This window comes from Arachis stenosperma, chromosome 4, assembly GCF_014773155.1.
Source record: "Arachis stenosperma cultivar V10309 chromosome 4, arast.V10309.gnm1.PFL2, whole genome shotgun sequence".
Lineage (NCBI taxonomy): Eukaryota > Viridiplantae > Streptophyta > Magnoliopsida > Fabales > Fabaceae > Arachis > Arachis stenosperma.
Genome location: NC_080380.1, coordinates 52,066,773 through 52,138,861, shown reverse-complemented (window position 1 = coordinate 52,138,861; position 72,089 = coordinate 52,066,773). Strand labels below are relative to the sequence as shown.

Sequence of the window (72,089 nt, the reverse complement as noted above, 5' to 3'; positions counted from 1 at the left end):
AAAAGTGTAAAAAGTTCCCTACAAGTACATCAATCTCTTCTATTTATACTACTCCTAAAACTCTTCAGAGATCTTCAATTTGGGTTAGCAATGTGGGCTTTCTCATTGTTGAATTCGTGGCTCAATTGGAAGTGTTGCTAGACTTGGAGAGGAAGAGTTCATTCCTCATGCTTCTGGCCCATTGAGGGCGTTATTGGCACTAACTCCAGGCCAAATGCACGTTGGCAACGTGCAGGACAATTTCCTGGGCATGAAGTATGAGACTTGGGCGTTGCTAGCCCAAGTTATTGCCAACAACTTGCTTTTCCTCTTCTTGGCCTTACTTTCATGCTAAATGTAGCCCAGAATTTGAGTGTCAACCTTCAGCTTCAATATGGACTATTATACATCATTGGAAAGCTCTTGATGTCTATTTTCTAATGCCACTGGAATCACCTCAATTGGACTTTCCTAGCTCAAGTTATGGTTCCTCAAAGAAGGTAAGGTCAAGCTGCCAAGTTGTTGCCAAGTTGTTGTGAATAACGCACCCTCAACCCCAAGTTGGCAACGTGCCCGTGCCTTACTCTCCCAAGGCAAGGACTTGGGGCTGGCGTTGTTGCAAACACGCCCCTATCTAGCACGTTGGCAACGTGCTCGTGCCACACTCCTAGGCTAATCTCTAGCCTTCTTGAATTTCACTTCATGTTCTTGTTTTTAGGGCCTAAAGATGACTCTGGTTTGGCTTCAATTTTGTGCTCCACCATAGACTATCATATATGGTTGCAAAGCTCTGAATGTTAGCTTTCCAACGCAACTGGAAGCACTCAATTTGGATCTCTGTAGCTCAAGATATCTTCCATTGAAGTGGACATGGTCAGGCTGCCAAAATCGCACACGTTTTTGGTAAACACGCCCTTGTTTCCAGCGTTGCCAACGTGCTCAGATTCTGAAGCTCTAAATGAAGCCAACTTTTGAAGCTTCAAATGAATGCCAATCCCATACTATGATATATGGTTGGAAAGCTCTGGATGTCTACTTTCAAATTCCGTTGGAATCACCTCATTTGGAGCTTTGTAGCTCAAGATATACTCCATTGAAGGAGGTAAGGTCAGGCTGTCCAGCTCACCAGCGTTTTTGGCAAACACTCCTTTGTATTTCAGCGTTGGCAACGTGGTTGGTAGCCTTGCTTGGCGTTGGCAACTTGGCTGGCAGCCAAGATTGGCGTTGGCAACATGATTGGTGCCCTTCCTGGCGTTGGCAGCCAAGATTAGCTCCCCAAGATTGCTTTGGTGGGCGTTGGCAACGTGGTTCTAGAGTTGGCAACGCCAGCTCTTCCTCCAGGGCCAAGCTTGTGTGTGTGGCGTTGGCAACATGCTCCTAGAGTTGGCAACGCCAACTTTGCTCCCAAGGCTGCCAAACTTGCTTGTGTTGTGGCGTTGGCAACGTGGTTCTAGAGTTGGCAACGCCAACTTTGCTTCTCCAGGGCTGCCTGGCGTTGCCAACTTGCTGCTCAAGTTGGCAACTTGCAATGCTTCATTTCCTTGCTCTTGGGGCTTGAGTTTCCCTCTGATTTGAGCTTCCATTCCTCGCCACATTATGGACTATTATATATCGTTGGAAAGCTCTTGATGTCAGCTTCTCAACGCAATTGGAATCATGCCAATTGGATCCTTGTGGTTCAAGATATTCATCCTTGAAGAGGGGGAGGTCAAGCTGCCAACTCTGCTGGACACACACTAGCAAGTTGCCAACTTGATTTCCAAGTTGCCAACTTGCTTGTTCTTCCTTTCTCCAATATTTTCTTGCTCCATTGTCTTCTTGCTTCATCACCTAACATAAACCAAAGAACTTTCCTCAAAGTTTTGCCATCTTATGCAATAATTTTCAAGGGAATCATTCACATCAACTTGTATATAAACTCCTTGATTTATTTGCATGAATTATGCCAAATTTCACTTAATTCTTGGTTCATGGATGCATGGAGGAAAACTCACAAAATTGCTCATTTATTTCAAAGAAAGTGGATGAACCTAAGCTAAAACTAACTAAACTGACTAGTTAAAATGGCAAATATGCGAATGCATCAGTTAGTCTAAAGGAATTAGACATAGCTAGCTAAGCTTCAGCAGGACATTGCATTCAAGAGCTAAATTGATGATGATCAATCAGCTTTGGTGATGATAAGAACATCACCTTGAAACACTAGAATTCATTCTTAAGAACTCTGAAGAAAAAATACCTAATCTAAGCAACAAGATGAACCGTCAGTTGTCCATACACAAGAACAATCCCCGGCAACGGCGCCAAAAACTTGGTGCACGAAATTGTGATCAATACTTTTACACAGAACAATCCCTAGTAATGGCTTCAAGGACTTGGTGCTCAATACCATGGCATAAACACAACTTCGCACAACTAACCAGCAAGTGCACTGGGTCGTCCAAGTAATAAACCTTACGCGAGTAAGGGTCGATCCCACGGAGATTGGTGGTATGAAGCAAGCTATGGTCACCTTGTAAATCTCAGTCAGGCAGACTCAAATGGGTATAGTGATAAACGAATAAAGCATAAAGATAAAGATAGAGATACTTATGTATATCATTGGTGTAAGAGCTTCAGACAAGCGTATGAAGATGCCTTCCCTTCCGTCTCTCTACTTTCCTACTGTCTTCATCCAATCCTTCTTACTCCTTTCCATGGCAAGCTCGTGTAGGGTTTCACCGTTGTCAATGGCTACCTTCCATCCTCGCAGTGAAAGCTAATGCTCACGCACTCTGTCACAGTACGGCCAATCACCGGTTGGTTCCCGCTCCTACTGGAATAGAATCCCTCTTTTGCGTCTGTCACTAACGCCCAGCAGGTTACAAGTTTGAAGCACGTCACAGTCATTCAATCATTGAATCCTACTCAGAATACCACAAACAAGGTTAGACCTTCCGGATTCTCTTGAATGCCGCCATCAGTTCTCGCCTATACCACGAAGATTCCGGTTAAAGAATCCAAGAGATATTCACTAAACCTCAGATGCTTGTAGAACAAGAATGGTTGTCAGTCACTTTGTTCATGAGTGAGAATGATGATGAGTGTCAATCATCACCTTCATCAAGTTGAAGAACAAGTGATATCTTGGACAAAGAACAAGCGGAATTGAATAGAAGAACAATAGTAATTGCATTAATACTCGAGGTACAGCAGAGCTCCACACCTTAATCTATGGTGTGTAGAAACTCCACCGTTGAAAATACATAAGAACAAAGTCTAGGCATGGCCGAATGGCCAGCCTCCCAAAAGAGGGTTCAATCATAAAAACATGATCAAAAGATTCTCTATCTATTACAATAGTAAAAGGTCCTATTTATAGAGAACTAGTAGCCTAGGGTGTACAGAGATGAGTAAATGACATAAAAATCCACTTCCGGGCCCACTTGGTGTGTGCTTGGGCTGAGCAATGAAGCATTTTCGTGTAGAGACTTCTCTTGGAGTTAAACGCCAGCTTTTATGCCAGTTTGGGCGTTTAACTCCCAATTAGGTGCCAGTTCCGGCGTTTAACGCTGGAATTTCTGTAGGTGACTTTGAACGCCAGTTTGGGCCATCAAATCTTGGGCAAAGTATGGACTATCATATATTGCTGGAAAGCCCAGGATGTCTACTTTCCAACGCCGTTGAGAGCGCGCCAATTGGGCTTCTGTAGCTCCAGAAAATCCACTTCGAGTGCAGGGAGGTCAGAATCCAACAGCATCTGCAGTCCTTTTCAGTCTCTGAATCAGATTTTTGCTCAGGTCCCTCAATTTCAGCCAGAAAATACCTGAAATCACAGAAAAACACACAAACTCATAGTAAAGTCCAGAAAAGTAAATTTTAACTAAAAACTAATAAAAATATACTAAAAACTAACTAGATCATACTAAAAACATACTAAAAATAATGCCAAAAAGTGTATAAATTATCCGCTCATCATTAACTCATCCTGATAAACTACTATTTTATGGTTTATCTTGTGCTAAATAGAGTGGGTTTTATCAATCTTTTATACACTTATTCATATAAAATGCATGGTTTTATATTTTTCATCCTAAATTGATGCTATGATTGAAAACATGCTTATTTGACCTTAAATTCGTTATTTTTAATCCTCTCTTATTTCCATTCGATGCCATGATATGTGTGTTAAGTGTTTTCAAGGATTATAGGGCAGGAATGGTTTAGAGGATGGAAAAGAAGCATGCAAAAGAGGAAGGAATACAAGGAAGCAAGGATTTCATGGGCGAGTATCGACACGCACGCGTGTAGCACACATACGCGTAATTAGGAGAATACACATCGACGCGTACGCGTGGACGACGTATACGCGTGATAGGCCGTCACGTGCTGCAGACTTCAGAATCCGCTAAGGGCAATTTCTGTGCCCCTTTTTCACCCAGTTTCAAGACCAAAAGTCCAGAGTAGAGGCAGGGGTGTAGCTGAGACTTGGACACTTTCATTCTCACTTAGTTTTAGTTTTAGTTTTAAATTCTAGAGAGAAAAAGACTACCTCTTCTAGGGTTCTAACATTTTTCATAGTTTTTCGCTTTTGGATTGGATTTAGAGAGAGCTGCTACTACCTCCGCTTGAAGTTGTCACCATTTAGTTTGCTTTTATATTACCTTACTCTTTTATTTTCCATTAGTTGTTCCAATTCATGTTCGAATTTTCTTAATTTTAAATTTATTAATGCAAAGAACCATTTTTATATTTAATCCCGTTGATTAGTTTAATTTTCTTCAATTCATTTCTCAATACAAATTTTAGTTTCATTAATTCAGTTTTAATTGCCATGTCTCTTTGCTACTCCCTCTACATGTTTGTGAAAATGGCATTCATGTCAATGGAGTAGAGTCCCAACTTGGCTTTGGAGTTAATTAATTCGAACTCCTTGATTTGGAAAAACTCAAGTGTTAATTTGAACTTTGAAATTGTTGCCTTACTCTATTTTCACTAACTCTAGTCCTTCCCTAGGAAGGGGCTATGACTTGTGAGTCAGAGTTATCATACCCAATTGACCTTCCTTTGCAACTACAAGAGGATAATTAATTGGAAGCAACAACTCTTACTATTACACTTGAGAAATTCAACGAGGATAGAAACTCCAGTTAATTTCCACTTAGCCAAGGCCTTTAATTTCAAATACATTACACCTCGAGTTATTATTTCTTGCCTCAATATTCCATTATTTATTTTTCTAATTCCAACATCAAAAATTTCTCAGAAAAATTTCTGATCAATAATTCGCACCTTGTTTCAACTCGTTGGGAAACGACCTGGGAATTCTACTCCTAGTATTTTATTCTGAATTGTTACATCCTTTTTAAATTGATAAGTGGGATTTTTGCCGGTTAAGAACTGTATTCGCAACATTATTTTTATTATAAATTCTTAATCGGCAATTTTTCGCCCGTCACATCCCTACTAGCAATCGTTCAGAAGTGACCATTGACAAAGCCATCATGATTCATTGCATCATGATTGGAAGTGAGGTGGAGGTACATGAGGTAATACCTCAATAGTTGTACAAGAAAGATGAAAAGTCTTTCACCTTAGCAAAGTTGGCATTCTCCCACCTTATCTGTCATCTATACAATTCAGCTAGAATTGTTATAAAAGGAGATATCTCCATTGAGGAAGACAAGCCCATCACTAAAAGAAGGATGGAGCAAGCTAGAGAGCCAGCACATGGACCACAGCAAGAGCATGTGAAGCTGCCTCAACAAGATTAGGAATCAGAGACTCTTTGTGAGTATTGGGAATGCTTCAGGAATCTCCTGGATTCATGTCTCCATCACAAGATTGACCAGTTGGTGTTGATTAGCTACTTTAGCCAAGGCATGAAGCCTGGAGACAAGACCCTCTAAGATGCTGCGAGTAATGGCTCTCTGACTAAGTATAAGACAGCGACAGAAGCGTGGCAACTGTTCACCGATCTAGCTGAGTCCACCTGAAATGCAAGGCAGAAAAACAACCATCCCAAGGCTATTGCGAAAGTTTCCTTTAGCAGTGAGACAGCTGCACTCACAAAGACTCTGGGAGAGATGGCCAATATACTGAAGCAGCTCCAGCTTAACCAACAACAACCTCTGCCTCCTCCATAGCAACATTGTCAATAGTTAGTCCCTCAGAGAGTGTGTGGAATATATGCTTGCTATTCTCGCTACACTGACGAATGTCCTCAACTCTAACAAGAAGACAACACCTTGGCGGCTACTCATAATTTCTATGACCGTCCAACTTAAGGTGAGAACTACAATCAGGGTTGGCAAGACAACTCCAACCAAGGATGGAGAGACAATTCCAGCCAAGGATAGAGGGACAACTACATCCAAGGAGGCAGAAACACCGGTCAAAATCAAAGGTGGAATAACAACAACTATCAACAGAATCGGAACCAACAAAACCCTCCATACAGAGAACCTCACCAAAGGCAATACCAAGCACCTCCATTCAACCAACAACAAGCCCCTCAAATCACCTACCCTCACCCTTCCTCTAACCAAGATGAAACAGTCTGTTCTATCCTGCAAGGAAAAAAAGAGCTTCATAATTCACTTACCTCTAGCTTTACTGGTCTTACCTATACTCTACAAGCTCTTATATCCCGAATGGAACCACCATCTACCCCTAACAACCAACCTTCAAGCTCTAGTGCACTTCCATCTCAACCTTTACCCAACCCTAAGGGTGGAATCAACGGCATCACTTCGAGGTCTGAAACTACATTGCAGGAGAGAAGTCCAGAAGAGCCGAGCTCTAGAGAATGCCATTCCCATCCCTTTCCCACACCTTGCTAGGAGGAATAAGAAGCAAGTGGAGCTGGATCCCAAAATGGTAGAGATCTTAAAAAAGGTTAAGGTAACTATTCCCTTTTTGATGTTATTCAACAAGTACCTAAATATGCTAACTTTCTAAAAGATTTGTGCATGCATAAAGATAAAATAAATGATTTAGAAATTCTTCCCTTAGGTAGCTCTATTTCTGCTTTAATGGGTGCTTTACTGGAAAAATATGGGGATCCTGGTGCATGCATGGTTACTTGCATAACAGGGGGTGTACAATTTATTGACTGCATGTGTGATTTAGGTGCATGTGTTAGTATTATGCCATTATCTGTATATAATGCCTTGAGGCTCCCACCCTTGAAAAGGTCGGCAGCACGTTTTATTTTGGCAGATAAGAGCATAATTTTAGTGGTTGGCATTGCGGAAGATATCCTAGTAAGCATTAAAGGACTGACGTTTCCTATAGACTTCTACATTCTAGAGATGCCCCCTAGTGACTCTGGAAGACCTTCATCCATCTTGCTGGAAGGCCATTTCTGAAAACTTCAAAGTTCAAGTTGGATGCCTTTTTAGGAACCTATTCTTTCGAGATAGATGGTAGAGTAGTGAGCTTCAACTTGGATGAAGCTATGAAGCATCCACCGGAAGACCATTCCATCTTCCAGTGCGACGTTATTGATGGGACTGTGGCAGAAGTTCACCAAGAAGCAATGGATGAGATGCACATGGAGCAAGGTACAAGTGTGGAGAAGCCATCTGAGCATGCTGAGGACACCCTGCTACCTTCAACGGCTCCAGATGATCACGCACCAAGCCGTGAGTTGAAAATGGAATTAAAACCCCTTCCACCTCATCTCAAGTACGCCTACCTTAAAGACAATCAGAAGTTTTCGGTTATCATTGCAAGGGAACTCACTTCCCAACAAGAGGAGCAACTGCTTAGCGTACTGAGAAGACATAAGAAAGCAATTAGGTGGATTTTGCGAGCACCGAATATTTCTAGAGGAGGGAGCGAGGCCTATTCATCAACCTCAAAGCCGATTGAACCTCACCATTTTAGAAGTGGTGAAGAAAGAAGTAACCAGGCTGCTAGAAGCTGACATCATTTATCCAATCTCGGATAGTGAATGGGTTAGCCTAGTACAGGTGGTTCCTAAGAAGTCTGGTGTCACCATGGTAAAGAAAGAGCATGGGAAGCTCATGGCTACAAGAGTGAAAAATTCTTGGAGGGTGTGCATTGACTACAAGCATCTGAACCAGGCCACTCGCAAGGATCACTACCCGCTGCCTTTCATCGATCAAATGCTTGATCGCCTGTCAGGTAAATCGCACTATTGTTTTCTAGATGGTTACACAGGATATTTCCAAATTCATATAGCTCCTGAAGATCAGGAGAAAACTACTTTTACACATCCCTTTGGAACATATGCATATAAGAGGATGCCTTTTGGCATATGAAATGCACCCGCTACGTTCCAAAGATGCATGATGAGTATTTTCTCAGATTTTCTTGAGAATTGTATGGAAGTTTTTATGGATGACTTTAGTGTCTATGGTGATTCATTTGACCTTTGCTTGGATTGTTTAGCTAAGGTATTAGAATGGTGTACTTGTTCAAACCTTGTACTTAATTTTGAAACATGTCATTTTATGGTCAAACAAGGTATTGTTCTAGAACATGTTGTTTCTAATACTGGTATATCGATTGATCCAGCAAAGGTATATATTATTTCTGGGTTACCTTATCCCTCCTCTGTGAGGGAAGTTCGTTCGTTTCTTGGTTATGCAGGTTTCTACCGGCGATTTATCAAGGATTTCAGTAAGGTAGCACTTTCTTTTTCCCATCTGCTACAGAAGGATGTAGAGTTCGAGTTGAGTGAAGATTACATGGAGGCGTTTGATAAGCTGAAGGTTGCCTTGACCCAAGCTCCTATTGTGAGAGGGCCTGACTAGAGCAGGCCATTCGAGATCATATGCGAAGCATCAAACTATGCGGTAGGAGCGGCACTGGCTCAACGCAAAGGTAAGGACTACTATATTATTGCTTATGCCTCTAAGACTTTAGACGGTGCTCAGTCTAATTATACTACCACCAAAAAAGAGCTTTTAGCTATTGTTTTTGCCTTGGATAAATTCCGGGCTTATTTACTTGGTACTAAGGTGGTAGTATATTCAGACCACGCAGCTTCAAAGTATTTGTTAGCTAAGCAAAAGTCAAAACCAAGGTTAATCCGTTAGATACTGCTGTTGCAAGAATTTGATTTATAACTCAAAGATAGGAGTGGTTCTTAAAACTTAGTGGCGGACCACTTGAGTCGCCTGGAACATATTAAAAATGACCCCACCCCTATCAATGATGCTTTTCCACTTGATTGCTTGCAAGAAGTATTTGAGGTGGTTCCTTGGTATGCACCTGTAGCTAATTATTTACTTAGTCGTATCTTCCCTCCTAATTTTATTTAGCATCAAAGGGACAAGCTGAAAAGCGAGTCCAAATATTATATATGGGATGACCTATATTTATGGAGATGTGGTCCTGACCAAATAATTAGAAGGCGTGTACCACAATCAGAATTCCAGTCAATTTTAGAGGCCTGCCACGCTTCTGAGAGTGGTGGACATTTTGGACCTCAAAGAACTGCTAGAAAAATTTTAGACTGTGGATTCTGGTGGCCCACACTTTTTAAGGATGCTTGTATGTATTGTGACTCTTGCCCCCAATGCCAAAGGTTTGGGAATATATCTAAGAGGGATAAGATGCCCTAACAACTTATGTTGTTCTGTTAGATTTTTTATGTTTGGGGTATTGACTTCATGGGTCCATTTTCAAACTCTAAAGGTTTCTTATACATATTGTTAGCTGTTGATTACGTGTCTAAATGGGTGGAAGCAATTCCTACCCATACTGATGATGCTAACACTGTTGTATCTTTTGTTCGAAATAATATTATATGTCACTTTGGATCACCACGAGCAATCGTGAGTGATCAAGGCACTCATTTTTGTAACAGGAGATTGACAGGTCTATTAAAGAAACATAGCATCATTCACATGGTGGCGACAGCTTACCACCCCAAGACCAATGGGCAAGCCGAGGTATCCAATAGGGAGATCAAGCGCATATTGGAGAAGATTGTGAAGCCTCACAGGAAGGACTGGAGTACTAGACTAGCAAATGCGCTTTGGGCTTATAGGACTGCATACAAGACACCCATCGGAATGAGTCCATTCCGCCTCATTTACAGGAAGGCTTGTCATCTTCCAGTGGAGGTGGAACACAAGGCAAACTGAACGGTGAAGGAATGCAACTTAGGATTGGGGGGAGCCAACACTAAAAGGAAGCTGCAACTATAGGAATTAGAGTGCCTTCGACTGGAACCATATGAGAACTCACGGCTCTACAAGGAAAACGTTAAGGCGGTGCATGACAAGAATATCAAGTGAAGAGAGTTTAGAGCTGGGGATTTAGTCCTCCTCTATAACTCAAGGCTGAGACTCATGCCAGAAAAGTTGAGATCATGGTGGGAAGGTCCCTACAAGGTGGAGAAGGTTGAGCCTTATGGAGTCTTCTTCTGAGTCATCCGTCAAGCCCCACCTTCTTCAAGATAAACGGCCACTGCTTGAAACTATATCATGGTGAGAAGATGAAGAGCAACAAGGAGCTAGAAATCTTTCTCTTGAAGGAACCAGCCCAAGAAGAGGACTAAGTTCATGGACCGTCCAACTTAAGGACGTTAAACAAAAGTGCTAGGTGGGAGTCAACCCACCATGGTATGATCTTCTCTTTTTATTATTTTCATCTCATTTATAATAGTGTTATTTATCAGTTCTGCATATTTCCTTCTACTTTTATATTAAAAAAAAGCGGCATCCAAGCGCAAGTGTCAATGACTGACGAACGGACTTTTGCCGGTAAAGAAATTCACAAGAATATAATCGCGTTGTAAGTATAGTTTCTAAAACAACAGAGAATTCTTTCGTACAAAAGTTTGGTTGTCACAAGTGACAAAACCCAATAAAAGTTATAACCGAAGTATTTGAAGACAGAACTTTTGTGTGGTCTAGAATTTAGAATAACTTCCCGTTGCAAGTATAGATTCTAAACCAACAAAAGTCCTTTCTTACAAACGTTTTGGTTGTCACAAGTAACAAACCCCTTTAAAATTGATAACCGGGTATTTAAACCTCGGGTCGTCTTCTCAAGGAATTGCAGGGAGGTATGTTCTTATTATTGGTTATGAGTCTTGTAGACTGGGGGTTTTGAAAGTAAGGAAGAAGTATGTTAAATGACAAGTAAAATAAATAAATAATTGTAAAATAAACTCTTGGCAAGATATGAGAAATTGGAAGTCCTATCCTAGTTATCCTTATCGATGGTGATGAGAATTGAGTTTTAATACCACTTAGTTAACTTTTACTAAAGCAAAGGAAAGTCAAGTGGACTAATTAGTTTGATCCTCAAGTCCTAGTCAATTTCTAAGAAAGGACTAGAGTTATTGGAATTCAATTTAATTAGTAAAAATAGCAATTATCAATCACGACGAGTTTGATAACTCAAGAGTCTCCAATTAATCAATTAAAGCTAAGGAATATAAAAGGCTAAATGAAAAATCATAAATCTGGAACACATCAAACTACGTTTAAATATAAATTCAAATCTAACATGGAAAGGTTTATAAGCTAAATTGAAAAGATAAATATCAATTAAAGTAATAAAATAAGAGTGGAAAATAAATTAAAGGAACATTGAACCTGTGATGAAGAAGAAATATTCTTAATTTCTAAAAATCCTAATCCTAAGAGAACGGAGAGAAACTCTCTCTCTAAAAAACTACATCTAAAATTATGAAAAGTGAATTATGAATCGTCCCCGTCATTCCTCCACTTTGCAGCCTTTAATCTGTGTTTTCTGGGCTTGAAACTGGGCCGGAAATAGCCCAGAATTCGCTGGTTATGAAATCTGCCACGCTGATTTTCGCAGATGCAACGCGTCCACGTGGAGCGCGCATTCGCATTGCCTACCTGTACGGCCATTATGGCGAATTATATATCAAATCGAAGCCCCTAACGTTATCTTTCTAACGCAATTAGAACCGAGTCATTTGGACTTCTGTAGCTTAAGTTATGACCGTTTGAGTGCGAAGAGGTCAGGCTAGACAGCTTAGCAATTTCTTCAACTTCTTGTATTCCTTCCACTTTTGTATGCTTCCTTTCCATCCTCTAAGCCATTCTTGCCCTGTAATCCCTGAAATCACTTAACACACATATCAAGATATCGAATGATAATAAGAGAGGATTCAAATAAAAGAAAATAAAAGCCAAAGAAGCATGTTTTCAATCATAGCACAAAATCAGGAAGGAAAACGTAAACTCATGCAATTAGTATGAATAAGTGTATGAAAGATTGATAAAATCCACTCAATTTAGCACAATATAAACCATAAAATAGTGGTTTATCAGTATTCAAACCTCGGGTCGTCTTCTCAAGGAATTGCAGGGAAGTATGATTTATTATTGGTTATGGAAAACAATATTTTTGGGTTTTTGAAAGGTTGAACAGGGAAAATAAATTGCAGGAAAAATAAATTAATAACTAGAAAAACTCTTGACAATATATGAAAACTGGACGTCCTATCCTAGTTATCCTTATCAATTATGACGAGAATTGGATTTTGCTCCCACCTTACTAACCTCTAACTATGAAGGTAAGTTAAGTGGATGAATCAATTTGATTCCTTAGATCCTAGTCAATTCCTATGAAAAGACTAGAGTTATTGGAATTCAAATTAATTGGCAAAGATAACAATTATCAATCACAATGAGTTTCATAACTCAAGTGTCTCCAATTAATCAATTCATCAATTAAAGCCTAGAATATAAAAAGCTAAGTAGAAATCATAAATCTGAAATACCTTAAATTATATTTAATCATAAATTCAAATCTAACATGAAAAAGTTCATAAGCCAATTTGGCAAAATGAGTCAAATACAAGTAAAAGCAATAGAGTATCTAAAAGTAGAAGAGAAATATAAATTAAAGTAACATTGAACCTGGAATAAAGAAGAATAATCCTAAAACTAATAGAAATCCTAAATCCTAAATCCTAAGAGAGAGGAGAGAGCCTCTCTCTCTAGAAACTACATCTAATCCTGAAAATTGTGAATAATGAATGCTGTGTTTATGAATGGATGCATTCCGCCACTTTATAGCCTCTAATTTGTATTCTCTGAACCAAAAATTAGGTCAGAAACAGCCCAAAAATTGCCCTCAGCGATTTTTGGTACGTAAGGTCGCTGCAAAGTCATGCGGAAGCGTCGTCCATGCGTTAGCGCGGATTGTATTTTTTCCAGCGTTCGCGTGATTCACGCATGCGTGTTGCCTATTTTCAGAGCAGCTATAGCAAATTATCTATTGTTGCGAAGCCCGGGATGTTAGCTTTCCAACGCAACTAAAACCGCCTCATTTGGACCTTTGTAGCTCAAGTTATGACCGTTTGAGTGCGAAGAGGTCAGGCTGACAGCTTTAGCAATTCCTTCATCTTCTTGTAAACCTTCCACTTTTGCATGCTTTCTTTCCATCCTCTGAGCCATTCCTGCCTTGTAATCTCCAAAATCACTTAACACACATATCAAGGCATCGCATGGTAATAAAGGATAATTAAAATTAATAATTTTATGGTCTAGGAAACATATTTTCACAGATACTAAGGAGTAAGGAAGGAATTGTAAAACCATACAATTTATATGAATAAGTGAGCAAAGACTTTATAGAAACCACTCAATTGAGCATAACATAAATCATAAAATAGTGGTTTATGAATTACGTGTACGCGTCATATGTGGGTGCATGAAAATTAAAAAAATGGGCAGAGAGTTGCGCTAGAACTTCGTAGGAACGGTGCCTTTGCACAAGCTGACCCATGCGTACGCGTGGGCGACGCGTATGCGTAGGCGACGCGTACACGTGGGGTGGAAATTGGCGTCAATGTGTGTTTTGCCCGAAAGTTGAGCTGCCTTGGCGCTGGAAACATGCGTCTAGCACGTCCAGTGGTCACGCGTACGCGTGACCGATGTTTACGTGTCGCCTATTACTTTGACAACCCACGCGTAAGCGTCCATGACCCGTATGCGTGGGCGTGTAAACCGGTGTAAATAAGTATTTTGAATAGAGAGTTGTGCATGAGTGAGGATGGATTCGCGCGTTTTGCATGGATCCTGGTCACGTGGACGCATGACCGATGCTTACGCGTCCCATACCTTTTAGCTCACCCACGTGTACGCGTGGGCTACGCGTGCGCGTCAGTTGCGCCGCATCACTTATTCAGCACGCTACCATGTTCAACGTTTTTTCAAACTTCTTTTTCTTTTCTTTTCTTTTCAAATCCTAATTCTTTCTTCCTCTACTTCTTCCCCTCTTCTTCATTCTTCCTCTTCTCTCTTTCTTAATTTCTTCTTCCTCCATTCTTATTACTTTTCTCTCACTCACACTCTCAATTACCTCCCTATTTTTATTATCTTCTTCTTAAGGTTCTTTTTCTTTCTCTCTTCTCCTTCCTATTTTTTTGCATGATTATGTTAGTGTTGGATATTTATTTGGGTGATTCTTTTGCCATATATTTGCTTGTGGATATTTTGAGGAGTGATTTGATAATTGACATTTTATTCTAGGTCTCATGCATGCTTGGATTGATTACTTCATTTTGAACTTTTATATTGCATACAAAGTGTTTGTGAAAAAAGCTCTCATGGCATTTTGATCTCTCTTTTACTTTATTCTTTTACTTTAGTGCCTCGTTTTCACAAAACCTTACAATCTATTGTGCATTGAGTATATTAGTCATTAATTGTCCATATATTGAGTGCTCATTATTTTCTTACATGTGATAATTATTGTTGCTATTGATGCTTGAGCTATGCCTCTCATGCTTCCTACTTGCATGCTTTAAACTCTCTTGCATCTAGTTGTCATAATATGCCTCCATGATTTTACCTGATGCCCTATTTGCATGTTGTAGATACCATGCTTTTAGGACATTATTTATTCCTTTGGCATTCTTTACTACTTGGAGTCTCTTCCTCCCGGTTTTTAGCTATCAATATTTGACATTAATTCTTCTTTTTACTCCTTCAGGATGGCTACCAGGAAGGGAAAAGAGAAAGCTTCGGACAGAGCACTGGCGAGGCATGGATTAAAAGAGCACCAGCTAAGGAACCACCCTCCACAATAGTCAAACCACCTACTAAGAGGGCGAAGAGGATCATCTGAGTGGATGAAGCGGAAAAAGCATTTTTTGCACGGGATTCTGCACGGTTCACCAACCATTACTGTGAGCGGATGTTCCCCCTTCTGGCAGAAGGAACTATAATAATGAACACCTTCTCATCCTTTCGACACATTTTATTGACTTTGTGGAGCCCCGCAACGAAAGGAGGCAGTGGTGATTCTTAAGAAGACAGCCACGAGAGGCCAACTTATCTTGGGTAGTTGAATTTTACTCCAACTTTCACTCGCACACCTTGCAGTCTGTCTATGTTCGCCAAAAGCAAGTTCCCATCTCTAAAGGTGCCATACAGAGGGTATTGGATCTTCCACCTAGCCCAGAGGGATTGGATGCTTATCAAGCAGCCCAGCTAGAACGCCATACTTACACTTTTGACTGAAAAAGTGTCCTAGGCATCATCGCCCTAACTGACAACAACTGGATCTATGGACAACACCGGGCTAGACCTAAAGGCATCTCCGCCTTTGCACTTACTTTTGAGGCACGCGTGTGGGCTCAGATTCTATCTCATTACATCCTTCCGAGCACCTACGAGTCAACCTTCACTATGGACATGGCAGTCCTAATATGGTGCATTCTGACAGAGCAACCACTGAACTTACCTCGCATCATCCGGCATGCTCTGGAGCATGTACACATAGCGGGCAACCTACCCTTCCCCGCATTAGTTACAACTTTAGTCTCTGTAGCAGGAGTTTTCTATCGGGCAGGAGATACGAAGGCCATAGTTCCTCGCGATGATCAGTATGTTCCGAGTGGGAAGTACATCAGGCCTCTAGCACCTACTGCAAGCCGGACTGAAGGCCCGTCCAACAACGCTCCTTCTTCCTCCACTCTACCATCATCCACACCACAAGCACCTTCAACCAATCAGCTGCTCCTTCAGATCCTTGAAAGGTTTAACTGGCAAGACCGGTGGGCTAAGCGAATGGAGCATCGTAACAAGTGCCGATATACCCACCTAAAGGAGTTGATTGTTGGCACCCAACTGTCTAGCGAAGAGACAGACACCCCGGATTCCACTTCGCCTCGTATCATAGAGAGCCATGATGCACCGGACAGTGGAAGCGATGCTCCCACCACCACTCTTTTCATCACGGACGGCACGGAGGACCGTGCCAAACCTTAAGTGTGGGGAGGTCAGAATGACTTTTGGAGGTAACATCTCTCTCTCTCTCTCTTAACACCAATATTTTACCTTTCTTTTGTTACATAGAATAACTTGCATGACTAGTAGTTGTTGTTTGCATTCAGGTACTATTTGGTTGACTAATATATTCTTTCTCAAGACACTATTCTATAACATTTCATTAATTCAAATAAAAAATTTTGTTAAACTTATTTGAAGATTTTAATTTGGAACATGGTTTAGAGCTAAAGAACACACAACCCGTGAGATTTTGAGCTTAGTTATATGGTTACATTATTTAACCATGGTTTTTCTTCTTGTGTGTTTCCTTCTCTATGATTGCAATCTGTGCTTTGTTCCATTCTATATGTCCATTGTTTAGTGTATATTCATGCATACATGTGATTGAGGCCATCATTTGATATTAGCTCACTTATCCCAAATAGCCTACCATTCTATTTACCTTTGTTTGCCACTTTGAGCCTTTTTAACCCCCATTTGTTCTTTATATTACCACATCACTAGTCCTAAGCGAAAAAACAATTAATTACCCTATTTAAATCTTTGGTTAGTTTAAGATAGAGATTGTGTGTGTCAACAAAGTGTGGGAAAATATGGGAACTATGGTTGATGAGAATGTATTTTTTCTTTTACTGATAAATATTGGGAATTTGGATGCTCACTCGTGTAGAAAATTAGAGAAACCATATGCGTTGATATATTATGCTTTCAATTGAAAAAAAAGAAAAAAAAGAAAAAAAAAGAGAAAAGGAATAAATGGACAGGGGATAAAATTACCATTGTTAAGTTCAATAAAAAGATCAATGCATATGTGATGGAATGAAAAATGATACATGAGTGTGTGAAAGTTTGCAAAAATGGGAATTTGGGTAGCTAAGCATGATTTGAGAATTATATATAGTGTGTGTATGTGTTAGGCGCGAACTTAGATTAGTCAAAGATTCAAATCATAGCTCACTTGGCCATACATATATCCTCATCCTTACTTTAGCCCCATTACAACCTTGAAAAGTCCTCATGATATTTGCATTGTACACTAAATAGTTAAATTGGTTAGATGAAGAACAAAGTTTTAGAAAGCATGACTAGAGGAGACTAGAGTAGATTAACCCTAGACACTTGAGTGATTAGAGTGCAAATACACTTTCAGTGAGGGTTCAATGCTCAACTTTATGTTCCCGGCTTCCATGAGCTTTCTTCTTACAAGTTTACTTGGATCTTATTGTGTGATTTGAATTAGTGGAATCTACTTATGTCTGTCTTGGAGAGTTTTTTACTCTTAACCAAGTAGGTGGAAACATTTTAGCATGTAGTTGCATTCATATAGATAGGTTGCATTGCATAAGTCTCACCTTTCCTCATTTACTCTTTTGGTTTCCTTGAGCTTAGCATAAGGACATGCTAGTGTTTAAGTGTGGGGAGATTGATAAACTACTATTTTATGGTTTATCTTGTGCTAAATAGAGTGTATTTTATCAATCTTTTATATACTTATTCATATAAAATGCATAGTTATACATTTTCCTTCCTAAATTGATGTTATGATTGAAAACATGCTTATTTGACCTTAAATTCATTATTTTTAATCCTCTCTTATTTCCATTCGATACCGTGATATGTGTGTTAAGTGTTTTTAGGGACTATAGGGCAGGAATGGCTTAGAGGATGGAAAAGAAGCATGCAAAAGAAGAAGGAATACAAGGAAGCAAGGATTTCATCGGCGAGAATCGACGCGCACGCGTGTAGCACGCGTATGCATAATTAGGAGAATACGCATCGACGCATACGCGTGATAGGCCGTCACGTGCTGCAGACTTCAGAATCTGCTGAGGGCAATTTCTAGGCCCCTTTTCACCCAGTTTCAAGCCCAAAAGTCCAGATTAGAGGCAAGGGTGTAGCTGAGACTTGGACACTTTCATTCTCACTTAGTTTTAGTTTTAGTTTTGAATTCTAGAGAGAAAAACACTACCTCTTCTAGGGTTCTAGCATTTTTCATAGTTTTTCGCTTTTGGATTGGATTTAGAGAGAGCTGCTGCTACCTCCGCTTGATGTTATCCCCATTTAGTTTGCTTTTCTATTACCTTACTCTTTTATTTTCCATTAGTTGTTCCAATTCATGTTCAGATTTTCTTAATTTTGAATTTATTAATGCAAAGAACCATTTTTATATTTAATCCCATTGATTAGTTTAATTTTCTTCAATTTATTTCTCAATACAAATTTTAGTTTCATTAATTCAATTTTAATTACCATGTCTCTTTTCTACTCCCTCTACATGTTTGTGATAATGGCATTCATGTCAATGGAGTAGTGTCCCAACTTAGCTTTGGAGTTAATTAATTGGAACTCCTTGAGTTGGAAAAACTTAAGTGTTAATTTGAACTTTGAAATTGTTACCTTACTCTATTTTCACTAACTCTAGCCCTTCCCTAGGAATGGGCTAGGACTTGTGAGTCAGAGTTAGCATACCCAATTGACCTTCCTTTGCAACTGCAAGAGGATAATTAATTAGAAGCAACAACTCTTACTATTACACTTGAGAAATTCAACGATGATAGAAACTCGAATTAATTTCCTCCTAGCCAAGGCCTTTAATTTCAAATACATAACACCTCGAGTTATTATTTCTTGCCTCAATCTTCCATTATTTATTTTTCTAATTCCAACATCAAAAATTTCTCAGAAAAATTCCTGATGAATAATTCGCACCTTGTTTCAACTCATTGGGAAATGACCTGGGAATTCTACTCCTAGTATTTTATTCTGAATTGTGACATCCTTTTTAAATTGATAAGTGGGATTTTCACCAGTTAAGAACTGTACTCGCAACGTTATTTTTATTATAAATTCTTAATCGGTAATTTTTCGCCCGTCACTGGTGGAGTGCAGAAGCTGGTGAATTAAAAATTTATTAAAATGGTTACGTTGCAAGTATAGTTCTTAACTCACCGAAAATCTGCCTATCAATTTAGAAATATGTCACTGAAAGTTTAAATTAAAATTACTGGGAGTTTTAAGTCCCAGGTCGTCTCCCAACGAGTTGCAGAAAAGTGTGCTGTTTTATTAATAAGATATTCCAAAAAGAGTTGAGCTAAGTAAATTGGGATTTAAATTGAGGAATTTTAAATAATAAAAATAAAAGGCCTTGACTGGGGATTGATTGGTTAGAATCTCTATCATTGATAATTAATAGTTGTTCTGTTTGGTTATCCCTTACTAGGTAAGAGAAAGTCAAATAAGTGGAAATGCCAGATCTGTTCACAAGTTGCAACCCACTTAGTTCAAAGGGATTGGCGTCGGTGACAGGATAGCAATCCAACATTTAACCCAATTACAAATTTTTCTTTCAATCCTTCCAACTCAAGAGTTCTTTTTAATCAACTCCCCATCAAGTAATGAAACTACTCACGCATTGTAAATAAAGAATCCATAGCACATGAAAGGGAATTAAAAGAAGACATGATTATTAGAATGGAAATTAAATTAAAAAGAAATAATCCTTGCATTAATTAATCACAAAAGTATCTGAATGACACAATTGAGCATAACAAAGAACATGGAAGAATAAACCCAAGTTAAGAGAACAAACTAGAGTGATGAAGTCTTGATGAGGAAATAACTCTTGTTAAGAGAACAAACTAGAGTGATGAAGTCTTGATGAGGAAATAACTCTTCTCAATGTTCCAATGCTAAGATCAATTGAAAATTAAAATTCTCAAAATATAGAGAGAAAAACCTAAGAGAGTGGAAAACTAGATCTAAAACTACTCAATGAATGTCTCTGTTGTTTCTGCATATTCTCTTACTCTAGTCTGCTGTTCCGGGCCTAAAACTGGGCCGAAATAGGGTCCAAAGTCGCTGGTTTCAGATTCTACAGTTTATGCAGATCGCGCATGTCACGCGATCGCGTCGTCCATGCGGACGCGTCGCTGGTGCTTTTCCTCTTCACGCGTTCGCGTCGTCCACGCTACCGCGTTGCTTGTGCTTTCCAATCCACGTGGCCGCGCAAGCCATGCGGTCGCGTCACTGCAATTCGCGCTCCTTCGCGCGGTCACGTGAGCCATGCGACCGCGTCACTTTTCGCTGGTTATCTCCTCAAATTCTTGTGTTCCTTCCATTTTTGCTAGCTTCCTCTCCAATCTTCGTCTCATTCATGCCCTATAAAGCCTGAAACACTTGACACACAGATTACGGCATCGACTGGAATAAAGGAGAATTAAGATTAAATAATTAAAGTCTCTAGGAAGCAATTTTCAAACATGTAATAAATTCAGGAAGGAAATCTAAATGCATGCTAAATTGATGAATAAGTGAGTAAGGATCATGACAAAACCACACAATTAAACACAATATAAACTATAAAATAGTGGTTTATCAACCTCCCCACACTTAAACATTAGCATGTCCTCATGCTAAATTGAAGGAGACAAGGAAATAAGTATGAACATGCAGAAACTCATGAAATGCAATGCAATCCTACATATATAAATAGATGAAACTATATGATTATTATCCACTTGATCAAAAGTAAATAAGCCCTTCAAAACAATTACAAATCAAATTCCACTAATTCTATCATCATATAATAAAACTGATAAAAGTGCAAGAAGATAGCTTATGAAGGCCGGAAACATGAAAATTCAAGCATTGAACCCTCACTGATAATGTATGTATGCTCTAATCTCTAGTGTATAGGGTAATCACTCTATTCTTCTCTAGTCATGCTTTCTAACTTTTGTTTTTCTCCTAACCAATCAACAACAGTTAATATACCAATGCAAACATCATGAGGTCTTTTCAGGGTTATAATGGGGCCAAGGTGCAGGTAAGGATATACATATGGCTAAGTGAGCTTTATAAATTGAATCTTTAATTAACCTAAGCTCTCACCTAATATACATATATTCTATATACTTTTAAATTCATGCCTAGCTACCCATAATTCCCTTTTTCAACCCATACTCATGTTTCAACCTTGTATTTTAATTCTATCATATGTGCATTGATCTTTGAATTCTGAATAAATAAAGCTTATCAATGCACATAGATTTTTCATTCTTATATTTTCACATGAGTGGGTATCCAAATTTCCTTTAAGTTTTCATGACACATTCCCTTAACAACTTCTGTTCCCACAATTTCCCATACTTAACTAGCACACACAATTCTATCTTAAGCTAACCAAAGATTCAAATTGGGATATGCAATTATTTTTCAGCTTAAGATTAGTAATGTGGTAAAATATAGAACAAATGGGGTTTTAAAGGCTCAAAGTGGTTAACAAGGGTAGTTGAAAAGGGTAGGCTTGATTTGGATAAGTAAGTTTAAACAAATAATGGCCTCAATCATGTGCAAGCATGTAAATATAATAAATATTGGACATATAAGATAAAACAAAATATAGATTACAATCATAGAGAAGTAAACACACAAGAATAAAATAATTATGGTTAAATAATGTAACCATACATAAAGGCTCAAATCTTTCACAGGTTGTATGTTCTTTAGCTCAAATATCATGTTCCAAATACAACTCAAGCAGATTTATCATAAAAATTTTGAAAAATTAGTGAAATTTTGTTCCAAAGATAGAATTTTAAAGGAAACTTATTGTCTTTTCAATCAAGTAAAACATGCATGCAACTATCCTAACCTATGCAATTTATTCTATTCTATAAAAGAAAGAAAAATCTAACTAAAATATCCTAATTATTGGTGTCAGGGAAGAGAATTTACCTCCGAAAGTCAGGTACTGACCGACCTCCCCACACTTAAGGCTTTGCACCGTCCTCGGTGCCATCTGTCAGGAACAGGGGTGGGCTGGTGGCAGTATCTCCACAGTCGGGATCATCATGGCTCCCGGTGCTGGTAATAGAAGTGGAGTCCGGGGTGTCTGAGTCTCTGAAGCGTCCCTTGAGTAGCTCCTTGAGGTGTTTGAATCGGCGCTCGTTACGGCGCTCTCTCATCTTTGCTTTCTGTTCATGCCGATCCAACTTGTCAAGTATCTGCTGGAGCAATTTCTCAGTGGTAGATGCTTGTGGTGTTGAAGAAGGAATATCTTCTACCGGCTCAGGAGGCTGGCTTGTAGTGGTTGCTGAAAGTCGGAGGTATTTCCCGTTAGGGACATATTGATCATCCCGTGGAAACATGACTTTGGTGTCCCCAGCTCTGCAGGAGACTCCGGCTGCTGAGACAAGATTTGAGACCAAGGCGGGGAAAGGTAAGTTGCCCGCAATTTGTACATGCTCCATAGCATGCCGGATGTGTCTTGAGAGATTCAGAGGTTGGTCTGTAAGGATGCACCATAGTAGAACAGCCATGTCCGCAGTGAAGGAGGACTCATGAGTGCTCGGGAAGACGTAATGGGACATGATTTGTGCCCATACGCGAGCCTCCAAGGTAAGTGCGGAAGCCAAGATTCCCTTAGGGCGGTTGCGGTGGTATCTGTAGATCCAACGGCTGCCAGGTAAAGCAATGACTCTGAGAACGGAGTCCCAGTCAAATTGGTATTTTTGGCGCTGAAGGGTGGCTTCTTGAAAAGCGTCCATTCCTGCTGGAATAGGGGGAAGACTCAGAACTTGCTGAATGGCCTCTTCTGTAATGGGGACTTGCTTCTGCCGGACATAAACAGACTGCAGGGTCGTTATGTAGAAGTTGGAGTAGAACTCAACTACCCAAGAAAGATTGACCTGCCTTGGCTGTCTCCGTAGGAAACCCTATTGTCTTCGCTCAATTTGCGGCTCAACAAAGGTGGCAATATTGGGCGGGAGGATGAGAAGATATTCATTGTTATAGTTCTTTTCTGCTAGGATAGGGAACATCTGCTCACAGTAGCGATTAGGAAATCGCGCAGTGTCCTTTGCTGGAAAGGCTTTCTCTTTGTCGTCAACCTTTATTATCCTCTTAACTCTTTTTGTTGAGGGCTTGACTGCGGTTGAAGAAGGCTCTGCCACTAATGCTCTTTTGGTTCATCTTCTTGCTGGTGGTTTGGAAGTAGCTTTCTCTTTTCCTTTCTTGGTGGCCATCCTGAAAGAAGGGAAGAGAAAGGAAATTAAATTCAAAGAGATAGAGCAAGGAAGAGGGTATTGTAAGTGATAGTCAATGCACAATAAAGATAAATGGCATGAACACATGGTCCGGATTACATGTGAAAAGCTCATCAATGGAAATATAGCAAGTGCATGTAGGACACTGGAATGCAAGAGGTTTATTGGCATGCAGGCAAAGGCATGAGTAGCATATATCAAACATTCAATGTCCAAGTTAGGTTACCATTTGTAACAAACTAACTATCACGTTTGTATTAACAATTAAATGTAATTAATAAAATATGAAAGGGAATTTGTGAAAAGCAAGCATTGCAGAGTAGAGTAAAGTAATGTAGAAAAGTGCATAGTGCTATATGGGCTTTTTCACAAACACATGGCATGCATGTTAAACAAGATATAAAAAGTATGAAATTGAACATGCAAGCAATCCCTTAAATAGGAGAAAAATAATTGTCAAACAATTTCCAATAATCCACAAGCATATAATGAGGAATGATGACTCAAAAGGTTTCTAACACCATGTAAAAGGAAAAAGAAGAAGAAAGAAAAATAAAGATTTAAAAAGAAAAAGAAAAGAAAAAGAAAATAATAATATATATACATAATATAATAAGAATTATAGAAAAGAGAAGAAGGAAGAAGAAGGTAAAACCTTGTTAATGGTGGTGAGAGAGATAGAGAGTGAAAGGTGAGGTAAAAGGGAAAAGGGAGAAAGAAGAAAGAAGGGGGAAAAGAAAAAATAGGGTTTCGAGGAGAGAAAGAAAAAATTGTGCTGCTGACACGAGTGCAGCCTCGCTCCAGCACAACTCTCTGTTCAATATAATTCAATTGCCAAATTAAGGTGACGCGATCGCGTGGGTCATGCGATTGCGTGAGTGTGCATCAGAAATTAATTGACGCGGCCGCGTCGGCGATGCGGTCGCGTGACCAGGATTGTGCTTCCAACACCAATCCAGCACCACTCTCGCACAATATAGCATTGTGCGCCCTTTTACGTCGAAAATGCAGGGCACGCGGCCGCGTGGAGCACGCGGTCGCATTGGAGGCCATGATTTCCATGCGACGCGGTCGCGTGGAATAATTTGTGCCTTTGGCACGACTCCAACGCTGTTCCTGCGTAACTTTCTGTTCATTTTTATTTTTCTTCACTCCCCCTGCCACGCGGACGCGTCGCTTGTGCGATCGTGTCGCGCGGCGAAATTTTTTTTTTTAAGATAAAGACATGTAATTGAAAGAGCACGAAAGCACTAATAAAGAGAAGAGTTATTTAAAGAAGAAAAACTAAAAGTGAAGAAAAGAACGATCATACCGCGGTGGGTTGTCTCCCACCAAGCACTTTGCTTTAACGTCCGTAAGTTGGACGCTCCACTAGCTCAATCTGTTGCTATGTGGGGAGCTTCCAGGCGGAAGATATCAAGCTCCTTGCTCTTCTGCACCTTCTCACCATGGTATAGCTTCAGGCGGTGTCCATTAACCTTAATAAGTTCAGAACTTGAAGGATGGCTTAGGTGATAAACTCCGTACGGTTCAGCCTTCTCTATTCTGTATGGACCTTCCCATTTTGATCTCAACTTACCAGGCATGAGCCTCAGTCGAGATTTGTAAAGGAGAAAAAAATCTCCAGGTTGGAACTCTCTCTTCTTGATGTTTTGAACATGCACAACTTTCATTTTTTCCTTGTATATTCTGGAGTTCTCATAAGCTTCTAGGCGAAGGTTCTCCATTTCCTGCAGTTGTAACTTTCTTTCAGCTCCAGCATTCTCAATCCCCATGTTGCACTCTTTAACTGCCCAGAAGGCTCTGTGTTCGATTTCAACTGGGAGATGACAAGCTTTTCCATAAACTAAGCAGAAAGGACTCATCCCAATGGGTGTCTTATATGCTGTTCTATAGGCCCACAGTGCATCTTGTAGTCTGGTGCTCCAGTCTTTTCTGTGAGGCTTTACTATCTTTTGCAAGATACGTTTAATTTCTCTATTTGACACCTCGGCTTGCCCATTAGTTTGGGGATGGTAAGCTGTTGCAACTTTATGGATTATCCCATGCTTCTTCATCAATCCTGTTAGTCTTCTGTTACAAAAATGGGTGCCTTGATCGCTCACGATCGCTCGTGGTGATCCAAAGCGGCATATAATATGGTTTTTCACAAAGGAAACAACAGTGTTAGCATCATCAGTGCGGGTAGGAATTGCTTCCACCCATTTGGAAACATAATCTACAGCTAATAATATATAAAAATATCCACTAGAATTTGGAAATGGACCCATGAAGTCAATGCCCCAAACATCAAAAATTTCACAGAAAAGCATATATTGTTGAGGCATCTCATCCCTCTTGGATATGTTACCAAATTTCTGGCATGGGTGACAAGATTTACAAAACTCAGCAGCATCTCTAAAAAGAGTAGGCCACCAGAATCCACAGTCTAAGCTCTTTCTAGCTGTTCGTTGAGGGCCAAAATGTCCTCCACTTTCAAATGAGTGACAGGCCTCTAAAATGGACTGGAATTCTGATTGAGGTACACAATGTCTAATTATCTGGTCAGCGCCACATCTCCATAAATATGGGTCATCCCATATATAATATTTAGACTCGCTTTTCAGCTTGTCTCTTTGATGTTTAGAAAAATGTGGAGGAAATGTGCGGCTAACTAAATAATTAGCAACAGGTGCATACCAAGGGACTACCTCAGATACTGCTTGCAGGTTGTCAAAAGGAAAATTATCATCTGTAGGAGTAGAATCATCCTTAATATGTTCAAGGCGACTCAAGTGGTCTGCAACTAAATTTTGATTACCACTCCTATCCTTGATTTCTAAATCAAATTCTTGTAACAGCAGTATCCAACGTATAAGTCTTGGTTTGGATTCCTTTTTAGCCAATAGATACTTTAGAGCTGCATGGTCTGAATACACTACTACTCTAGTACCAAGTAAATAAGCCCGAAATTTATCCAGAGCAAAAACAATAGCAAGTAGCTCTTTCTCAGTAGTAGTATAATTGGACTGGGCAGTGTCTAAAGTCTTAGACGCATAGGCAATAACAAATGGATTCTTACCTTCACGCTGAGCCAGTGCTGCTCCTACTGCATGGTTGGAAGCATCGCACATGATTTCAAATGGCTGGCTCCAGTCGGGTCCTCTCACAATTGGAGCTTGAGTTAGAGCAGTCTTTAGCTTATCAAATGCTTATTTGTAATCTTCACTGAACTCGAACTCAATATCCTTTTGTAGTAATCTGGATAAGGGAAGTGCTACCTTACTAAAGTCCTTAATAAATCTCCTGTAGAAACCTGCATGGCCAAGGAACGAACGGACTTCCCTCATAGAAGAGGGGTAAGGTAAACTAGAAATAACATTCACCTTTGCTGGGTCTACAGAAATGCCATTATTAGATACCACATGTCCCAATACAATCCCTTGCTTTACCATAAAGTGGCATTTTTCGAAATTCAATACAAGGTTTGTATTAATACATCTATCTAATATTTTAGATAATCCATCTAAGCAAAGGTTAAAAGAATCACCATAAACGCTAAAATCGTCCATAAAAACTTCCATACAGTCCTCAATAAGATCAGAGAAAAGACTCATCATGCACCTTTGGAAAGTAGCTGGTGCATTACACAAGCCAAAGGGCATTCTCTTATAAGCATAGGTCCCAAAAGGACATGTAAAAGTAGTCTTTTCCTGATCCTCAGGAGCTATATGAATCTGAAAATAACCTGTGTAACCATCTAAAAAGCAATAATGTGATTTACCTGACAGGCAATCCAGCATTTGATCAATAAATGGAAATGGATAGTGATCCTGACGAGTAGCTTGGTTGAGACGCCTGTAATCAATGCAGACTCTCCAAGCATTCTGAACTCTAGTTGCTATGAGCTCTCCATGCTCATTTTTCACTGTGGTGACTCCGGACTTCTTGGGCACCACTTGTACTGGGCTTACCCATTCACTGTCTAAAATGGGATATATGATACCGGCCTCCAATAGTCTGGTCACTTCCTTTTTGACAACTTCCAAGATGGTAGGATTTAATCTTCTTTGTAGTTGACGGACAGGTCTTGCTCCCTCTTCTAAAAATATTCTGTGCTCGCATATTTGAGGGTTGATTCCCAGTATGTTTGCCAAACTCCACCCTATTGCCTTCTTATGCTTCCTCAACACATCAAGTAGTTGTTCTTCTTGTTGAGAAGTCAGTTCTCTTGCAATAATAACCGGAAGCTTCTGCTCATCCTCAAGGTAAGCATATTTGAGATGTGGAGGGAGAGGTTTCAATTCTAACTTTTGATCATGGACAAGCTCTGGGTTATCTGGGGCTTGTGAAAATGGCGAAGTGTCCTCATTGTCAGTTAAGAGGGTCCCCACACTTGGACCTTGTCCAGTGTGCCTCTCTTCAAACTCTTCCTTTTGAACTTCAGCCACACTTTCGTCTATGACATCACACTGGAAGATAGAACGATCTTCTGGGGGGTTGTCAATGACTCCATTTAGATTGAAGATTACTATGCGGCCATCTATTTCAAAGGATTATGTCCCTGAAAAAGCATCCGATTTGAATTTTGATGTCTTCAGGAATGGTCTTCCAAGTAGGATTGATGATGGCTTATCTGAATCATTATGGGGCATCTCCAAGATATAAAAATCAGTGGGAAATGTGAGCCTTTTAATGTTCACCAAAACATCTTCAGCAACTCCAGCCACTGTAATAATGCTTTTATCTGCTAACACAAAACGAGCTGCCGACCTTTTTAAGGGAGGGAGCCTTAAAACATCATATATAGACAAAGGCATTATACTGACACATGCTCCTAAATCACACATGCAATCATTAATTACTACACCACCAATAGTACAACCAACTACGCAAGGACCTGGATCACTACATTTTTCAGGTAATCTTCCCATTAAAGCAGATATAGAACTACCTAAAGGAATAGTTTCTAATTCATTAATTTTGTCTTTATGGATACACAAGTCTTTTAGAAACTTTGCATATTTAGGTACCTGCTGAATAACATCAAAAAGGGGAACAGTTACCTCAACCTTTTTGAATATTTCTACCATTTTAGGATCAGGTTCCAGCTGCTTCCTAGGCTTCCTTGCAAGTTGTGGAAATGGAATGGGAGTAGTGTTTTCTGTGGTGCCTGCACCCTTTTGTGCTTCTTCCTGTGGTTGAGCTATCTCTTCTTCAACTATGTCCTGTATATGCTCTTCCTCTTCAACATCTTCGATTTCTACCACCTCTTCATCTGAGGCGTATTCTGGTGAGCTTGGTTCCTCCTGATTCCTCTCCTGCAGTGTGGTTCCGGACCTTAGGGTGATGGCATTAATGCCTCCCTTTGGATTGGGTAATGGTTGAGAGGGGATTCCAGCGGTGCTTGAAGGTTGGTTACTGGAATTTTGTGCTGAACCAAGTTGTGTCATAAAAGCTTGCAGAGTAGAGGTGAAACCATTCAGACTGGCATTAATACTGTTCACAATGGTATTTTCCATGGCCAGTTGTCTTTTCTCAAAAGCTTGTAATAATTCTTCATTAGAAGATACAGAAGAATGAGTAATTTGGGGGGTTTGCTGCTGATTGTTCGGTGGTCCTTGGTTTTGCCTTAGGTGAGGTGCTCGGTATGGTTGATTTTGCTGCCTGTTGTTGTAATTATTCCACCTCTGATTTCCCTGATTATCTCTGCCTCCCCTATTATTGTTGTCCCTCCAATTCTGGTTTGAATTGTCCTGCCATCCATGGTTATTATTTCCACTTTGATTGTACCCTTGGTTGGGGCGGTCATAGAAGTTGTGAGTGGATGCCACCATGTTGTCTTCTTGTTGGAGCTGCGGGCATTCATCAGTGTAATGGCTGTAATCAGCACAAATTCCGCAAATTCTTTGTGGGACTAGTTGTTGGTTTTGCTGCGGTTGGGTTTGCTGAGCTTGTTGATTTAACTGTATTTGCTTCAGCAGTTTGGTCATTTCACAGATGCTTCGATTTAGAGCAACAGTCTCTATGCCAGAAGATACTTCTACAACGGCCCTTGAATGGCCTTGCTTCTGTCTGTGGTTCCGAGTAGATTCAGCTAAATCACTGATCAATTGCTAAGCTTCATCAGTGGTCTTGTACTTCTTCATAGACCCATTGCTGGCACTTTCTAATGTGGTCTTATCTTGGGGCCTCATACCTTGTGTGACATAGCTGAGTAGCACGATCTTGTCAATCATGTGGTGGGGGCATGCTTCCAGAAGATTATTGAAGCGCTCCCAGTATTCAAAGAGAGTCTCATTGTCATCCTGAACAATTGTAGAGATATCCTTCCTCAGTTTATCCGTAACTTCAGATGGGAAGAATTTCTCCAGGAACTCCTTTCTGAGTGTATCCCAGTTGGATACGTTTTCTAGAGGTTGAGTGTAGTACCACTCTCTTGCTTTTCCCTCAAGAGAGAACGGAAAAGCTTTTAGCAGAATTGAAGTTTCATCAGCGCCATCACGCCTGACAGTAGAACAGGCTGCCTGGAAATCTCTCAAGTGCTTGATAGGCTCTTGAGCAGGTAGGCCATGAAACTTGGGCATCAAATTTAGCAGTGCGGTCTTTATTTCAAAATCCGTAGCTACCGCTGGATGATGCGCTTGAAACGGTTGCAGTGTAAAATCAGGAGCTCCTTCCTCCTGAATGGTAACTCTTCTAGCTACCATGTTTTCTGCACGTAAAACAACCGAATCTGTAGAACGGGGGCTGGTTTCTTCCTCAGATTCACTTTCAGATCTGCCCTCAGAGCGGACTAACCTACGCTGTTCTCGCCTTATTCGTGAAATTGTTCTTTCAATTTCAGGATCGAATATTAGCAAGCGCGGATCAAGAAGTGAACGTGTCATTTGACAGAAGAAACACGCAGCTCATAGTAGCAAAATTAAATAAAATGCAAATAAATAAATTCTAATTAATAAAATAAGCACTCTATTGCAACTCCCCGGTAACGGCGCCAAAAATTGATGGAGTGCAGAAGCTGGTGAATTAAAAATTTATTAAAATGGTTACGTTGCAAGTATAGTTATTAACTCACCGAAAATCTGCCTATCAATTTAGAAATATGTCACTGAAAATTTAAATTAAAATTACTGGGAGTTTTAAGTCCTAGGTCGTCTCCCAACGAGTTGCAGAAAAGTGTGCTGTTTTATTAATCAGATATTCCAAAAAGAGTCGAGCTAAGTAAATTGGGATTTAAATTGAGGAATTTTAAATAATAAAAATAAAAGGCCTTGACTGGGGATTGATTGGTTAGAATCTCTATCATTGATGGTGTGATTGTAAGATTAATTTATAATTAATAGTTGTTCCGTTTGGTTATCCCTTACTAGGTAAGAGAAAGTCAAACAAGTGGAAATGCCAGATCTGTTCACAAGTTACAACCCACTTAGTTCAAAGGGATTGGCGTCGGTGACAGGATAGCAATCCAACATTTAACCCAATTACAATTTTTTTTTTCAATCCTTCCAACTCAAGAGTTCCTTTTAATCAACTTCCCATCAAGTAATGAAACTGCTCACGCATTGTAAATAAAGAATCCATAGTACGTGAAAGGGAATTAAAAGAAGACATGATTATTGGAATGGAAATTAAATTAAAAAGAAATAATCCTTGCATTAATTAATCACAAAAGTATCCGAATGACAAAATTGAACATAACAAAGAACATGGAAGAATAAACCCAAGTTAAGAAAACAAACTAGAGTGATGAAGTCTTGATGAGGAAATAACTCTTCTCAATGTTCCAATGCTAAGATCAATTGAAAATTAAAATTCTAAAAATATAGAGAGAAAAACCTAAGAGAGTGGAAAACTATATCTAAAACTACTCAATGAATGTCTCTGTTGTTTTTGCATATTCTCTGACTCTAGTCTGCTGTTCCGGGCCGAAAACTGGGCCGAAATAGGGTCCAAAGTCGCTGGTTTTAGATTCTGCAGTTTATGCAGATCGCGCATGTCACGCGATCGCGTCGTCCATGCGGACGCGTCGCTGGCGCTTTTCCTCTTCACGCGTTCGCGTCGTTCACGCTACCGCGTTGCTTGTGCTTTCTAATCCGCGCGGCCGCGCAAGCCATGCGGCCACGTCACTGCGATTTGTGCTCCTTCGCACGGTCGCGTGAGCCATGCGATCACGTCACTTTTCGCTGGTTATCTCCTTAAATTCTTGTGTTCCTTCCATTTTTGCTAGCTTCCTCTCCAATCTCCGTCTCATTCATGCCCTATAAAGCCTGAAACACTTGACACACAGATTACGGCATCGAATGGAATAAAGGAGAATTAAAATTAAATAATTAAAGTTTCTAGGAAGCAATTTTCAAACATGTAATAACTTCAGGAAGGAAATCTAAATGCATGCTAAATTGATGAATAAGTGAGTAAGGATCACGACAAAACCACACAATTAAACACAATATAAACTATAAAATAGTGGTTTATCAGTCATATCCCTACAAGCAATCATTCAGAAGTGACCATTGACAAAGCCATCATGATTCATTGCATCATGATTGGAAGTGAGGTGGAGGTACATGAGGTAATACCTCAAGAGTTGTACAAGAAAGTTGAAAAGCCTTCCACCTTTGCAAGGTTAGCATTCCCCCACCTTATCTGTCATCTATGCAATTCAGCTAGAATTGTTATAGAAGGAGACATCTCCATTGATGAAGACAAGCCTATCACTAAAAAAAGGATGGAGAAAGCTAGAGAGCCAACACATGGACCACAGCAAGAGCATGTGAAGCTGCCTCAACAAGAAATCCCTGAGATACCTCAAGAGATGCATTTTCCTCTCCAAGGCTATTAGAACCAGTTGGATACTTCTTTAGGAGAATTAAGCTCCAACATGGACCAACTGAGGATGGGACATCAAGAGCATTCCACCATCCTCTATGAAATTAGAGAAGACCAAAGGGCCATGAGAGAAGATCAAAGAGTTATGAGGGAAGAACAACAGAGGCAGGGGTGTGACATAGAAGAAATCAAGCACTCCATTAGATCATCCAGAAGGAGTAGTAGTCGCCATCACTAAGGTGGATTCATTCCTTTTGTCCCCTATTTCCTATGTTATTTTTCTGTTTTCCATGCATTTGGTTTTATTATCTGTTTCTAGTGCATGATCATCTTTATTTATGTCTTAAGGCTCTAAAATATTCCATGCATCTCTCACCTTGCTTAAAAGAAAATTTTATTTGAAAAAAGAGAAGTAAGATGCATGAACTTATATATTAAGAATAGTTCAATTGTTTTGATGTGGTGGTATTACTTTTATTTTCTAAATGCATGAATGAATAGTGCATATTTGATATTGGAGTTAAGAATATTGGCTCTTGAAAGTATGATGATAAAAGTGAAGTATTATTGGTAATCTGAAAAATGCAAAAATTGATTCTTGAAGCAAGAAAAAGCAGCAAAAAGCAATAAAAAAAAATTTGGTGTATATGTGAGAAAAAGCAAGTAGAAAAAGAAAGAAACATAAAAAGCCAATAGCTCTTAAAACCAAAAGGCAAGAGTAAGGATCCAAGGCTTTGAATATCAATGGTTAGGAGGGCCTGAAAGAAACACAATCTTGGCCTAACAGTTCAAATAAGTTGCATCCCTAACTATATGCTTGTGGTGTGAAGGTGTCAAGTGAAAAGCTTGAGACTTAGCAGTTAAAGTCGTGATCCAAAGTAAAAGAGTGTGCTTAAGAACTTTGGACACCACTAGCTGGGGATTCTAGCAAAGCTGAATCACAAACCGAAAGGGTTCACCCAGTTAAGTGTTTGTGGCATTTATGTATCTGGTGGTAATACTAGAAGACAAAGTGCTTAGGGTCACGACCAAGACTCTAAAGCAGATGTGTTCAAGAATAAAAAAAAAAACTGAACAAGGAGAGTCAATAATATCATCTAGATTCTAAGTTCCTAAAGATGCTAATCATTCTGAGCTTCAGTGGAAAGTGAGATGCCAAAACTATTCAGAAGCAAAAAGCTAATAGTCTCGCTCATCTAATTGAAATTGAGCTTCATTGAAAACTCTGAGATTCATTTTATCCTTCTCTTCTTTTTAATCCTACTTTGTTTTTGGTTGCTTGGGGACAAGCAAAAGTTTAAGTTTAGTGTTCTGATGAGCAGATATTTTATACGCTTTTTGGCATCATTTTCATATAGTTTTTGTTATCATTTGTTTACATTTTATTATATTTTCATAGGTTTTAGTGCAAAATTCATATTATTAGATTCTACTTTGAGTTGTTGTGTTTTATGATGATTTCAGGTATTTTCTAGCCGAAATTGAGGAGTTTTGGCAAAGTCTGATTCAGAGACAGAGAAAGGACTGCAGATGCTATCAAGATCTAACTTCTATACACTCGAAGGAGCCTTTGTGGAGCTACAGAAGTCCAAATGGCACGCTCTCAACGACTATGGAAAGCTAACATCCAGTATTTTCTAGAAATAGATAATAGTTCATACTTTGGTTTGGAAATGAAGGTCCAAAACTGGCGTTCAACGCCAGCCACCAGCCCCATTCCTGGCGATCAACGCCCAAAAGGGGGTGGCTGGCATCCAACACCTAGAAGGGGGACCCAATCCAGCGTTCAATGCCCCTAAAGGGTACTAGCTCGTGGAGACACTTCAAGCTCAGTCCAAACACTCACCAAGTGGGCCCGGAAAGTGGAATTTCGCACCTCTAAGTCTAGTCTGTCATATTTCTGTAATTCTTAGTTATTATATTAATATATATAGAAAATCGATCACCCTTGTTAGAGATCTTTCCCCATTCGAAACTTTCATTACTATTTTCTATACAGTATGAGTCACTAACCTCCTAAGGTTAAGGTTAGGAGCTCCGCTGAGTTTCATGGAATAATAATATTACTGTTCTATTTCAATATTTCTAATTTTATTCTCTTATGCATCCTCGTTCTTCATCTTATGAATTGAGGGTGACCTGTGACAATCACCCTTGTTCTACATGGGTTCCGTGTGAGTCCTAATCCGGATAGTATTGAACCAAAGCTAGAGATTGCATTGCAGATTCAAATAGAGTACCTGGGTAACTTTGCATATGTGCATGAAATCCCGTTTACCGTGGTATGTGAAGTTTCTATGGCACTAAGGATAGAGTCAGAGAAGCAGTGTTCTCTGATCCGGAAGATCTGCCTTGTCTCTGGCACCTTGAGTAACATCATGAAGGGGAGTGGATTACTTAGAGCTTCATCCTCTGCTACAGTGAGAAGTGTAGAGGTGGCTTGATGAGAGGACATGAGTCACTTACAACATGGTGGATTGCTGCAGTGGAGGAGGTTAACTTGATGAGAGGACATAAGTAAATCACTTACGGCTGCCATTGAAGGAATCAAAAAGTTATTGAAGTAGACAGTAAGAAAAGTTAATCCTGAAAGACAAAGTATCTTCGAAGCCTCAACCATTCTCATACCATTGATTTCACTCCTATCTAGTAACATTTTATTTATTTATATGCTTTATGCATTTTCTCGTGACAACTATATTTTCTATCCGCCTAACTAAGATCTGCAATGTAACTATTGTTTGCTCAAACCAACAATCCTCGTGGGATCGACCCTCACTCACCTGAGGTATTAGTTGGACGACCCGGTATACTTGCCGATCTATCTGTGTGAAACGTCCGGAGTCAGTTTCGTGCACCAGCTTTCACGTGGGTGTTGAAGGAGAAGAGAGAGTTTGGTTTCGATGGTGTGGTGTTTGGTTCAGAAGCAAATGGAACTTAAATTAGTTAAGTAGTATCTAAGTGAATGATTGGACTTGGGTGCGGACCACCGATTTAGGCTTGTGATTGTTCGTTGGCCAATTTTCTTGCTCTTCTTTCATGCAATTCAGTCACTTATTCTTTGGATTAAGAGTTGTGGTATGAATGCTTGGTTTAAGCTGAACTATGTTGAGTTTCATTAGTTTGTTGGGCCTGTTTTTCTTGCTTCTTAGGCTAGTGTGATTAAATTAAAATCCTGCACACTAAGCAAACTAATCACATATATAATTGGCTTTTAATCCAATAATAATGTTTATTCATTATTTTTAAAATGTTGTTAGTTTTTCAAATTCAACAGTCTCCCTATTGATGAGATATATTATGAAAAGAATTGAAAAAAAAATAAGAAGAGTTTTAGAAACTTCCCTTTGATGTTTCCTTTTATTTGAAACTCTCCCTTTTCTTTTGATCATTAGGCTCCCCTAAATGTTTGCATTTTTCAACCTAATATGAACAAAGTTTACATAGAAATAATGTCAAACATCCAATAATTTTATAAGTAGTTTTATCAGAGAGAACCTGTTTGATCATTAGCCAATATTTACAAGGTTATGTATCCATTAAAAATTATCAACCAGCTTTAAAACATTAATCAGAGCTACTAAGTCAAAAACTCAGATTCCAAACATAGCCTGATCAATAAACAAGTATAATCAATATTCACAATCAGAGCACAATCAATGCAATATTCATAATCAGAGCTGTAAATAATAATGATAAGAACAAAAACTGTAACCTGCCTCAAGCATCATACCAAGTGAACAAAATTGAACTCGAACAACTTTATCGGCAAGTGCACTGGGTCGTCCAAGTAATACCTCAGGTGAGTGAGGGTCAATCCGATGAGGATTGTTGGATTGAGAAAGTTGTGGTTATCCTGCAGATCTTAGTCAGGAGAATAGAAGGATAGTTGTTGTTGTTGAATGCGCATAAAAGAAAGCAGTAAAGAATTAACGTGAAAACAATAATAAAAAATCAATTAAGGCTTTGGAGATGCTTTATCTTTCAGGATCAATACGTCTTACTGGCTACTTTAACAATGAATGATTCGTTCTATGCCAAAGTTGTAAGTGATTAACTCATGTCCTCTCATCAAGTTAATCTCCCCGAAACCATAGCAAAACTGTAAGAGATTAACTCATGTCCTCTATCAAGTTAACTCATGGTTATTTACTATGGCCGAGGATGAAACCCACACAATTCATTCTCCTTTATGACTGATGAGCGGATAATTTATACGCTTTTTGGCATTGTTTTTAGGTAGTTTTTAGTAAGTTCAAGCTACTTTTAGGGATGTTTTCATTATTTTTATGTTAAATTCACATTTTTGGACTTTACTAGGAGTTTGTGTGTTTTTCTGTGATTTCAGGTAATTTCTGGCTGAAATTGAGGGACTTGAGCAAAACTCTGAAAAGGGCTGACAAAAGGACTGCTGATTCTGTTGGAATCTGACCTCCTTGCACTCAAAATGGATTTTCTGGAGCTACAGAACTCCAAATGGCGCGCTCTTAACGGCGTTGGAAATTAGACATCCAGAGCTTTTCAGCAATATATAATAGTCCATACTTTATTCGGAAATTGACGACGTAACTTGGCGTTGAACGCCAAGTACATGCTGCTGTCTGGAGTTAAACGCCAGAAACACGTCATGATCCGGAGTTGAACGCCCAAAACACGTTATAACTTGGAGTTCAACTCCAAGAAAAGCCTCAGCTCGTGGATAGACCAAGCTCAGCCCAAACATACACCAAGTGGGCCCTGGAAGTGGATTTATACATCAATTACTTACTTCTGTAAACCCTAGTAGCTAATTTATTATACATAGAACTTTTTACTAGTGTATTAGACATCTTGGGACGATTAGTTCTCAGATCATGGGGGCTGGCCATTCGGCCATGCCTGGACCTCTCACTTATGTATTTTCAACGGTGGAGTTTCTACACACCATAGATTAAGGGTGTGGAGCTCTGCTGTACCTCAAGTTTCAATGCAATTACTATTATATCCTATTCAATTCCATTTATTCCTATTCCAAGATATACGTTGCACTTCAACTTGATGAATGTGATGATCCGTGACACTCATCATCATTCTCACCTATGAACGCGCGTGACTGACAACCACTTCCGTTCTACCTTAGGCCGAGCGCATATCTCTTAGTTTCCCCAACAGAATCTTCGTGGTATAAGCTAGATAGATGGCGGCATTCTTGAGAATCCGGAAAGTCTAAACCTTGTCTATGGTATTCTGAGTAGGATTCTGGGATTGAATGACTGTGACGAGCTTCAAACTCCTGAAGGCTGGGCGTGATGACAAACGCAAAAGAATCAAGGGATTCTATTCCAACCTGATTGAGAACCGACAGATGATTAGCCGTGCCGTGACAGAGCATTTGGACCTTTTTCACTGAGAGGATGGGATGTAGCCATTGACAACGGTGATGCCCTACAAACAGCTTTCCATGGAAAGGAGTAAGAAGAATTGGATGAAAGCAGTAGGAAAGCAGAGATTCAAGAGGAGCACATCATCTTCATACGCCTATCTGAAATTCCCACCATTGAATTACATAAGTATTTCTATCCTATTTTATTTATCTTTTAATTATCTAATTTCCCATAACCACATGGATAAGCCTGACTGAGATTTACAAGATGACCATAGCTTGCTTCATACCAACAATCTCCGTGGGATCGACCCTTACTCACGTAAGGTATTACTTGGACGACCCAGTGCACTTGCTGGTTAGTTGAGCGAGACTGTGAAGTTAATTTTGGACCATGGTTCTGTGCACCAAGTCTTTGGAGCCATTACCTTGGATTGTTGAAGTGAAAAGAATGAATCACGATTTCGCCCACCAAGTTTTTGGCGCCGTTGCCGGGGATTGTTCGTGTATGGACAACTGACGGTTCATCTTGTTGCTCAGATTTGGTAATTTTTATTTTATAAAAAAAAAATTTTCGAAAATCTTTTTAAAATCTTCTCCCTATTCTCGAAAATTATTCAAAAAATTTTTAATATGCATTCTAGAGTTTCATGAAGCATGTTGAAGCCTGGCTGGCTGTAAAGCCATGTCTAAATTCTTTTGGGCTGAGGCTTCAAAACCATCTTCATAGAGGCAAGCTAATTTGATTATTAGCTGTATGCTAAAGCTTGGCTGGCCATTGGCCATGTCTAGTGTTTTGGACCGGGGCTTTCACAAAAGCTTGGCTGGCTATTAAGCCATGTCTAATTCCTGGACTGGAGCTTTAAACTAACATTGCGAAGATTTCTGGAATTCATATTAAAAATTTTGAATTTCTTATTTTATTTTTCCTATATCTTTTACGAAAAAATCAAATAAAATACAAAAAAAATTAGAAAATCATAAAAATCAAAAATATTGTGTTTCTTGTTTGAGTCTTGTGTCAAGTCATAAGTTTGGTGTCAATTGCATGTTCATCTTTTTCTTGCATAAAATTTTCGAAAAATTCATGCATTCATATTGTTCATCATGATCTTCAAGTTGTTCTTGATGAACTTTCTTGTTTGATCTTCATATTTTCTTGTTTTGTGTTGTATGGTGTTTTTCATATGCATTCTTGCATTCATAGAGTCTAAACATGAAAAATTTCTAAGTTTGGTGTCTTGCATGTTTTCTTTTCTTGAAAATTTTTCAAAAATATGTTCTTGATGTTCATCATGATCTTCAAAGTGTTCTTGGTGTTCATCTTGACATTCATAGTGTTCTTGCATGCATCATGTGTTTTGATCCAAAATTTTCATGCATTGAGTATTTTCAGTGTTTTTCTCTCTCATCATAAAAAAATTCAAAAAAAAAATCAAAAATTAAAAAAATATCTTATCTTTTTAAATCTTATCTTTTTAAAATCTTTTTCAAAAATCATATCTTTTCCATTTTTTCATCATTTTCGAAAATTTCAAAAATCTTTTTCAAAATATTTTCAAAATCTTTTTCTTATCTTTACATCATATTTTCGAAAATTGCATCAAAAATTAATGTTTTGATTCAAAAATTTCAAGTTTGTTACTTTCTTGTTAAGAAAGATTCAAATTTTAAGTTCTAGAATCATATCTTGTGATTTCTTGTGAGTCAAGTCATTAATTGTGATTTTAAAATTCAAATCTTTTTCAAAACTAATTTCAATCTTATCTTTTCAAAACCATATCTTTTTATCATATATTTTATATCATATCTTTTTCAAAATTTTATCTTTTTCAAAAACTTGATTTTAAAATATCTTTTCTAAACTTCTTATCCTCTTATCTTTTCAAATTTGATTTTAATATCTTTTTCAACTAACTAATTAATTTTTTGTTTGTTTCTTATCTTTTTCAAAACCACCTAACTACTTTTCCCTCTCTAATTTTCGAAAATACCTCCCTCTTTTTCAAAAATTCTTTTTAATTAATTAATTGTGTTAAATTTTAATTTTAATTATATCTTATCTTTAATTTTCGAAAATCACTAACCCATTTTTCAAAATTATTTTCGAATTTCTCTCCCCCTCATCTCTTTCTATTTATTTTATTTATTTACTAACACTTCTCTTCACCTCTCTTTATCTCCAATCACTGCCTCTATCCTCACCATTGTGATTGGATTCTCCACTTTTATTCCTTTCTTCTTCTACTAACAATAAGGAACCTCTTTACTGTGACATAGAGGATTCCTCTTTCTTTTCTTGTTCTCTTCTTCCCTATATGAGCAGGAGCAAGGACAAGAACATTCTTATTGAAGCAGATCATGAACCTGAAAGGACTCTGAAGAGGAAGTCAAGAGAAACTAAAAATCAATAATTCAGAGAAACCTCAAAAAAAAAGAAGAAAAAAAAAGAGAAAAAGGAAAGACAAAAAGCTTCCACCTCCGAGTCATGGGAGATGGAAAGACTTATCTAAAGGGTTTATAGCTCAGTGGTAGAATATTTGACTGCAAATCAAGAGATCCCTGAGATACCTCAGGGGATAAATTATCCTCCACACAACGATTGGGAGCAAATAAGGATAAAAACACCAAAATCACTAGGGATCATGCAACAGAAGCAAGGAAGAGACATAAAGAAGCTCAAAAAGCACCATTGGATCTTCAAAGAAGGCGCCACCCTCACTCAGGTGGACTCATTCCTTGTTCTTATTTTCTCTGCTTTTTCGGTTTTTATCCTTCATGTTTATCTATATTTTATGTCTCTACTTCATGATCATTAGTATGTAGTAACTATGCCTTAAAGATTATGAATAATTCCATGAATCCTTCACCTCTCTTAAAAGAAAAATGTTTTAATTCAAAAGAACAAGAAGTACATGAATTTCAAATTTATCCTTGAATTTAGTTTAATTATATTGATGTGGTGACAATACTTCTTGCTTTCTGAATAAATGCTTGAACAGTGCATATGTCTTTTGATCTTGTTATTTATGAATGTTAAAATTGTTGGCTCTTAAAAGAATGCTGAACAAGGAGAAATGTTATTGATAATCTGAAAAATCATGAATTTGATTCTTGAAGCAAGAAAAAGCAGTGAATGGCGAAAAAAAAAATAAATAAAAAATAATTGGCGAAAAAAAATATTTTGAAAAAAAAGAGAAAAAGCAAGCAGAAAAAGCCAATAGCCCTTAAAACCAAAAGGCAAGGGTAAAAAGGATCCAAAGCAAAAGAGTGTGCTTAAGAGCTCTGGACACCACTAACTGGGGACTCTAGCAAAGCTGAGTCACAATCTGAAAAGGTTCGCCCAGTTATGTGTCTGTGGCATTTATGTATCCGGTGGTAATACTGGAAAACAAAGTGCTTAGGGCCACGGCCAAGACTCATAAGTAGCTGTGTTCAAGAATCAACATGCTTAACTAGGAAAGTCAATAACACTATCCAAAAGTCTAAGTTCCTAGAGAAGCCAATCATTCTAAACTTCAAAAGAAAAAGTGAGATGCCAAAACTGTTCAGAAGCAAAAAGCTACAAGTCCCGCTCATCTAATTATAATTAATATTCATTGATATTCTGGAATTTATAGTATATTCTCTTCTTTTTATCCTAATTGATTTTCAGTTGCTTGGGGACAAGCAACAATTTAAGTTTGGTGTTGTGATGAGCGGATAATTTATACGCTTTTTGGCATTGTTTTTAGGTAGTTTTTAGTAAGTTCAAGCTACTTTTAGGGATGTTTTCATTAGTTTTTATGTTAAATTCACATTTCTGGACTTTACTAGGAGTTTGTGTGTTTTTCTGTGATTTCAGGTAATTTCTGGCTGAAATTGAGGGACTTGAGCAAAACTCTAAAAAGGGCTGACAAAAGGACTGCTGATTCTGTTGGAATCTGACCTCCCTGCACTCAAAATGGATTTTCTGGAGCTACAGAACTCCAAATGGCGCGCTCTCAATGGCGTTGGAAAGTAGACATCCAGAGCTTTCCAGCAATATATAATAGTCCATACTTTATTCGGAAATTGACGACGTAACTTGGCGTTGAACACCAAGTACATGCTGCTGTCTGGAGTTAAACGCCAGAAACACGTCATGATCCGGAGTTGAACACCCAAAACACGTTATAACTTGGAGTTCAACTCCAAGAAAATCCTCAGCTCGTGGATAGACCAAGCTCAGCCCAAACATACACCAAGTGGGCCCTGGAAGTGGATTTATACATCAATTACTTACTTCTGTAAACCCTAGTAGCTAATTTATTATAAATAGAACTTTTTACTAGTGTATTAGACATCTTGGGATGATTAGTTCTCAGATCATGGGGGCTGGCCATTCGGCCATGCCTAGACCTCTCACTTATGTATTTTCAACGGTGGAGTTTCTACACACCATAGATTAAGGGTGTGGAGCTCTGCTGTACCTCAAGTTTCAATGCAATTACTATTATATCCTATTCAATTCCATTTATTCCTATTCCAAGATATACGTTGCACTTCAACTTGATGAATGTGATGATCCGTGACACTCATCATCATTCTCACCTATGAACGCGCGTGACTGACAACCACTTCCGTTCTACCTTAGGCCGGGCGCATATCTCTTAGATTCCCCAACAGAATCTTCGTGGTATAAGCTAGATAGATGGCGGCATTCTTAAGAATCCGGAAAGTCTAAACCTTGTCTATGGTATTCCGAGTAGGATTCTGGGATTGAATGACTGTGACGAGCTTCAAACTCCTGAAGGCTGGGCGTGATGACAAACGCAAAACAATCAAGGGATTCTATTCCAACCTGATTGAGAACCGACAGATGATTAGCCGTGCCGTGACAGAGCATTTGGACCTTTTTCACTGAGAGGATGGGATGTAGCCATTGACAACGGTGATGCCCTACAAACAGCTTGCCATGGAAAGGAGTAAGAAGAATTGGATGAAAGCAGCAGGAAAGCAGAGATTCAAGAGGAGCACAGCATCTTCATACGCCTATCTGAAATTCCCACCATTGCATTACATAAGTATTTCTATCCTATTTTATTTATCTTTTAATTATCTAATTTCCCATAACCACATGGATAAGCCTGACTGAGATTTACAAGATGACCATAGCTTGCTTCATACCAACAATCTCCGTGGGATCGACCCTTACTCACGTAAGGTATTACTTGGACGACCCAGTGCACTTGCTGGTTAGTTGAGCGAGACTGTGAAGTTAATTTTGGACCATGGTTCTGTGCACCAAGTCTTTGGAGCCATTATCTTGGATTGTTGAAGTGAAAAGAATGAATCACGATTTCGCCCACCAATGACCCTACTCGAAATGCCACAAACAAGGTCAGCTCTTCTAGATCGTAGAATGATGCTCTATGATTATAGCCTTAGCGCCACAAGAACCTCATCACCTGTATCTAACTAGATTATATGTCACTTATCCTCGATTAGTGGTGTGCGAAATTGTGAACTATACTTTTTCACAACTCTCATAATCCCTGGTAATGGCTCCAAAAACTTGGTGCGCTCAATACCATGGCATTACACAACTTCGCACAACTAACCAGCAAGTGCACTGGGTCGTCCAAGTAATAAACCTTACATGAGTAAGGGTCGATCCCACGGAGATTGTTAGTATTGAAGCAAGCTATGGTCATCTTGTAAATCTTAGTCAGGCAAACTCAGATATATATGGTGATGAACGAAAATAACATAAAAGATAAAGATAGTGATACTTATGTAATTCATTGGTAGGAACTTCATCGTTGAAAATACATAAGAACAAGGTCTAGGCATGGCCGAATGGCCAGCCTCCCAAATTGAGTTCAATCATAAAACATGATCAAAAAGCTCCCTAATACAATAGTAAAAGGTCCTACTTATAGAAAACTAGTACATAGATGAGTAAATGACATAAAAAACCACTTCCGGGCCCACTTGGTGTGTGCTTGGGCTGAGCAATGAAGCCAATTTCGTGTAGAGACTCCCCTTGGAGTTAAACGCCAGCTTTAGTGCCAGTTTGGGCGTTTAACTCCCAATTAGGTGCCAGTTCCGGCGTTTAACGCTGGAATTTCTTGAGGTGACTTTGAACGCCGGTTTGGGCCATCAAATCTTGGGCAAAGTATGGACTATTATATATTGCTGGAAAGCCCAGGATGTCTACTTTCCAACGCCGTTGAGAGCGCGCCAATTGGGCTTCTGTAGCTCCAGAAAATCCGCTTCGAATGCAGGGAGGTCAGAATCCAACAGCATCTGCAGTCCTTTTTAGTCTCTGAATCAGATTTTTGCTCAGGTCCCTCAATTTCAGCCAGAAAATACCTGAAATCACAGAAAAACACACAAACTCATAGTAAAGTCCAGAAAAGTGATTTTTAATTAAAAACTAATAAAAATATGCTAAAAACTAACTATATCATATCAAAAACATACTAAAAACAATGCCAAAAAGTATACAAATTATCCGCTCATCACAACACCAAACTTAAATTGTTGCTTGTCCTCAAGCAACTGAAAATCAAATAAGATAAAAAGAGGAGAATATGCAATGAATTCCAAAAACATCTGTGAAGATCAGTATTAATCAGATGAGCGGGGCTTTTAACTTTTTGCCTCCGAACAGTTTTGGCATCTCACTCTATCCTTTGAAATCCAGAATGGTTGGCTTCTTTAGGAACTTAGAATCTAGATAGTGTTAATGATTCTCTTAGTAAAGTATGATGATTCTTGAACATAGCTATTTATTGAGTCGTGGCTGTGGCCCAAAGCACCCTGTCTTCCAGTATTACCACCGGATACATACATGCCACAGACACATAATTGGGTGAACCTTTTCAGATTGTGACTCATCTTTGCTAAAGTCCCCAATTAGAGGTGTCCAGGGTTCTTAAGCACACTCTTATTTGCCTTGGATCACAACTTTATTTCTTTCTTTTTCTTTCTCTCTTTTTTTCGGTTTTTTTTTTTCTTTTTTTTTTCGTTTGCTTTTTCCCCTTCCTTTTTTTTTTTTTTTTTTTGCTTTTTCTTGCTTCAAGAATCATTTCTAATGATTTTTCAGATCCTCAGTAACATGTCTCCTTTTTCATCATTCTTTCAAGAGCCAACATTCATGAACCACAAATTCAAAAGACATATGCACTGTTCAAGCATACATTCAGAGAACAAAAGTGTTGCCACCACATCAAAATAATTAAACTATTATAAAATTCAGAATTCATGCAATTCTTTCCTTTTCAATTAAGCACATTTTTATTCAAGAAAGGTGATGGATTCATAGGACATTCATAACTTTAAGGCATAGACACTAAGACACTAATGATCACAAGACACAAACATGGATAAACATAAAGCATAAAAATCGAAAAACAGAAGAATAAAGAACAAGGAAATCAAGGAACGGGTCCACCTTAGTGATGGCGGCTCTTTCTTGCTCTTGAAGATCCTATGGAGTGCTTGAGCTCCTCAATGTCTCTTCCTTGTCTTTGTTGCTCCTCCCTCATGATTCTTTGGTCTTCTCTAATTTCATGGAGGAGAATGGAGTGTTCTTGATGCTCCACCCTTAGTTGTCCCATGTTGGAACTCAATTCTCCTAGGGAGGTGTTTAATTGCTCCCAATAATTTTGTGGAGGAAAGTGCATCCCTTGAGGACTCTCAGGGATCTCATGGTGAGAGGGGTCTCTTGTGTACTCCATCCTTTTCTTGGTGATGGGCTTGTCCTCATCAATGGGGGTATCTCCTTCTATGTCAACTCCAACTGAATAACAGAGGTGACAAATGAGATGAGAAAAGGCTAGCCTTGCCAAGGTGGAGGTCTTGTCCGCCACCTTATAGAGTTCTTGGGCTATAACCTCATGAACCTCTATTTCTTCTCCAATCATGATGCTATGAATCATGATGGCCCGGTCTATGGTAACTTCGGACCGGTTGCTAGTGGGAATGATTGAGTGTTGTATGAACTCTAACCATCCTCTAGCCACGGGCTTGAGGTCATGCCTTCTCAATTGAACCGGCTTTCCTCTTGAATCTTGCTTCCATTGTGCGCCCTCTTCACATATGGTTGTGAGGACTTGGTCCAACCTTTGATCAAAGTTGACCCTTCTAGTGTAAGGATGCTCATCTCCTTGCATCATAGGCAAGTTGAACGCCACCCTCACACTCTCCGGACTAAAATCCAAGTATTTCCCCCGAACCATAGTGAGATAATTCTTTGGATTCGGGTTCACACTTTGGTCATGGTTCTTGGTGATCCATGCATTGGCATAGAACTCTTGAACCATCAAGATTCCGACTTGTTGAATGGGGTTGGTAAGTACTTCCCAACCTCTTCTTCGGATCTCATGGCGGATCTCCGGATATTCACCCTTTTGAGTGAAAAGGGGACCTCGGAGATCACCTTCTTCAAGGCCACAACTTCATAGAAGTGGTCTTGATGCACCCTTGAGAGGAATCTATCCATCTCCCATGACTCGGAGGTGGAAGCTTTTGCCTTCCCTTTCCTCTTTTTAGAGGTTTCTCCGGCCTTGGATGCCATAAATGGTTATGGAAAAACGAAAAAGCAACGCTTTTACCACACCAAACTTAAAATGTTTGCTCGTCCTCGAGCAAAAGAAGAAAGAAGAGAGTAGAAGAAGAAGAAATGAGGAAGAGGGAGATGGTGGTGTATTCGGCCAAGAAGGGGGAAGAAAGGGTGTTTAGGTTGTGTGAAAATGAAGAGTTGAAGAAGGGTATTTATAGGAGAGAGGGGGGTAAAGGTTCGGCCATTATGGGTGGGTTTGGGAGGGAAAGTGGTTTGAATTTGAAGGGTGAGGTTGGTGGGGTTTTATGAAGGATGGATGTGAGTGGTGAAGAGAAAGATGGGATTTGATAGGTGAGAGGTTTTTGGGGAAGAGGTGTTGAGGTGATTGGTGAATGGGGGAAGAAGAGAGAGAGTGATGGTAGGGTCCTGTGGGTCCACAGATCCTGTAGTGTCAAGGAAAAGTCATCCCTGCACCAAATGTTGCTCAAAATCACGTTTTGAGCCATTTCTGGCGTTAAACGCCGGGCTGGTGCCCATTCCTGGCGTTTAACGCCAGGTTCTTGCCCTTTACTGGCGTTTAACGCCAGTCTGGTGCCCCTTTCTGGCGTTAAACGCCCAGAATGGTGCCAGACTGGGCGTTAAACGCCCAACAGCTAGCATTACTGGCGTTTGAACGCCAGTTTCTTCTCCTCCAGGGTGTGCTGTTTTTCTTCCTGTTTTTCATTCTGTTTTGCTTTTTTCATTGTTTTTGTGACTTCTTATGATCATCAACCTACAAAAAAGATAAAATAACAAAAGAAAATAATTAATTATAAAACATTGGGTTGCCTCCCAACAAGCGCTTCTTTAATGTCATTAGCTTGACAGAGGACTCTCATGGAGCCTCAGAAATGCTCAGAACCGTGTTGAAACCTCCCAACACCAAACTTAGAGTTTGAATGTGGGGTTTCAACACCAAACTTAGAGTTTGGTTGTAGCCTCCCAACACCAAACTTAGAGTTTGACTGTGGGGGCTCTGCTTGGCTCTGTCTTGAGAGAAGCTCTTCATGCTTCCTCTCCATGATGATAGAGGGATGTCCTTGGGCCTTAAACACCAAGGATTGTCCATTCACTTGAATGATCAACTCTCCTCTATCAACATCAATCACAGCCTTTGCTGTGGCTAGGAAGGGTCTGCCAAGGATGATGGATTCATCCATGCACTTCCCAGTCTCTAGGACTATGAAATCAGTAGGGATGTAATGGTCTTCTATCTTCACCAAAACATTCTCTACAAGTCCATGAGCTTGTTTTCTTGAGTTGTCTGCCATCTCTAATGAGATTCTTGCAGCTTGCACCTCTAAGATCCCTAATTTCTCCATTACAGAGAGGGGCATGAGGTTCACACTTGACCCTAAGTCACACAAGGCCTTCTTGAAGGTCATGGTGCCTATGGTACAAGGTATAGAAAACTTCCCAGGATCCTGCCTCTTTTGAGGCAGTTTCTGCCTAGACAAGTCATCCAGTTCTTTGGTGAGCAAGGGAGGTTCATCCTCCCAAGTCTCATTTCCAAATAACTTGTCATTTAGTTTCATGATTGCTCCAAGGTATTTAGCAACTTGCTCTTCAGTGACATACTCATCCTCTTCAGAGGAAGAATACTCATCAGAGCTCATGAATGGCAGAAGTAAGTCCAATGGAATCTCTATGGTCTCATTTTGAGCCTCAGATTCCCAAGGTTCCTCATTGAGGAACTCAGAGGAGAGTGGTGCACGCCCACTGGGGTCTTTCTCAGTGGCGTCTTCTTCCTCTCTTTCCTTTCCATATTCGGCCATGTTGATGGCCTTGCACTCTCCTTTTGGATTTTCTTCTGTATTACTTGGGAGAGTACTAGGAGGGAGTTCAGTAACCTTCTTGCTCAGCTGACCCACTTGTCCTTCCAAATTTCTGATGGAGGACCTTGTTTCATTCATGAAACTTTGAGTGGTCTTTATTAGATCAGAGACCATTGTTGCTAAGTCAGAAGTATTCTGCTTAGAACTCTCTGTCTGTTGCTGAGAAGATGATGGAAAAGGCTTGCCATTGCTAAACCTGTTTCTTCCACCATTATTGTTATTGAAACCTTGTTGAGGTCTCTCTTGATTCTTCCATGAGAGATTTGGGTGATTTCTCCATGAAGAATTGTAGGTATTTCCATAGGGTTCTCCTAGGTAATTCACCTCTTCCACGGAAGGGTTCTCAGGATCATAAGCTTCTTCCTCAGATGAAGCATCCTTTGTACTGTTTGGTGCATTTTGCATTCCAGACAAACTTTGAGAAATCAAATTGACTTGTTGAGTCAATATCTTGTTCTGAGCCAATATGGCATTCAGAGTGTCAATCTCAAGAACTCCTTTCTTCTGACTAGTCCCATTGTTCACAGGATTTCTTTCAGAAGTGTACATGAATTGGTTATTTGCAACCATTTCAATCAATTCTTGAGCTTCTGCAGGCGTCTTCTTCAGATGAAGAGATCCTCCAGCAGAGCTATCCAAAGACATCTTGGATAGTTCAGAGAGACCATCATAGAAAATACCTATGATGCTCCATTCAGAAAGCATGTCTGAGGGACATCTTCTGATTAATTGTTTGTATCTTTCCCAAGCTTCATAGAGGGATTCTCCATCCTTCTGTCTGAAGGTTTAGACTTCCACTCTAAGCTTACTCCATCTTTGTGGTGGAAAGAACTTTGCCAAGAAGGCATTGACTAGCTTTTCCCAAGAGTCCAGGCTTTCTTTAGGTTGAGAGTCCAACCATATTCTAGCTCTGTCTCTTACAGCAAAAGGGAATAGCATCAGTCTATAGACCTCAGGGTTAACCCCATTAGTCTTGACTGTGTCACAGATTTGCAAGAATTCAGCTAAAAACTGGTGAGGATCTTCCATTGGAAGTCCATGGAACTTGCAATTCTGTTGCATTAGAGAAACTAATTGAGGCTTAAGCTCAAAGTTGTTTGCTCCAATGGCAGGGATAGAGATGCTTCTCCCATAGAAATCAGGAGTAGGTGCAGTGAAGTCACCCAGCACCTTCCTTGCATTGTTGGCATTGTTGTTTTCGGCTGCCATGTTCTTCTTCCTTGAAGAATTCGGTTAGGTCCTCTAAAGAGAGTTGTGCTTTGGCTTCTCTTAGCTTTCTCTTCAGGGTCCTCTCAGGTTCAGGATCAGCTTCAACAAGAATGCCTTTGTCTCTGCTCCTGCTCATATGAAAGAGAAGAGAACAAGAAAATATGGAATCCTCTATGTCACAGTATAGAGATTCCTTGAAATGTCAGAGGAACAAAGAAATAGAAAGAAGAAGGAGAAGAAGAATTCGAACTTTACTAGTTAGAGTTCGAATTGTGCATTTAAAAGGAGTGGTACTCCATAAATAGAAGGATGTGGGAAGGAGGGAAGAGAATTTTCGAAAATTCAATCAAAGAAATTGTTGATAATTTTCGAAAATTGAAGATGGAAAAGAAATCAAGTGATTTTTGAAAAAGATTTTGAAATTAGAAATTAAAAAGATTTGATTGAAAACTATTTTGAAAAAGATGTGGTTAAAAAGATTTAATTGAAAAGTTATGGTTTTAAAAAGATGTGATTGAGAAGATATGATTTGAAAACAATTTTAAAAGATATGATTTGAAAACAATTTTGAAAAGATATGATTTAGAAAATTAATGACTTGCCTAACAAGAAAAGATATGATTCAAACATAAAACCTTTCTTAATAGAAAAGGCAAAAAATGTTCAATCAAATCATTAATTGTTAGTAAGTATCTTTTAAAAAGGAAAGAAATTGATTTTGAAAACATTTGATTGAAAAGATATGATTTGAAAAAGATTTGGTTTTGAAAAACTTTGAAAACTTGAAAAAAATTGATTTTGAAACAAAATCTTCCCCCTAGCACCATCCTGGCGTTAAACGCCCAGAATGGTATACATTCTGGCGTTTAACGCCCAAAATGCTACCTTTTTGGGCGTTAAACGCCCAACCAGGTACCCTGGCTGGCGTTTAAACGCCAGTCTGCCTTCTTCACTGGGCATTTTTGAATGCTCAGCTTTTTCTGTATAATTCCTCTGCAGTATGTTCTGAATCTTCAATTCTTTGTATCATTGACTTGAAAAGACACAAATTAAAAATATTTTTGGATTTTTAATAATTAAAATGCAACAAGAATCAAATAACAATGCATGCAAGACACCAAACTTAGCAGTTTGTATACTACTGACACTAATGAACTGAAAATGCATATGAGACACACAAAATACTCAAGTCAATAGAATTCAAAGATCAGAGCAAGTGAATCATCAAGAACATCTTGAAGATCACTAAGATATATGAATGCATGCAATTGACACCAAACTTAGGATGAGACACTAGACTCAAACAAGAAATATTTTGAATTTTATGATTTTTTTATTTTTTAATTTTTTGTGTTTTTCGAAAATTAAGTGGAAAAAGAAGGTATCAAAATTCTTAATGAGAATTCCAGGAATCAGTGCAATGCTAGTCTAAGACTCCGGTCCAGGAATTAGACATGGCTTCACAGCCAGCCAAGCTTCCAAAGAAAGCTTCGGTCCAAAACACTAGACATGACCAAAGGTCAGCCAAGCCTTAGCAAATCACTGCTCCAAAAGCAAGATTGATACGAAATCAACAAGCTCTTGTGGTGATAAGTTGAAACCTCGGTCCAATCAGATTAGACATGGCTTCTCAGCCAGCCAGATTTCAACAAATCATCATGAAACTCTAGAATTCATCTTCAAGAATTTCGAAAAAAAAATACCTAATCTAAGCAACAAGATGAACCGTCAGTTGTCCAGCCTGAACAATCCCGGGCAATAACACCAAAAATTTGATGTTGTTGCCGGATCTTGGCACTGATGTTACCAAAGGCTTGCTCAAAACTAGAACAATCCCCGGCAACGGCGCCAAAAACTTGGTGCGCGAAATTGTGAACTATACTTTTTCACAACTCTCATAATCCCTGGTAATGGCTCCAAAAACTTGGTGCGCTCAATACCATGGCATTACACAACTTCGCACAACTAACCAGCAAGTGCACTGGGTCGTCCAAGTAATAAACCTTACGTGAGTAAGGGTCGATCCCACGGAGATTGTTAGTATTGAAGCAAGCTATGGTCATCTTGTAAATCTTAGTCAGGCAAACTCAGATATATATGGTGATGAACGAAAATAACATAAAAGATAAAGATAGTGATACTTATGTAATTCATTGGTAGGAACTTCATCGTTGAAAATACATAAGAACAAGGTCTAGGCATGGCCGAATGGCCAGCCTCCCAAATTGAGTTCAATCATAAAACATGATCAAAAAGCTCCCTAATACAATAGTAAAAGGTCCTACTTATAGAAAACTAGTACATAGATGAGTAAATGACATAAAAAACCACTTCCGGGCCCACTTGGTGTGTGCTTGGGCTGGGCAATGAAGCCAATTTCGTGTAGAGACTCCCCTTGGAGTTAAACGCCAGCTTTAGTGCCAGTTTGGGCGTTTAACTCCCAATTAGGTGCCAGTTCCGGCGTTTAACGCTGGAATTTCTTGAGGTGACTTTGAACGCCGGTTTGGGCCATCAAATCTTGGGCAAAGTATGGACTATTATATATTGCTGGAATGCCCAGGATGTCTACTTTCCAACGCCGTTGAGAGCGTGCCAATTGGGCTTCTGTAGCTCCAGAAAATCCGCTTCGAATGCAGGGAGGTCAGAATCCAACAGCATCTGCAGTCCTTTTTAGTCTCTGAATCAGATTTTTGCTCAGGTCCCTCAATTTCAGCCAGAAAATACCTGAAATCACAGAAAAACACACAAACTCATAGTAAAGTCCAGAAAAGTGATTTTTAATTAAAAACTAATAAAAATATGCTAAAAACTAACTATATCATATCAAAAACATACTAAAAACAATGCCAAAAAGTATACAAATTATCCGCTCATCAATTAGCCCAAATGAATTATTGGTTCTAGTGATGCATTATCAAGCTTTGGCTCAATACAATCCGGGTCAGGATGCGCAAAGAACTCATGTGGAGAAAGGGACATACCTGTTCTTATTTGGATGAAAAATGGTAATACATCATAGAAGAGAATCAAACATATATTAAAATAGAAACAGTAATATTATTAATCCATAGGAATCAACAGAGCTCCTAACCTTAACCTAGGAGGTTTAGTTGCTCATACTTTACAAAGAAAACAAAGAAGAAGGTGTAAAGTAATGTGCCTATGCTTCTCCCCTCCTGGGAGGAATGATCAATTCCTAAGTGATCTCCTCTTTAAATAGGAAATGCTAACCCTAAAGATGTTAACTTAAATTTAAAAAGTACAAAGATAAGACTAAACAAGCTAAGGAGTGCTAAAATCAACTTTCGGCCCACTATGCTTATGTACTTCGTATGCTTGGCGTTCAACTTGGGCTTCTGGGCATTGAACGCCCATTAGGGGGTAAGTGTGCTATTTCCTTGCTCCCTTGGTGGCGTTGAACGCCATCTTTGGGTGTTCAATGCTAGGCTTGATCCTTCTTGGGCGTTGATGATAAACCACTATTTTATGGTTTATCTTGTGCTAATTGAGTAGATTTTATCAATCTTTTATACACTTACTCATATGAAAATGCATGGTTTTAGATAGGAATAAAAGAAGAGAAAAATACACCAGGTTTTAGAGTTGTCAATGAAGCTCAGTTCCAATTATTGAATGGTGTTATGAGTTATTTATTCCTGAATACCTTTAGCATCTCACTTCCTTTGAAGCTTAGACATATTGGCATCCCTTGAAACTAGAATCCGAATGATATTATTGATTCTCTTCTTTTTTATTTTTCATGATTCTTGACCACAACTTTTTTTTTGTACTTTGCACCTTTTGAGCCTAGCCGTGACTCTAAGCATTTTGTTTTCATGTATTACCACCTGATACATAAACGCCACAAGCAATTAACTAGGGGAACTGATGAGCGGATATTTTATACGCTTTTTGGGGGTAATTTCATGTAGATTTTAGCATGTTTTAATTAGTTTTTAGTTAAATGTTATTAGTTTTTAAGCAAAAATCATATTTCTGGACTTTACTATGAGTGTGTGTATTTTTCTGTGATTTCATCTATTTTCTTTCTGAAATTGAGGAAGCTGAGCAAAAATCTGACTTAGGCTGAAAAAGGACTACTGATGCTGTTGGATCCTGACCTCCCTGCACTCGAAATGAATTTTCTGGAGCTACAAGAGTCCAATTGGCGCGCTCTCAACGGCGTTGGAAAGTAGACATCCAGGGCTTTCCAGCAATATATAATAGTCCATACTTTGCGCGAAGATAGACGACGTAACTTGGCGTTGAACGCCAAGTACACGCTGCTGTCTGGAGTTTAACGCCAGAAAAACGTCATGACCCGGAGTTGAACGCCCAAAACACGTCATAACTTGGAGTTCAACTCCAAGAAAAGCCTCTACTCGTGGATAGCTTTAGTCTCAGCCCCAGCACACACCAAGTGGGCCCCAGAAGTGGATTTCTGCACCAATTATCTTAGTTTACTCATATTCTGTAAACCTAGGCTACTAGTTTACTATTTAAACAACTTTTAGAGACTTATTTTGTACCTCATGACATTTTCAGATCTGAATTACATACTCTTTGACGGCATGAGTCTCTAAACTCCATTGTTGGGGGTGAGGAGCTCTGCAGCGTCTCGATGAATTAATACAATTCCTTTGTTTTCCATTCAAACACGCTTGTTTTTATCTAAGATATTTATTCGCGCTTAATTATGGAGAAGGTGATGATCCGTGACACTCATCACCTTCCCCAAACCATGAACGTGTGCCTGACAACCACCTCCGTTCTACATCAGACTGAATGAGTATCTCTTAGATTCATTACGCAGAATCTTCGTGGTATAAGCCGGATTGATGGCGGCATTCATGAGAATCCGGAAAGTCTAAACCTTGTCTGTGGTATTCCGAGTAGGATTCTGGGATTGAATGACTGTGATGAGCTTTAAACTCCTGAAGGCTGGGCGTTAGTGACAGACGCAAAAGAATCAATGGATTCTATTCCAACCTGATTGAGAACCAACAGATGATTAGCCGTGCTGTGACAGAGCATAGGAACGTTTTCACTGAGAGGATGGGAGGTAGCCATTGACAACGGTGACACCCTACATAGAGCTTGCCATGGAAGGGACTTTTCGTATGTTGAAGGATTTCAAGGAAGAGTTGAAGTTCGAAGGACAAAGCATCTCCAAAACTCCAACATATTTCTCATTACTGCACAACAAGTAACGCTGTTATTCTCTTTTATTTTTATAATCAAATCTAGTAATTTCACTTATAATCCTATTGGCCTCCTGACTAAGAGTAATAAAATAAATATAGCTTGCTTCAAACCAATAGTCTCCGTGGGATCGACCCTTACTCACGTAAGGTATTACTTGGACGACCCAGTGCACTTGCTGGTTAGTTGTGCGGATTACAAATTCGTGCACCAAGTTTTTGGCGCCGTTGCCGGGGATTATTTGAGTTTGAACAACTAAAGGTTTATTTTATTTCTTAGATTAGGAATAATTTATTTTTATTATTTTTATTGTTATAGAGTCATCAAATTCTGATAGGATAGTTTCTTTTCAAAAATTTCTTTTCAAAATTATTATTTTTCTTTATTAATTGTTAATTTTTCGTGAGTTTAGTGTCTTGTTCTAAGTTTGGTGTTAATTGCATATTTTATATTTTCTTTAAAAAATTTTCGTGTTAGTGTTCTAGGTTCTTCCTTGATCTTCAAGTTGTTCTTGTTCACTTTTCTTGGTTGATCTTTAATTTTTCTTGTTCTGTGTCTTTTCTTGTTTTTCTTATACTAATCCAAAGCATTAGTCTTCCAAAAGAAATATACCTATTCAGAACAATTGTTACCTTTTCTGCCCAATTGGCTAGAGTATTGGTTTATATTCTTGATGAGGGAGCACCAATACTTTTGAAAATCTTTTTCAAAAATAATTTTTCTTGATTTAATCTTGTGCCAAACTCTAAGTTTGGTGTTTTCTTGTTAATTTTAATATAATTTTTGAAAAATTGTCTTGGTTTTCTAAAAATTTTAAGTTTGGTGTTCTTTCTTTTGTTCTTGGTGTTCTTGTGAATCTTCAAGGTGTTCTTGAGTTTTTCTTGTGTCTTGATCTTAAAATTTTTAAGTTTGGTGTTCCTTGGTGTTTTCCCTCCAAAATTTTCGAAAATAAGGAGCACTAGATCTAAAAATTTTAAGTCTTGTGTCTTTTGTGTGTTTTTCTCTTTCATCATAAAATTCAAAATTCAAAAAAAAATTATATTTTCTAACTAATTTTGAACTACTTTTTTTCGAAAATTTTATATAAAAATTCAAATTTCAATTTCAAAATATTTCTAATTTCTTTTATTTATTTCGTTTTTTATTTTATTTTATAAAAATTAATTCAAAAAATATATTAAAAAAAATCAACATATAAATTATCCCTTGTATTCCATCATGGAAGCAAGTAGGAATGAACAGTCCAAGAGGACTCTGGGGTCATATGCTAACCCCACTACTGCTTCATATGGGAGTAGTATCTGTATACCCTCCATTGGAGTTAGTAGCTTTGAGTTGAATCCTCAGCTCATTATCATGGTGCAGCAAAACTGTCAGTATTCTGGTCTTCCACATGAAGAACCTACAGAGTTTCTGGCACAATTTTTGCTAATTGCTGACAAAGTACATGATAAGGAAGTGGATCAGGATGTCTACAGATTATTACTGTTTCCATTTGCTGTAAAAGATCAAGCTAAGAGGTGGTTAAATAACCAGCCTAAGAACAGCATAAAAACATGGAAGCAGCTGTCAGAAAAATTCCTGAATCACTATTTCCCTCCAAAACGGATGACACAGCTAAGGCTAAGCATCCAAGGCTTCAAACAAGGAGATAATGAATCTCTTTATGATGCTTGGGAGAGATACAGAGAGATGCTAAGAAAATGCCCCTCTAAAATGTTTTCAGAGTGGGTGCAATTAGACATCTTCTACTATGGGCTTACAGAAAAAGCTCAGATTTCTCTAGACCACTCAGCTGGTGGATCTATACATATGAGAAAAACAATTGAAGAAGCTCAAGAGCTTATTGATACAGTCACCAGAAATCAACATCTGTACCTAAGCAGTGAATCTTCCATGAAAGAAGAAGCTAAAACAGTAACTGCTGAACTCAGTCCGGTGGATCAGGCTAATGAATTCAATCAGCAATTAGACTTTCTAACTCAGCAGCTAGCCGAATTCAAGGAAATATTACAGGAAACAAGAATGGCTAACAGGAATATGGAAGTGCTATTAAAGCAGACAAAAAAGCAACTGTCAAAACAAATAGCAGAAGAATGCCAAGCAGTTCAATTAAGAAGTGGGAAAACATTAAATACCTCACTTCAAAGCAGCAGGAAACCAAGAAATGAACAATTGGTTACTCAAAATCCCTCTGAGGACAGTCAGAGCCCAGAGAGGAATAAAGCTGGATCTGAACGCCCAGACCATGCTCATTCCTGGCGTTCAACGCCAGAAACAAGCATGAATCTGGCGTTGAACGCCGAAAGGGAGCATGGTTCTGGCGTTCAAACGCCAGTAACAAACAAGGAGGTGGCGTCTAACGCCACTCCAGCTTCCACCCCTGGTATTCAAATGCCAGTGGGGGATCAGTCACATACAAGTGCTGATGACAACCCTTCTAAAAAGGCTTCCCAACCCACTTCTGTAGGTAATAAACCTGTAGCAACTAAGGTTGAGGAATACAAAGCCAAAATGCCTTATCCCCAAAAACTCCGCCAAGCGGAACAGGATAAGCAATTTGCCCGCTTTGCAGACTATCTCAGGACTCTTGAAATAAAGATTCCGTTTGCAGAAGCACTTGAGCAAATACCATCTTATGCTAAGTTCATGAAAGAGATCTTAAGTCATAAGAAGGATTGGAGGGAAACTGAAAAAGTTTACCTCACTGAAGAATGCAGTGCAGTCATTCTGAAAAGCTTACCTGAGAAGCTTAAAGATCCTAGGAGCTTTATGATACCATGCACATTAGAGGGCACTTGCACCAAGCAAGCTTTATGTGATCTTGGGGCAAGTATCAACCTAATACCTGCATCTACTATTAGAAAGCTTGGTTTAACTGAAGAAATCAAACCAACCAGGATATGTCTTCAACTTGCTGATGGCTCCATTAAATACCCATCAGGCGTGATTGAGGACATGATTGTCAAGGTTGGGCCATTTGCCTTTCCTACTGACTTTGTGGTGCTGGAAATGGAGGAGCACAAGAGTGCAACTCTCATTCTAGGAGGACCTTTCCTAGCAACTGGCCAAACCCTCATTGACGTCCAAAAAGGGTGAAGTAACCTTGAGAGTCAATGAGGAGGAGTTCAAGTTGAATGTAGTCAAAGCCATGTAACATCCAGACACCCCAAATGACTGCATGAGTGATGATATTATTGACTCTCTGGTAAGAGAGGTCAATATGACTGAGAGTCTCGAATCAGAGCTAGAGGACATATTTAAAGATGTTCAGCCTGATCTGGAGGAATCAGAGAGAATAGTAGAACCTCTGAAAATCCCTCAGGAAGAGGAGAAGCCTCCTAAACCCGAGCTCAAACCATTACCACCATCCCTGAAATATGCATTTCTGGGAGAAGGTGATACCTTTCCTGTAATCATAAGCTCTACCTTAGAGCCACAGGAAGAGGAAGCACTAATTCAAGTGCTAAGGACACACAAGACAGCTCTTGGGTGGTCCATCAGTGATCTTAAGGGCATTAGCCCAGCTAGATGCATGCACAAGATCTTACTAGAGGGTGATGCCAAACCAGTGGTTCAACCACAAAGGCGGCTGAACCCAGCCATGAAGGAAGTGGTGCAGAAAGAGGTCACTAAATTACTAGAGGCTGGGATTATTTATCCTATTTCTGACAGACCCTGGGTGAGCCCTGTCCAAGTCGTCCCTAAGAAAGGTGGCATGACAGTGGTTCATAATGAAAAAAATGAACTGGTTCCTACAAGAACAGTTACTGGGTGGCGTATGTGTATTGATTACAGAAGGCTCAATACAGCTACCAGAAAGGATCATTTTCCTTTACCATTCATAGACCAGATGCTAGAAAGACTAGCAGGTCATGAATACTACTGCTTCCTGGATGGATATTCAGGTTATAATCAAATTGCAGTAGATCCCCAGGATCAGGAGAAAACGGCGTTCACATGCCCATCTGGAGTATTTGCATACAGGAGGATGCCATTTGGCCTGTGCAACGCACCTGCAACCTTTCAGAGGTGCATGCTCTCAATTTTCTCTGATATGGTGGAAAAATTTCTGGAAGTCTTTATGGATGACTTTTCAGTGTTTGGAGACTCATTCAGCTCCTGCCTTAACCATTTAGCACTTGTTCTAAAGAGATGCCAAGAGACCAACCTTGTTTTAAATTGGGAAAAATGCCACTTTGTGGTGACTGAAGGGATTGTCCTTGGGCATAAAATTTCAAACAAGGGAATAGAGGTGGATCAAGCTAAAGTTGAAGTAATTGAAAAATTACCACCACCCACCAATGTTAAGGCAATTAGAAGCTTCCTGGGGCATGCAGGATTCTATAGGAGGTTTATAAAGGATTTTTCAAAAATCGCCAAACCTCTAAGCAACCTGCTAGCTGCTGACACGCCATTTATCTTTGATAAAGAGTGTCTGCAGGCATTTGAGACCCTGAAAGCTAAATTGGTCTCAGCACCAATCATCTCTGCACCAGACTGGACATTACCATTTGAATTAATGTGTGATGCCAGTGACCATGCCATTGGTGCAGTATTGGGACAAAGGCATGACAAGCTTCTGCACGTCATTTACTATGCCAGCCGTGTTTTAAATGATGCACAGAAGAATTACACAACCACAGAAAAAGAGCTACTTGCAGTAGTTTACGCCATTGATAATTTCAGATCCTATTTAGTAGGATCAAAAGTGATTGTGTATACAGACCATGCTGCTCTTAAATATCTACTCACAAAGCAGGATTCAAAACCCAGACTTATAAGATGGGTGCTGCTTCTGCAGGAGTTTGATATTGAAATAAGAGACAGAAAAGGAACAGAGAATCAAGTAGCAGATCACCTGTCCCGAATAGAACCAGTGGAAGGGGCGTCCCTCCCTCTCACTGAGATCTCTGAAACCTTTCCGGATGAGCAACTCTTTGCCATCCAGGAAATGCCATGGTTTGCAGACATTGCAAACTACAAGGCAGTAAGATTTATACCCAAAGAGTACAGTAGACAGCAAATAAAGAAGCTGATCACAGATGCAAAGTATTATTTTTGGGATGAGCCATATCTCTTTAAGAGATATGCAGATGGAGTAATCCGTAGATGTGTGCCTAAGGAAGAAGCACAGAAGATCCTATGGCATTGCCATGGATCACAGTATGGAGGACATTTTGGAAGTGAGCGAACAGCCATAAGAGTCCTCCAAAGTGGCTTCTACTGGCCTACTCTCTATAAAGACTCCCGAGCGTATGTACTTAATTGTGACAGTTGCCAAAGATCTGGCAATCTACCTCACAGTTACGCCATGCCACAGCAAGGGATCTTGGAGATTGAGTTGTTTGATGTATGGGGTATTGACTTCATGGGACCCTTCCCACCATCATACTCAAACACCTATATTCTGGTGGCAGTGGATTATGTATCCAAATGGGTGGAGGCTATTGCAACACCCACCAATGACACTAAAACAGTGTTAAAATTCCTCCAGAAACACATCTTCAGCAGATTTGGTATCCCTAGAGTGTTAATTAGTGATGGGGGCACTCATTTCTGCAATAAACAGCTTTATGCTGCTCTGGTTCGTTATGGAGTTAGCCACAGGGTAGCTACTCCATATCATCCACAAACTAATGGGCAAGCTGAAGTCTCAAATAGAGAACTCAAAAGAATCCTGGAACGGACTGTAATTAACCGTAGAAAGGATTGGGCAAGAAGCTTGGATGATGCTCTGTGGGCATACAGAACAGCATTCAAGACCCCTATAGGGACCTCTCCATACCAGCTTGTGTATGGAAAAGCATGTCACTTGCTAGTGGAACTGGAACACAAAGCCTATTGGGCAACCAGATTCCTAAACCTTGATGCCAAGTTAGCCGGAGAAAAACGATTGCTCCAGTTAAATGAGCTAGAGGAATTTAGACTCGATGCTTTCGAAAATGCAAAGATTTACAAAGAGAAAGCGAAAAGATAGCATGATAAGAAATTGTCATCCAGAGTTTTTGAGCCGGGGCAGAAAGTCCTGCTATTTAATTCTAGGCTCAAATTATTCCCCGGGAAATTAAAATCCCGGTGGAGAGGTCCATATGTCATTACAAACGTATCACCATATGGATACATAGAGCTTCAGGATAATGATTCTAACAAAAAGTTCATTGTTAACGGACAAAGAGTCAAACATTATCTTGAAGGCAATTTTGAGCAAGAATGCTCAAAACTGAGACTTGATTAAAACTCAGTAATAGTCCAGCTAATGACACTAAAGAAGCGCTTGCTGGGAGGCAACCCAGCCAATCACAAAATTTAATTTTATTCGTATTAATTAATTAGTTGATTTTGTTTCATGTATATGTCAAAGTATCTTCAAGGTAAAATAGCAATTGGTTGGATTCACAGAGTTATAAAGGAAATTGGAAGCTCACTGGCGTGAAAAAGCCAGTAAGAAACATTTTGGGCGTTGAACGCCCAAAAGAAGCACCCACTGGGCGTTCAACGCCAGTAAGGGTAGCCATCTGGGCGTTAAACGCCAGAAAGGAGCATCTTCTGGGCGTTGAACGCCAGAAAGAAGCACCTTCTGGGCGTTTAACGCCAGATTGTTAGCATCCTGGGCGTTCAGAAAAACGCCCAGTGACAAAGGACTTCCTGGCGTTCAACGCCAGAAAGAAGCATCAGCTGGGCGTTGAACGCCCAGGAGAAGCAGCATTTGGGCGTTAAACGCCCAAAACATGCATCGTTTGGGCGTTTAACGCCATGATGGTGGGGAGGAGGTAAAAATTCGTTTTTCTTTACAATTTTTCTAAATTTTTATGTTTCAATTCATGATTTCTTGCATAAACATGTTTCAAAATGTCATCCTTCAAAATCAAATTGGTTTTCTAAGAACCCTAATTTCTAAAATCCCTTTTTCAAAAATATCAAATGTATCTTAATTTATAAACACAAATCTTTTTCCAATCCAATTTTTTTTCAAATATTTTTAATTTCTTCTCATATCTTTTTCAACTCATCTTATCTTTTCTCGAAACTGCCTCTCCTTCTACTCCTCTCCTCTCCTTTCTTTTGCTTGAGGACAAGCAAACCTCTAAGTTTGGTGTGATTTGCCATGATCACTGAGCTAAAACTCATTAAGATCATGGCACCTAAGAGAACAGGAAGAGCAAGGATGTGAACTTAAGGGAGCTGAAGCGTCAGAAATTAATTCTTGAAGGCACCCCACAGACTAAAGGAACATCCACTTCCCAAAATACAGGTTGTTAAGTTCTAATTCTAGCTTTAACTCTGTGATAGTATTATTATAGGATTTTACCTTAGAAGTTATATAGGAGTAGTAGTAATTAGCATATCTATTTTGGCTTTATTTCCAATTAAGTTATAACTTATTTTCCTCATCATCATCAAACATGAATAAAATAGTAGATTTGTAGAATAAAGAGGCAATTTAATTTTTTCGAGTTCTTAATAAGGAAAATTCTAATTATTTATATGTGGTGGCAATACTTTTTGTCTTCTGAATGAATGCTTGAACAGTGCATATTTTTGATATTGAATTTTATGAATGTTAAAATTGTTGGCTCCTGAAAGAATGATGAACAAGAAAAATGTTATTGATGATCTGAAAAATCATGAAATTGATTCTTGAAGCAAGAAAAAGCAGTGAAAAAAAAAATTTCTTGCGAAAAAAAAATATTTGGATCAAAAGGAATAAAAGCCAAACAGCCCTTAAAACCAAAAGGCAAGGGTGAAAAGGATCCAAGGCTTTGAGCATTAATGGATAGGAGGGCCCAAGGAAATAAATCCAGGCCTAAGCGGCTAAATCAAGCTGTCCCTAACCATGTGCTTGTGGCATGCAGGTCCAAGTGAAGAGCTTGAGACTGAGTGGTTAAAGTCGTGATCCAAAGCAAAAGAGTGTGCTTAAGAACTCTGGACACCTCTAATTGGGGACTCTAGCAAAGCTGAGTCACAATCTGAAAAGGTTCACCCAATTATGTGTCTGTGACATTTATGTATCCGGTGGTAATACTGGAAAACAAAGTGCTTAGGGCCACGGCCAAGACTCATAAAGTAGCTGTGTTCAAGAATCAACATACTAAACTAGGAGAATCAATAATACTATCTGAATTCTGAGTTCCTATGGATGCCAACCATTCTGAATTTCAAAGGATAAAGTGAGATGCCAAAACTGTTCAGAAGCAAAAAGCTACTAGTCCCGCTCATCTAATTAGAATCTGAGCTTCACTTGAAACTCTGAGATATTATTGTTTCTTAATTTCTTTTCATCCTATTTTATTTATCTAGTTACTTGAGGACAAGCAACAGTTTAAGTTTGGTGTTGTGATGAGCGGATATTTTATACGCTTTTTGGGGGTAATTTCATGTAGATTTTAGCATGTTTTAATTAGTTTTTAGTTAAATGTTATTAGTTTTTAAGCAAAAATCATATTTCTGGACTTTACTATGAGTGTGTGTATTTTTCTGTGATTTCAGGTATTTTCTGGCTGAAATTGAGGAAGCTGAGCAAAAATCTGACTTAGGCTGAAAAAGGACTGCTGATGCTGTTGGATCCTGACCTCCCTGCACTCGAAATAGATTTTCTGGAGCTACAAGAGTCCAATTGGCGCGCTCTCAACGGCGTTGGAAAGTAGACATCCAGGGCTTTCCAGCAATATATAATAGTCCATACTTTGCGCGAAGATAGACGACGTAACTTGGCGTTGAACGCCAAGTACACGCTGCTGTCTGGAGTTTAACGCCAGAAAAACGTCATGACCCGGAGTTGAACGCCCAAAACACGTCATAACTTGGAGTTCAACTCCAAGAAAAGCCTCTACTCGTGGATAGCTTTAGTCTCAGCCCCAGCACACACCAAGTGGGCCCCAGAAGTGGATTTCTGCACCAATTATCTTAGTTTACTCATATTCTGTAAACCTAGGCTACTAGTTTACTATTTAAACAACTTTTAGAGACTTATTTTGTACCTCATGACATTTTCAGATCTGAATTACATACTCTTTGATGGCATGAGTCTCTAAACTCCATTGTTGGGGGTGAGGAGCTCTGCAGCGTCTCGATGAATTAATACAATTCCTTTGTTTTCCATTCAAACACGCTTGTTCTTATCTAAGATGTTTATTCGCGCTTAATTATGGAGAAGGTGATGATCCGTGACACTCATCACCTTCCCCAAACCATGAACGTGTGCCTGACAAACACCTCCGTTCTACATCAGACTGAATGAGTATCTCTTAGATTCATTACGCAGAATCTTCGTGGTATAAGCCGGATTGATGGCGGCATTCATGAGAATCCGGAAAGTCTAAACCTTGTCTGTGGTATTCCGAGTAGGATTCTGGGATTGAATGACTGTGACGAGCTTTAAACTCCTGAAGGCTGGGCGTTAGTGACAGACGCAAAAAAATCAATGGATTCTATTCCAACCTGATTGAGAACCAACAGATGATTAGCCGTGCTGTGACAGAGCATAGGAACGTTTTCACTGAGAGGATGGGAGGTAGCCATTGACAACGGTGACACCCTACATAGAGCTTGCCATGGAAGGGACTTTTCGTGTGTTGAAGGATTTCAAGGAAGAGTTGAAGTTCGAAGGACAAAGCATCTCCAAAACTCCAACATATTTCTCATTACTGCACAACAAGTAACGCTGTTATTCTCTTTTATTTTTATAATCAAATCTAGTAATTTCACTTATAATCCTATTGGCCTCCTGACTAAGAGTAATAAAATAAATATAGCTTGCTTCAAACCAATAGTCTCCGTGGGATCGACCCTTACTCACGTAAGGTATTACTTGGACGACCCAGTGCACTTGCTGGTTAGTTGTGCGGATTACAAATTCGTGCACCAGGAACCCTTTATATTCGAATTTAGCTTTGCTTAAATTCCCAAACAGTGGTGCTCAGAGTTCTTAAGCGTACTCTTTTTGCATTGGATCACGACTTTAACTTCTTAGTCTCAAGATTTTCTTGAAAGTTTCACACCACAAGCAATTAATTAGGGATAGCAACTCATTTGAGCTTTTTAGGCCAATTTTGACCATCCTAACCATTGATGCTCAAAGTCTTGGACCCTTTTTCTTTTCTTTTGAGCTTTCTTTTTCTTTTTGCTGTTTCATTTGCTTCAAGCATCAATCTTTTTTATTTTTCCGAGAGCCAATAATACTTCTCTACATTTGTCATTCTTCAGGAGTCAATATACTCAATTTCAACATCAATTATGCACAGTTAATTCATATATTTAGAAAATAAAGGTAAGGCCACCACCTCAAGGTAATTGGATTAACTCATGATATAACTCGAAATCTTATGTACCTTTACTGCTTTTTTTTCAATAAATTTTTCTTTTAAGCTTAACGAGGGATACATAGGATATCTTATATCCATAAAAAATTTGAAAATAAACTACTAAAGCAAAATCCTAAGAATGATCATGCAAAAGCTAGAATAGAAAATAGAAAATAGAATAAAATACTAAAAAATAGAAAGAAGGGGGGACGGAAACTTAACCACCTCAGTGATGATGGTTGCTCAGGTTGTGCTCTTCTGTGAAGATGATTCACCCCCCTTTGGTGCCATTGATGATGATATACACCTACAGCTCGCTCTGTAACACCAAACTTAAAAAGTTTCCTTGTCCCCAAGTAAAGAAAACTTAGTCCCTTGTTGGAGTTTAAATGCCAGGACTGCTTCCCTTGTGGGCATTGAATGCCCATGCTCTCCTCTCCCTTCTGGCATTGAACGCTAGTAAGGGACACCCTCTGAGGTGTCCTGTTTCTCTCCTACGCATTCCTGTTTCTATTCTAAGTGCTACACATGATCACAAACGTTAGAAAAAGAGGAAAACAATGAAAAACAATAGAAAATAAAATAATATGAAATCAAAATAAAATAACAGAAAGAAAATAAAAAAGAAAATGCTATAGGATACTCTGGTTGGATTGCCTCCCAACAAGCGTTTCTTTAATGTCATTAGCTTGACACTTGATTGTTGAATTTTCTTCCTTTTCTTCCAGTTGGTTAAAAGAAATGACTCCAAGGGAGAAGAGAAAAATATTAGTGCTCTCAGATGTGAATTCCTCCTAACAAGCTTTTTGGTATTGTTATCAGAGTGATCCTCCTTGCTTGTTAGGGTAGGGGTTGGATTGCTTCTGGATGACCGTCTCTTTTCCATGGATATCATCTTTTGTTCCTCAGTCACAATCCCCTTTTCAGTGCTTTCCTTGATTATCTTCACCACCATGAATTCAGGACTTGGTTGTTGTGTGATGGGTGGAGTGTACCCATCATCAAGAACTTCTTGAATTGGTGGTTCAAGGAATTCCCCCACCATGCCTTTCTCTGCTTCTTTTTCAGTGGGCAGGCTCTTCACGAATACAGCAGAGAGAGGTCTTTGCTCCAAACCCTCAGCAAAAGGAATATTGATTTACAACTTCTTAGAGTCATCCAAGGATTGTGAGTGGTGATATCCTTGGTCTCCTTTTGGAGTTTCTGAGGATGTGGTACTTTAAACTCATATGCCACTAATATGGCGTGTAGCAATCTTCTTTCAATCTCTTCTAGGGCCTTTTATTCCCTCAATTTCTCAGCAATATATACCTCCTTAGACTCAGCCTCCATGGTAAAGACCATAATCTCGTCTTCTTTCACAGTCTTTTTCCCAGAGAGCAGCAGGCTTTTTACAAAGGTTTTGTAGGGTGGCACCTCCTCCATCAACTCAACAAGAGGGATATTGTACAAGAACTGAATGAATCGCTCACCCTCGATCTCCTCTTGTGACTTATGAAGGTGTTCTTTAATGATCCCAGCCTCTTCTAGTGTTCTTATCTACTCTGATTCTTCAGCAACCATGGCCTTGCATTCCACTCTTGGGGTAGGCACTGTGTCACTAGAAAGAGTGAGGGGTTTCTGAAGTCACTGAGGGTATGACAAATTGGCTTTGTGCTCTAGGGCCATGGGTAATGTAGGATGAGTGTCCAGAGTGACTGAAAAAGGGTTGTCAGGGTGTTTGGAGGGAACATCTTTTGAATTGATGTCTATTGCTCACTTATCTAGGCATTCAATGTCCACCCTACTCCTTCCTAGGCATCCAACTTCCACCCTACTCCCTCCTAGGCACTTAACTTCTGCCTTGCCCCCTCCTAGGCATTTAACTTCAACTATACCCCCTCTTGGGCGTTCAACTTCACCTCTACCCCCTCTGCTTACGTGATTCCTCCAACCTTGAGTAAAAGCCTGAGAATAAAGGGCATCATAGGGGTTTCCATAGGAATTCCCCATGTAATTAACCTGCTCAGGTGTCTACTGGCCATAGTTGTCAGTTTCACCCTGAGGGAGGTTACCACTCATCTCACAAGGAGTATTTGGAAGGACACCATGATCCTCAGTAATTTGACTCTACATGCTAGTCAATTGTTGAGTGAGGAGATTTATTTTTTACAACATATGTGCATTCTGGGCAAGGAGCGTATCTACATTCTCCACCTCTTGAGCTTCCTTCTTAACTGGAGTCCTCTCAGATGAGTATAAGTACTGGTTATTGGCAACCATCTCAATGAGCTCCTCTACCTTGGGTGTCTTTTTTAAGTGCGAAGAACCACCTGCAGAGTGATCTAATGACCTCTTGGCCATCTCAGAGAGACCGTCATAGAAGATGTCTATCCTGACCCAATCTGAGAATATATCAGGGGGAATCTCCTGAGCATCAGCTTGTACCTCTCCCAAGCATCATAGAGGGACTCACTCTCTTCTTGTCTGAAGGTCTGAATGTCTGTCCTTAGCTTAGTCAACCTCCGCAGGGGAAAGAACTTGTTCAGGAACTTGTCAACAACCTTATCCTAAGTATTCAAACTCCCCCTGGGCTGGTCGCAAAACCAATCCTTTGCTTGATCCCTCAAATCAAATGGGAAAAGCATCAGTCTGTAGACTTCAGGATCTACTCCATTGATTTTTACAGTATCACGGATCTGCAGGAAGTCAGAGATGAATTTATTGAGGTCTTCCTGTGGGAATCCGTGAAACTGGCAATTTTTTTGCAATAGGAAGATCAACTTTGGGTCGAGCTCAAAATGATCTACTCCAATAGGAGGTTTACTAATGCTGCTTCCATAGAAATCAGGATTGAGAGCTGAGTAAAATCCCAGGGTCCTTCGGGGTTGAGTATCTCCATCTAGATACACAGTGATTCTAGTGTTCCTAAATAGTCAATAAACAAAGAAAGGTGGGAAGTCTCTATGTCAGAGTCTAGAGAACTCCCAGTGAGATACCCAATTTTTTTTAAGATAAGTAAGAAATTAGAATACGAAAAAAACAACTAGAAATTTCAAAAAATTTAAAAAAAATTGTAAAAAAGGGGTTAAGAAAATTTTTTGAAATTCAAAAAGAAAGAAAAAAAAGAGAAACTATAGAAACACCAAACTAAATAAGATAACTTCAAACAATTAACTAAAAAGATTTTAAAAATAAAGATAGAAAAGTTTGTTGAAGATCTATGAAAATTTTAAAGAGAAAGGACTAAATAAAGATTTTGAAATTCAAAATTAAAAGAAAAAAGATTAAAGACAAACTAAACTTTTAAAATTTGAATTCAAAATAAAAGTAAGATAACAAGATTTTAAAATCAAAGAAAAAGATCAAAAGATTAGGAAAGATAAATAAGATAAGATTTGAAAATTTAAAAATCACTAACAAGAAACACCAAACTTTAAATTTGAATTTAAATAAAGATAAGATAACAAAATTTTGAAAATCAAAAAAAAAAGATAAGATAAAGATTTAAAGATAGAAAAGATAAACAAGAAAATTAAATTAAATAAAAAGATTACTAATGGGACACTAAACTTAAAATTTTTAAAACAAGATAAGATAAAGATTAAGAAATTTTCGAAAATTCAAAGGAAAGGGTTTAAAAATTTTTGAAATTCAAAAAGAAAGAAAAAAGATAACACCAAACTTTTAAAATTTGAAATAAAAAATAAGATAAAGATGTAAAAATTAGTCTACAATTTCAAAATTTAAAAAGAAAAGGTTTTAAAAAGTCTTGAATTTAAAAATAAAAAGAAAAAGAAGACACCAAACTTAAAATTTAAAATCAAATCAAAATAAGATAACAAGAAGATTCGAAAATTAAAAATAAAAAGATAAACAAAATTAAATTTTAAAAGAAAAATACCAAAAGACACCAAACTTAAAAATTTTGAAATCAAACAATAGAAAACACCTAAAAAAATTCAAACAAAGAGAAAGAAAACAAGAACAGTTTTCGAAAATCAAGAGAAAGATAATTAAACAAAAACAAATAAAAATACCTGATCTAACCAGCAAGACAACTGGTACTTTGTCAATCTCGAACAATCCACGACAACAGAGCCAAAAACTTGGTGCGCGAAATTGAACTCGCACAACTTCACCAGCAAGTGCATCGGGTCGTCCTACTCAGGTGAGTGAGGGTCGATCCCTCGAGGATTATTGGATTGAGCAAGCTGTGTTATCCTGCAGATCTTAGTCAGGCGAATAGAAGGATAGTTGTTGTTATTGAATGCGCATAAAAGAAATCAGTAAAGAAATAACGTGATAATAATAATAAGAAATCAATTAAGGCTTTGGAGATGCTTTATCTTTATGGATCACTACATATTACTAGCTACTTCAACAATGAATGATTCATTCTATGGCAAAGTTGTAAGTGATTAACTCATGTCCTCTCATCAAGTTAATCTCCCCTAAACCATAGCAAAGCTGTCAGAGATGAACTCATGTCCTCTCATCAAGTTAACTCATGGTTGTCCACTATGCCGAGGATGAAGCACATGCAATTCATTCTCCTTTATGCTCCTACTCAAAATGCCACAGAGAAGGTCAGATATTTCGGATTGGAGAATGATACTCTATGATTCTAGCCTTAGTGCCACAGGAACCTTATCACCCATAACTAACTAGATTATATATCCTCGTTTAGCTCAGACAAATTATTGGTTCAGGTGATGCATTCTCAAGCTTTAGCTCAAAACGATCCGGGTCAGGACTCGCAAAGAACTTGTTCATGCCCTGGGTCGAGTTATTTGACCCGGACTAATAGAAGACAAAGTCGACCGACCTCTTCAGGTTAGGATCACCCGACCTCTTCCCCAAGAGTCCGGTCAAATCCCTACAAAGGCCCAAGTAGGCCCAAACAAAGGAATATTGCCCAAATCTAAAGGCAGCCAAAGCCTAGAAAGATAAGGCGGTTCCCCTAAAGAGATAAGATGACTTCACTCAAAGATAAGATAAGATAACTATCTTATCTCTAGAAAGGTCACTCTACACCATTATAAATACACTGGAGCACCCAGGTATAACTCATACTCTGATTCTACACAAAAAACCTGCCTAAAGCACGTGCTAACTTAAGCATCAGAGTCTCTTGCAGGTACCACCACCCTCCGGTGACGAAGGATCAGCAGCACTACCAAGTCCAACAAGTCGAACACAACAGCTCTGGCCGCCACCACAGATCTCGTCCAAGATCGGCCTACAGTTTCAGGTAACCCTCGGAATAGAACTCATGTAGAGAAAGGGATATACCCATTCTCATTTGGATGAACAACGATAATACATCATAGAAGAGAACCAAACATATATTAAAATAGAAAAAGTAATATTATTAATCCATAGGAATAAGCAGAGCTCCTAACCTTAACCTAGGAGGTTTAGTTGCTCAAACTTTACAAAGAAAACAAAGAAGAAGGTGTAAAGTAATGTGCTTATGCTTCTTCCCTCCTGGAATGCATGATCAATTCCTAAGTGATTTCCTCTTTAAATAGGAGATTCTAACCCTAAAGATGTTAACTTAAAATTAAAAAGTGCAAAGATAAGACTAAACAAGTTAAGGAGTGCTAAAATCCACTTTGGGCCCACTTTGGTCGTGTGATTCGTATGCCTGGCATTCAACTTGGGCTTCTTGATGTTGAACTCCTATTAGGGGGTGAGCATGCTGTTTTCTTACTCCCTTGGTGGCGTTGAACGCCAGCTTTGGGCGTTCAATGTTGGGCTTGATCCTTCTTAGGCGTTCAACGCCAGTTTTGGGTAGTTATCTGGAAGAGAAGTATATACTATTATATATTGATGGAAAGCTCTGGAAGTTAGCTTTCTAGCTCTCATAAGACCGCGTCAATTGGTCCTTTTTAGCGCAAAATATGCTCATTCTAATGCACAGAGGTCAGGATTTGACAGCATCTACTATCCTTTCTTCGTCTCTGAACAAGGCTTTGCCAACTTTGTCAATTTTGCCCAAAAATCACCTAAAATCATAGGAAAAACACAAAAACTCAAAGTAGCATCCAAATATGAATTTTTCACTAAAACATAGTAAAAGTTAATAAAATCTAACTAAAAACATGAAAATGCTATGAAAAAGCATACAAGATATCCACTTATCAGTAAACCTGCACAAAAAAATAGTTCAATATGCAAACTACAACTGCAAAACAAAAAATTGTGTTTGTGTTAGTGTTAAGTTCCTATGACTATTAGAGTCATCCAACAGTAAATAGTATTCAAATAATAAATCCAAATACCAGAAATTATATCATCAGAAAATAAATTCTAAGAAAATAGCAGCATCAAACAGGAATTAGACATCAGATCTCTTATCATTGGTTTCAAGAAGATCTTTTTCTTGCTTGGACAATACTTGATCATATTCCAAGGAATCTATGTATTTGAGCAATAGTTCAACTCGACTTTGAGACTTCTTAAAGGAATTTGCATTTTGAAATGCTAGTTTCCTAACTTGTTGGCTTTTGTTGATCATCTGTTTAGTAAGATTCACAAATTCTTGAAAGATATCCTTGACAATGTCATTCATTAAGTACTTATGAGAGGATGATGTCCCTGCACCAGATGGAGGAGGAATACTTTCTTCCTCTTCTTCTTCCAAAACCATGTCTTTAGTTGTCTTTGTGCCCTTTTCCTTAGATTGCTTTAGTGCACTATTGCCCTTAAGATATAAAATTCTATTTTCTTGTGTCTCATTGCTCAGCTCAATACCAAAATACTCAAAGATGCAAGTTAAAAATATGCCATATGGAAAAAAATATTGTTATCGCTTTTGATACAGGCATACATATGGCGCATCATTAAGTAAACAAATGTGATTTCAGTTTTGTTGAGTATTGCATAGAGGACCAAGGTATCACAGAGGGTTACTCTTTGGAATGAGCCATTTTGGGGCATGAGTATGTGAGTGATAAGGAAGTGAAGCTGGACTTTGGCTGGACCTCAGGCTCTATGATTGGGGGTAATACCATCCATGAGGGATATATTTTCACATATGTTAGCCAATACATCCTTGTGTAAGATGCCCAGATTATTATCCCATTTTCTAAAAATGTAAGCATTAACACCAGCATCATAATAGCCAAAGGCTTCACCAATGTATTCTTTATTGAAATAAATTTGGTGGCCTTTAACATATGAGTGAACAAATTCCTCACTATAGTACATGTTTGCATCAAACTCTTTGACTAAATTAGGATAAACAAGATTTCTAATATCAAAGAGTTTTTCTTAATCCAAATAAATAAAATTTTCAATAAAATTAATTCCTTTTTCGGCCAAAGCCTTTAGGTCAGTAACATAAGATGAACATAGAGGTCATTTGAAAACAATTTCTTTATGAAACTTAAAATTCATACTTAAAAAAAGTAGAGAGGATCATAATGAGAGTAAGGGCGGTTACCAAATTGAGATTTGAAACCTACTGGATCAGGATTAGCAGATTCTTTTACTGAGTTAAGGAAATGCCTTTTGTTACTTTTGGAGGAGCGACTAGAAGGTATTA

General features: G+C 38.9%; 1 protein-coding gene and 2 non-coding genes across 3 annotated transcripts; all 3 read left to right on the top strand.

Annotated features, from left to right (window-relative positions):
* The first annotated feature begins 9,839 nt into the window (after positions 1–9,839).
* LOC130974985 (uncharacterized) lies at positions 9,840–15,054 on the top strand. The gene is made up of 2 exons (XM_057899820.1): positions 9,840–10,070; positions 14,920–15,054. Exons 1-2 carry the CDS (start codon positions 9,840–9,842, stop codon positions 15,052–15,054), a joined length of 366 nt encoding a protein of 121 aa, XP_057755803.1.
* A 14,424-nt stretch (positions 15,055–29,478) lies between these two features.
* Positions 29,479–29,586, top strand: LOC130977724 (small nucleolar RNA R71). The gene has a single exon (XR_009085404.1). It is a non-coding gene; the product is annotated as a small nucleolar RNA R71 (small nucleolar RNA).
* An 18,956-nt stretch (positions 29,587–48,542) lies between these two features.
* LOC130978812 (small nucleolar RNA R71) lies at positions 48,543–48,650 on the top strand. The gene has a single exon (XR_009086425.1). It is a non-coding gene; the product is annotated as a small nucleolar RNA R71 (small nucleolar RNA).
* The last annotated feature ends 23,439 nt before the right edge of the window (positions 48,651–72,089 follow it).

Excerpts from the sequence above, each read along its gene's own strand:
- LOC130974985 (XM_057899820.1), top strand. The coding sequence starts at position 9,840 with ATGGTGGCGACAGCTTACCACCCCAAGACCAATGGGCAAGCCGAGGTA. Across the intron at positions 10,071-14,919 it reads CAGTGGAGGTGGAACACAAG|GATGGCTACCAGGAAGGGAA; the intron begins GCAAACTGAACG and ends TTACTCCTTCAG.